We start from the raw sequence: 72089 nt of genomic DNA, 5'->3' as shown, positions 1-72089 counted from the left end.
TCCCCTAGAACGTAGAACTACTTAAACCTAACTAACCTAAAGACATCACACACATCCATGCCCGAGGCAGGATTCGAACCTGCGACCGTAGCGATCGCGCGGTTCCAGACTGTAGCGCCTAGAACCACTCGGCCATCCCGGCCAGCCCATAAATGTTCCCTGTAATTCATGTCGGGTAAACTGGGTGAACAAATCATTCGCTCGAATTGTCCAGAATGTTCTTAAAACCAGTCGCGATCAATTGTGACCTGGGTGACATGGCGTATTGTCATCCATAAAAATTCCGTCGTTATTTGGGAACATGAAATCCGTGACCGGCTACAAATGGTAGCCAAGTAGCCGAACATAACGACTTCCACTCAATGATCAGTTCCGTTGGACCAGAGGACCCAGACCATTCCGTGCAAACACAATCCACACAATTAGGGAGCTACCACCAGCTTGGACAGTGCCTTGTTGACCATTTGGGGCCATACTCGAACCCTACCACCAGCTCTTAGCAACTGAAATCTGGACTCATCTAACCAGGCCATGATTTGCAGGCCTCTGGGGTCCAATCATCAAGGACTCGAGCGCACTATAGGATCTGCAGGCGATGTGGTGTTGGCAAAGGCACTCGCGTCGGTCGTCTGCTGGCGTAGTCCATTAACGCCAGATTTCGCCACACTGTCCTAACACATACGTTCGCCGTACGTCCCACATTGACTTCGGCTGTTACAACACGCAGTGTTGCTTGTCTGTTAGCGCTGAAAACTCTACGCTAACGTCACTGGTCTCTGTCGTTAAGTGGAAGCCGTCGGCCATTGCGTTGTCCGTGTTGAAAGGTAAAGGCTGAAAATTGGTATTCTCGGCACACTTTCGACACTGTGGATCTCTGAAAACGGAATCCCCTAAATATTTCCGAAATGGCATTTCCCATGTGCTAGTTCCAACTACGACTCCGCGTTCAAAGCCTGCTAATTCCCGTCGTCTGGCCATAGTCTCGTCGGAAGCCTTTTCACGTGAATCACCTGAATACAAATTACAGTACCGCCAATGCACTATACTTTTGCACCTTGTGTACGCGTTGCTACCACCATGTGTATATGTGTGTAGCGCTATCCCATGGCTTTTGTCGCCTCTTCGTACTTCTCCATGATGCGAATTACAATAATTTAAACTTTTCCCGTACTTCCTCTACTCCATCGCATTTGATGTCCATTCATTGTCTAATTTATGGTGCTAACAACTGCTTATCCGTTCTTTCCAGTGCAATAAAACTGCTAATCTTCTTGTTGGATTTATGAACTTTAGAAATCATTTTCGCTGTGATGGTATCATGAACACTAACCCCTGTCCCTGTATTTTGTCGATAACTACAGGCCTATTTGGAGTTATAAGATTCGATATATTTCTGTTGCGTGTGAGTTGTCGAAGAAGCTGCTCAAGACAGTTTTTGGAAAAGGTGTTCAGAACTATTTCACAAGACTGTCTGTCCGTACCACTTGCAATGAATCCATACATATTCAGTCTATACTCAGTAGGCTGAAGTCGCCTTGAACTAATATTTCGATATCGGAGCTCTTCAGCGCTTCTGAGCGCAGACTTTCTTTGAATGATTTTACAACTGTTACGACGGAATCGGCCATCCACGCTTCCTCCTCCCTAGTGGCAACCATTCCAGGACTGATTTTATCCATCATCCTTACCCAATTCGCTGTACATGGTCACACCATTGAAGAACTTCTTTCTGAATTCATTGTACTTGGTATCTCCCTGATTTTATCGTTTCCTCTCCACACCGTTCTGGATATCCTGGCTGCCCACCTTATTCCATCCATCTCTAACGCCTGCACTATGCTTCCCTTTCGCTCCCCCAGGGCTATCTGCACCTTATGTCTGTTTACTTTCCACCACTGCAAAATCCTTTTATTTGTTTCTTTTGACATTGCTCGGCTCCACAGCACTCCATTTAGCATTTTAATTGCTCCTCTTGTCTGCTGGATCCTGCGTCCCCTATCTGCTTCACTACTTCCCAAGGAATGGACAATCAATACTAAGTATTTAAATTGCTTTACAGCTTTTACATTTCCTTGCGGCAGTACTAGATCCCTTTCATCTCCTCCCACTACAAGATATTCTGGTTTTGTCATATTTATTCTAAACCTGCCTCATTCAAGTGCTTCCAGTAACTTCTTTATCGTAAATTTGACATCCTCTCTACTTTGTACTATCACTACCTGACCATCAGCAAATAATAATGAGTAGATAGTACCATGCTGGAAAGGAAATCCCGTACCTCCGCATGACTGATTCCACCGTTCCAATATATACTATGGCTAGCATGGACGGTTGCACCAGAGTCTTCAGCCTGAAGCCCTTAACAACTTTCATCCCTAACACCACAAATCATCCTGATCTTACGCCTGTAGTTCTGTGTACCAGGAAGCAGAACAACACCGCTAAATAAGCGCTCCCCCCAGCAAAACAACACCGCTAAACAACCGCTCCCCCCTCCCCGCCCCCTCCTCGATTGACAATCAGGGCTGCAATAATTATTCCCTGCATTGTTCCCAGTATGATTTCACTAGTAGAGACTGACTTGATTCATTATGTACTGAGCTGATTCCGTTGTTTCTGATGTGACAGACATTTGCTTCTTAACTTACATTTCCGTGTCACGAGTATGAGAAATGAAAACATTCGTTAGAAGTTTATTTACCTTTGCAATTCTTTAACATGAACATTTACACACAATTCATAATTACATGTTGTTCAAATGGCTCTGAGCACTATGGGACTTAACAACTGACGTCATCAGTCCAATTATATGCTGTCTTTGTGTGTTTAGTATACCACATCTGATTTAACCATCTCTTTAGGCACGTAAAATTTTAAAAGTACCGCAACTCAAGAAAACGCGATTTCTAGTTAAGACTACATGAGAGGTATAGTCTAAATAATAAGATGCCATGATCTATACCTTGGTTTGAGTAATACACTCCTGGAAATGGAAAAAAGAACACATTGACACCGGTGTGTCAGACCCACCATACTTGCTCCGGACACTGCGAGAGGGCTGTACAAGCAATGATCACACGCACCGCACAGCGGACACACCAGGAACCGCGGTGTTGGCCGTCGAATGGCGCTAGCTGCGCAGCATTTGTGCACCGCCGCCGTCAGTGTCAGCCAGTTTGCCATGGCATACGTAGCCCCATCGCAGTCTTTAACACTGGTAGCATGCTGCGACAGCGTGGACGTGAACCGTATGTGCAGTTGACGGACTTCGAGCGAGGGCGTATAGTGGGCATGCGGGAGGCCGGGTGGACGTACCGCCGAATTGCTCAACACGTGGGGCATGAGGTCTCCACAGTACATCGATGTTGTCGCCAGTGGTCGGCGGAAGGTGCACGGGCCCGTCGACCTGGGACCGGACCGCAGCGACGCACGGATGCACGCCAAGACCGTAGGATCCTACGCAGTGCCGTAGGGGACCGCACCGCCACTTCCCAGCAAATTAGGGACACTGTTGCTCCTGGGGTATCGGCGAGGACCATTCGCAACCGTCTCCATGAAGCTGGGCTACGGTCCCGCACACCGTTAGGCCGTCTTCCGCTCACGCCCCAACATCGTGCAGCCCGCCTCCAGTGGTGTCGCGACAGGCGTGAATGGAGGGACGAATGGAGACGTGTCGTCTTCAGCGATGAGAGTCGCTTCTGCCTTGGTGCCAATGATGGTCGTATGCGTGTTTGGCGCCGTGCAGGTGAGCGTCACAATCAGGACTGCATACGACCGAGGCACACAGGGCCAACACCCGGCATCATGGTGTGGGGAGCGATCTCCTACACTGGCCGTACACCACTGGTGATCGTCGAGGGGACACTGAATAGTGCACGGTACATCCAAACCGTCATCGAACCCATCGTTCTACCATTCCTAGACCGGCAAGGGAACTTGCTGTTCCAACAGGACAATGCACGTCCGCATGTATTCCGTGCCACCCAACGTGCTCTAGAAGGTGTAAGGCAACTACCCTGGCCAGCAAGATCTCCGGATCTGTCCCCCATTGAGCATGTTTGGGACTGGATGAAGCGTCGCCTCACGCGGTCTGCACGTCCAGCACGAACGCTGGTCCAACTGAGGCGCCAGGTGGAAATGGCATGGCAAGCCGTTCCACAGGACTACATCCAGCATCTCTACGATCGTCTCCATGGGAGAATAGCAGCCTGCATTGCTGCGAAAGGTGGATATACACTGTACTAGTGCCGACATTGTGCATGCTCTGTTGCCTGTGTCTATGTGCCTGTGGTTCTGTCAGTGTGATCATGTGATGTATCTGACCCCAGGTATGTGTCAATAAAGTTTCCCCTTCCTGGGACAATGAACTCACGGTGTTCTTATTTCAATTTCCAGGAGTGTAGATGTTGGACGATGGCATGCCTGTTAGTGAGTTCTACAACAGGAAGGCATTTTACATTGAATTCAGAGTAAAATTTCGCAGGTATAAAGGGACTGTAAAGTGGTTGCTCATCCTCAGCGAGGTACATCTCCACACTGCTTCCGAAAGATCGTTATAGTTGAGTGTTCTGCCATGGTGCGTCTCTTTGTTATGTTGAATGGCCTCTTCTTAGTTATCTGTCGGCCACGAAGGAAAACAACGATGTACTCGTGTTTTCACTTTTTGCTTTCAGTTGGTTGTTACGTGACATCTGTATGAAGGTTCCTCGGTGAATGTGCAATATTAGTTGCGAGCTGTAACTTATCGCTCATTAGCTGTGAAACAGTCATTGTTCAGCGCCGGTTGTAGATACGTGATGGTGCTATCCGGTAAGACTAGTTCAGCTGACGGTTTCCATGTACGTCTTTTCTTTTCATTTCGTGTATTCCATTACCTATCCAAGTGGTCTTGGTTGGTCTCTACAGGACGGTGGGTATTTTTCATCTAGTCCCTCAGAACAATGAAATAATCCTACCTCAAACAACGCTCTATAGTTATATATCACCTCGCGATTGACACAGACATGTAATGTGTAAACAGGTGCAGTTATTATGATGTTTCTGTCACTGCATCTTCTTTTTGTCAATGGTTCGCCAGTAAAAGCGTTCTCAGTGAGCAGCTTAAATCGTCTGCTTATTTTGGATGCCTGGGAAAACACGCGGCTGCTATTCTTGCAACTTGTAGGTCAGAGGTCACTGTCTTACATTTTACTACAAAACACACCATTCCGTTTTGTTGCGCCGATAAAAACCTGGAAATTCGCTACAGCATTTTGTCTTCCAGAATATTTTTCCTTTATTGAAACTTTTCAGCAGCCACGTTACAGTCCCTTTACACCTGCCAATTTTCACTTTGAATACAGTGCAGATACCGTACTGTTGTAGAACTCACTAATAGGCGTGCAATCGTCCAGCTTCTGTTAGTGATATCAAGATATACTGCATGGCATATTATCATTTAGACTACATCTCTCTACATAAACGATTTGGGAGACAATCTGAGCAGCCGTCCTCGGTTGTTTGCAGATTACGCTGTCGTTTATCGACTAATAAAGTCATCAGAAGATCAAAACAAATTGCAAAACGATTCAGAAATGATATCTGAATGGTGCGAAAATTCGTTAAATTTCGGTTACACGATAAATCAGTCTAATCTAAAAGCCATAAATTCGATTAAATATCAAGATATTACAATTACGAATAACTTAAATTGTAATGAACACATAGAAAATGTTGTGGGGAAGGCTAACCAAAGACTGTGTTTTATTGGCAGGACACTTAGAAAATGTAACAGATCTACTAAGGAGACTGCCTACAATACGCTTGTGCGTCCTCTTTTAGAATACTGCTGCTCGGTGTCGGCTCCTTACCAGATAGGACTGAGGGAGTTTATCGAAAAAGTTCATAGAAGGGCAGCACGTTTTGTATTATAGCGAAATATGGGAGAGAGTGTCATAGAAATGATGCAGGATTTGGGCTGGTCATCATTAAAAGAAAGGCGTTTTTCGTTGCGACGGAATCTTCTCACGAAATTGAAAATGGCTCTGAGCAGTATGGGACTTAACATCTGTGGTCATCAGTCCCCTAGAACTTAGAACTACTTAAACCTAATTAACCTAAGGACATCACACACATCCATGCCCGAGGCAGGATTCGAACCTGCGATCGTAGCGGTTACGCGGTTCCAAGCTGAAGCGCCTAGAACCGCACGGCCACACCGGCCTGCCACGAAATTCCAATCACCAACTTTCTTCTCCGAATGCGAAAGTATTTTGTTGACACCGTCCTACATAGGAAGAAACGACCCTCTGCCAGGCACTTAAATGTGATTTTCAGAGTATCCATGTAGATACTAGAGTACTAGAATTCGAGTTTTCTTGATTTGCGGTACTTTTAACACTTTACGTGTTTAAAGAGATGGTTAAACCAGAAGTGTTATACTAAACACACAAAGACAACACAAAATTATAAAGTGTGTGTAAATTCTGGTTTGAAAAGCATTGCAAAGGTAAATAAAAACTTAGAATGGATGTACAAATTTAAATTTTCACTTCTTATGCTCGTGATACGTAATATCTATTAATGAGTAGAGGTGAAAGATATGTACTATTGCCACAAGGAACTACTAAAGCTGTACAGCAGTTTAAAAACTTAGCATCGATTATGCGTTTCTCAAGAAAGTGTGAAACAGATGTGGAACGCAGGATCCAGCAGGCAGGAGGAGCAATTAAAATGCTAAATGGAATACTGTGGAGCCAGGCAATGTCAAATGAAACAGATAAGAGGATTCTGCAAACAATAGTTGAAAGTACACTGATATACGATGCAGAAGGATGGGGCTTGGAGGAGCGGCAGATAAGAAGGGTACAAGTGTTAGAGATGGATGGCATAAGGCGACCAGCCAGGACATCCAGAAGAGAGCAGATAAGAAATGAGGAAATTAGGGAGATAATGGATATGGAACAACCACTTGTGCAAGCAATTAGGAATAGAGCTCTTCAATGGTATGGCCATGTACGGCGAATGGAGCAAGGACTATGGCCAAAAGCAATTCTGGAATAGTCGCCACGAGGAAGGATGAAGCGTGGACGGTGGAGATTAACAAAGAGAGCGGGAGTAAGCGGAATGGCGAGGGAGAGAGATCTGAGAGAGGAAGACTGCCATGATCGTGAAAGCTGGCGAGTGGAAATACATGGCAAGAGTGGAGAGGCCCTTAAAAGTGAAAAGGACGTGTCGTAATCTCCGTAGACAATATGACACCTTTTTCCAACGCTAACATTTGTTTCACTTTGCCTGATGGAACTTGCATCTAAATGAATTCGACGAAGGCCTAAGAACGCTCTCTTTTAGAACTATGGAACCTTATTACGCTTTTCAGTAACCTTTGTAATTGACAGCCCACTGCCTATTTTGATGGTCTCCTTTCGGGTACCGTATCCAGAAAGTGGAATAAGGAAATTGTTCTGACACGCGACCGCCCTTGCAGTATATTGATCCTCCCTGGTAACAGCATCTCAGAATGGAGTCGTTACTCGAACACGGTATCTCCTTAGCTATTTAGTGACGCAGTATCAGCGTTGTAGCATCCCAAGGTGTATTAGTAATAGTAAACTCCCGAGTGGACACATCAACGACGGTTAAGAAATTTTTTCCCAAGTTGGGACAGCATACATCTAGAAGGACGTTGTTCACAGAGCCACTTTCATACTATTTTTCGACCACCCCTTCCTGAAAAAAGACGCGAAAAAAATGTACACGTGAAACGCAGTCTTTGGTTAGTCTTCCACGCAACATTTTCAATGCAGTGGCTCCTGTTTATGTTGTTCAAAATTATACTTGCTATGTATGTAGTTGAATCGATAACCTTTAAATTTGTGTGATTATAGATATTAATGTAATTTTTTTGTTGAAAACCTGATTCCATCAATGTCGATGGATCAGCAAGTTGTTTCATCTGAAACAGAAGCACATTACAGACATGTGGCATACATACATGCACCTTCTATCGTCGGAAATACTCGTACATTGGCACTTCTCAGATACAGTTTGATCCTTTACCGTCAAGATACTTTTGGCCCAAAGATTTGTAACATCCTGCAAAAAATACTTACTAATCCCTTTACTAGGATTTCAGTTGACTGCGTTTTTACCATAAGTATAATGTGACTCAAACGTATTCAATCACAGATACACAACCATATGTTTTGTAACAGCACAGCGAGACAGTAATATTCTGAATCTTAGTCCTACTAGATCCATCAGTGGTGCTATTACGGCTCCTATCTCAGGAAAGCGAAGATAAACAGTTGCAAACTACGGATGATTGTATTGCCCTCTGCCACGTGGCCCTCTTAGATGTTCTTTTTGTTTCAATCATCTGAATGGTGATAAGGCTCACTACGAGTTTCTCGTCTGTGCCAGCCTGTTAATCTCACAGTAGCATTAGAACCTAACGTCTTCAATCATTTGCTGGACATATTCCGAACTTTGCTTCCCATGTGGTTTTCACCAAGCAAGAACTATGGAAGATATTCCCCCATGTCTTAACACATGTCCTCTCATCCTGTCTCTTCTTATTGCCATGTTCTCCACGTGTTCCTTTCTTTGTCTATTTTGCAGAAAATCTCATTTATTGCCTAATCAGTTCACTTTATTTTGCAACATCCTTCAATAGTGCCAGATCTCGAACGCTACGATTCTGTTCAGTTCTGGATTTCCCATTGTATTATCCATGATTCACTGCCATACAAAGCAGTCCTCCCAAAGTGCATTCTCAGAGGTTTCATCCTCAAATTAAGGCCTATGTTTGATTCCAGTGGGCTTCTCTTGGCCTGTAATGTCCTGTTTACTGGTATTAGTCTACTTTTCATGTCCTTCTTGCTCCATCTGTCGTGGGTTATTTTGCTTTCAAGGTACCAGAATTCCATTACTTCGTCTATGCGTAACCATCAATTGTGATGTTAAGATTCTCGCTATTCTCATTTCTGGTACTATCCATTATCTCTTTTTTGCCGGTTTACTCTCGACAAGTATGCTGCACTCATTAGACTGGTTTCTCCATTCAACAGATACTGCATTTTCTCCTCACTTTCAATGAGGACAATAATGTCCTCAGTGAACATTATCGTTGACATTCTTCCACCCTGAATCTTAATCCCACTCCTCCACCTCTCTCTTATTTCTGTAATTGGTTTTCGATGCATAGGTTGAACAGTGGAGGTGAAAGACCTACACTATGTTCAGTTCGTTATTGGTATTCTATTCGTGGTTTTCCCTCTTGGTTCTTTCCCTATAGATTACACCCTTCTCCTGAAAATTTCGGTCCTCTTTCCTGATTTAACACTGTTGAACGCTTTATCTTGGTCGACAAACCCTATGAAGTTGTCTTGATTTGTCTTAAGTCTTGTACATATTATCAAGAGCACCGTCTGGACTTCCACTCTGGAGCTTTTACCTTTCCCGAAGACACAGTGATCGTGATCTAACATATTCTCAATTTTCTTTTCCATTTTTATGTAAGTTATTCTTGTCAGCAACTTGGATGTTAGAGATGTCAAGCTGATTGTGTTAATTCTCGCACTTAACTGCTCTTGATGTTTTCAGGATTGTGTGGATGATATTTTTCCGATAGTGTGATGGCATTCCTCCGGACTAATAAATTCTACAAATTGACTTGACTAGTAGTTTGCTTGCCAATACCTGCAATGATTTTAGAAATTTCGTATTAATATTACCTATGTTCCCTGTCTTATTTGATTTCGTATCTTCTAAAGCTGTTATAAACTCTGGCACTCTACTGGATCCTCTACGTCTTCCGTATTGACCACCATTTCTTCTTCTGCTACGTCATGGGACAGTTCCTCCTCTTTGGCAGATGTCTTCAGTGTACTCTTTCCTCCTGCTCGCTCTCGCCTCTTCTTGTTGGTTGCGGCCGCACAACTGTGACGTCTATTACTAATGGCGCCTCCGTAGATAAAAATTAAATTGAACAACTGTGAGTTAACTACTGCTCATGGATCGTCCCAGTTGGACCAACCTCAAATGTACTCCCGAGCGAGCTCTGAATCTCTTATCTTATTACGATTATCATTCCTCCTTAATTACATGAGCGTCGGCTGAAAGCTTTCGCATTTAGAGGCGAAAGTTATAGATTGAAAATTCGTGAAAAGATCCTGCCGCATCGAAAAATATCTTGGATTCAATGATTGCCACACCAATTCGCGTATTACATCTGTGGCACTCTCTCACCTATCACGCGGTAATATAAAAAGAGCATGCGTTTCTTTCAACTTTTTCGATGTCCTCCGTCAGTACTATCTGATGTGGATCCCACACCGTGCAGCAGTACTCCAGAAAAGGACCGACAAGAGTAGTGTTGGCAGCCCGTTCAGTACACCTATTACGCCTTCTAATTGTTCTGCCAATAAAACGCAATCATTGGTTTACCTCACCCACAATATTACCTATGTGATCGTTCCAATTTAAGTTGTTCGTGATTGTAATTCTTAGGTATTTAGTTTAATTGACAGCATTTAGATTTGTGTGGTTTGTAGTGCACCCAAAATTTAACGGATTCCTTTTTGAACTCTAAGAAACAAAGAAGAAAAACGGCACACCATGATAGAATTATCCGAATGGGGCGGAAAGAAGTTGACGCGATGTATGTGTACAGACAGAAAAAAAGATTACAATTTCAGAAAAAAACGTATGATTTATTCAAGAGAAAGAGATTCACACATTGAGGAAAATAACGCGTTGGTCCACCTCTGGCCCTCATGCCAGCAGTTATTCGGCTTAGCTGTATGTGGGAAACCACCTAAAAAGGACGTCCATGCTGGCCAACATACAGAGCCTCTTTGGTAGTACGCCGGCTGGATTCGACCCGGGGGCGGTGCAACTCGCCCTCACGGAAATAGCGCTTTAACCCAGACAGTTATCAGGGTAGATCGCATAGCAAATGAATTATTGAGGATCTTTTCTTTGATGTTATTTTTTAAAGAAGTTTAAAATTGAACAATTTTGATGTCAGTGACTTCGAATGGAAACAAAATTGAACAAGTAAATTTCGTAATATATCAAATTTATGAGAAAAAATTAAGTTTCTTCAAAAACATTAAAATTAATATTGTTTATGTTCGATCCGTGTTTTAAGCACATTTTCTACGCATAAGTGTGCAAAATTATTCGATTGATATCATTAAAACTGAACGCAATGGAAGTTACAATTTAGAATTTGTTTATATCATATAGTAAATTTATGGTGTGTATCAATCCTTTTCTCCTAAAGTATCGACAAGTATTATGTACAGCGAAAGATGAGCTGCTAGCAGTTCCATCACAGCTACCAGTTAATAAATGCCAGTAGCTAACTGCCGAGCTGTGCAGCGTTTCTACTCCGGTCCTGACTTGGACGCCAGCCTTGACACCGATCCTGTTCTCCCCCCCCCCGCCCCCTCACCCCCCCCACCCCCCCCTCTCCCACCCCCCACCCCAACCCACCTCCCAAACCGGTGACCTCCACAGTCTATTGCCACTGGACATAGCAACGAGCCTGCGAGTAGCTTTTGATCGTCGCACTGGGACTGCCCAGTCTAGACGGTTAAGCGCACGCCGCGACTAACACTCCATCCACTCTGGAGATCCTAGGTTCGCTCCGGGTCATCCGAGCTCAGCTAGCCTCTACCTGGGCTGTCGTCAGCAAGGGAGCACGGCCAGCTGCCAGCAGCATTGCATTTGAGGCGTACTACCGTCTCAACGGTTCCCAACCTCGAGTACTGGTGGACACTGCTGTGTAGAATGCTGTTCTGATACAATTCTCTGGCTTTTTTGTCACCACGAAAGCAGCATTACCCATTCCCTGTTGTCACCCATAGTCGGCATCCTAACGGCCAGGTGGCCATCTAGATGTCCTTAGACGACTACATGCCGATCAGCAATCAGGATCACTATAGATCATAAATTACAAGAGGATTGACTAAGAGATATCGTCACGGACATGCCATCAAACCTGAATTGGTCGACCCTTCAAACTAGACGTAAAAGAGCCCACACAAGCCCACTGACAAAGTTTGAAAAACCAGCGTTAGTCGAAAAATCTACAAATACACTTCAGCCTGCCGCACACAGAAGTATCCAGACACTACAGTGTAACGTGTAAATGGTTGCTAGATCTCACTAGAGACGGACTCGCCAGTATAAAAAAAGGCGGACAGTGTCGTGTTGTCAGTAGAGAAGCGGTAACAGTAGATCTGGTCGGTCAGGACAGCTGAGACTTTGAACATGGACTAGTCACTGGATGTTACCTGAGTAACAGATCCATCAGGGGCATTTCAACCGTGTAAAGCTGGTCAGGTAGACTGTTGGTTAATTGCTGTGAAGTGGAAGTGTGGTGGGACAACCAGAACTAAATAAAGGGCAGGCGGACCTCAAGTACTGACAGACAGGTACCGCCAAGCACCTCAAAGAATGGTTGTAAAAATCACATGACCCCGAGGAAGTAATTACTAGTGATTCCGATGTGCTAACGGTAACCCAACGAGGACAAAGACTGTGCATAGGGCGTGTAGGGCGTGTAGGGCGTGTAGCAGGTCCTCAAAGACATACATGTCATTAGTCGATGTCAAGGTACGATTGAGGCGGTGTAACAAGGGACTACACTGGAGAATGGACGACTGGAAAGGTTGGTGGGGGGGGCGGGGGGGGGGGGTGGCTTCTGAAGAATCATGCTGTACACTGTGGCGATCCAGTGTAAGAGTTTGAGTCTGGCGAATGCAGGAGAAACGTTGCCTGGCATGCCTAGTGCCACGAGTGAAGTAAAGAGGAAGTGCTGGAATGCTGTGGCGTGTTTTCCGTTGTTATTTACGTAAAGTGAATTAAAAACTCGAAATTCGAAAGGATTTTACCGTATTTACATCATACAGATACAGCATGTTACAAGGCACAGTAGAAAAACTGTTTTACATGACAATGTACCTGCCATAAACCACTTCGGGACAGTAACATTCCTGAATTGGGATGTGGCCGTGCGGTTCTAGGCGCTTCAGTCTGGAACCGCGTGACCGCTACGGTCGCAGGTTCGAATCCTGCCTCGGGCAATGGATGTGTGTGATGTCCCTAGGTTAGTTAGGTTTAAGTAGTTCTAAGTTCTAGGGGACTGATGACCTCAGATGTTTAGTCCCATAGTGCTCAGAGCCATTTGAACCTGAATTGGACTGGCCTGCACGGAGTCGAGATATGAACGCAGTCGAGTAACACTGTGATGAGTTAGAATGCCCACTTCCCTCCAGACCCTGGCGTCCAACATCTCCAGACCCTGGCGTCCAACATCTCTACCTTCTCTCGTTTCGGCTCTTGAAGAAGAGTTGGCTACCATTCCTCTACTGACATCAGGTCAACTGCTTGAAAGTGTCCGCAGCTGAGTTCAAGGCGAAAGGCAATGTGTGGATTCACGGTGTATTAATATCCACTCATTGGTGTCCCCATACCTTTAACCAGATAGTATGTGTCTTTCGTAGAGGCCTCAAAGGCAGCAATGGACTAGTTACAGCGCGCTGAGAAACATTTAATCAGTTTTCCTGTGCTCCAAACAGTGCTAAGGTCACTTTAGTTGTCTACACAGTGTGTATGCAGGTATAGATGAAGGTTTAATGTGAGCATCTTCTAGATTATCAAGTTGGATCAGCCAATGTTCGTAATTTAAATTTGTCGACATCTCACGTTGTCAGGTGACATCCAGCTCGGCCTGTCATTGAAATATGTCATATGTAGTGCGAGTCAGGAGGAAAAGTACATGCTTTACATGTTTCGATGGGTCATATTGATTCTGAACCTATGTCGCCTTCATAACAGTTTCCGAGGGAACTAATGAAAACAACGGAGAAAAAGAAAAAAGCTAGTATGAGAGGGCAGAAAGTCACAGAGAAAACCTAAGTCTTGAAATGAAAGGCGTGAATGTTAATTACAACTACATCTACATCTACACAGATATTCCGCAAGGCACCGTACGGTGCGTGGCGGAGGGTACCCTGTTTTAATACTTGTCTTTTCCCTCCTGTTCTACTCGCAAACAGAGCAAGGGAAAACCGACTGTCTGTACGCCTCTGTATGAGTCCCAATTTCTCGTATCTTATTTTCGTCGTTTTTACGCGCTATGTATGTTGGCGGCATGTAGAATCGTTTGCTAGCCAGCTTCAAATTCCGGTTCTCTAAATTTTCTCAATAGTGTTTCTCAAACTAACGTCGCCTTCCCTACAGGGATTCCTATTTGAGTTCCCAAAGCATCTCCGAAACACGTTTTGATCGAACCTACCCGTAACAAATCTAGCCGCCCGCCTCCGAATTGCTTCGATGGTTTCCTTCAATCCGTCCTGGTACGGATCCCAAACATTCGATCAATACTCAAGAACAGGCCGCACCACCGTCCCACAAGCGGTCTCCTTCACAAGTGAACGACTCTTTCCTAAAATTCTCCCAATATACCGAAGTCGACCATTTGCCTCCCCTAGCTCAGTTTTCACGTGCTCGTTCTCCCTCATATCGCTTTGCATCGTTACGCCCAGATTTTTAAACTACTTGACTATTCAAGCAGGACACTAGTAATACTGTATCTGAACATTACATGTTTGTTCTTCCTACTCATCCGTATTTACTTAAATTTTTCCTCATTCAGGGTCGTCCATCACACCAACTGGAATCTTTGAATCGTTTTGTATCTTCCTACATTCACTCAACTTCCGACAGCTTATCTTACACAACGATATCATCAGCAAACAACCGTAGATTGCTGCCCGCAGTGTCCACCAAACAACAGTGGTCCTATCATACGTCCCTGGGGCACTCCTGACAATACCCTTGTCTCTGATGAACAACTCGCAGTCGAGGACAAGGTACTGGGTTCCATTGTTTAAGAAGCCTTTGAGCCACTCACACATCTGTGAACTTATTCCATATGCTCGTACCTTCGCGTACAGCCTGCAATGGGGCACCAGTGTCAAATGCTTCCCTGAAATTTAGACGTCTCGAATCTACCCATTGCCTTCATCCAAAGTTCTCAGTATATCATGCCAGAAAAGGACAAGCCGAGTTTCGCACGAGCGGTGCTCTCTAAAACCTTGCTGATTCGTGTAAGTAAGCTTCTTAGTCTCATGAAAGCTTATTGCATTCGAACTGAGAATATGTTCAAGGACTCTGCAGCAAACAGAAGTTAGGGAAATTGGTCCGTAATTTTGCAGGTCTTTTCTTTTGCCTTTCTTACATACTGGAATCCCCTGACCTTTTTTCCAGTCACTTGGGATTTAGTGCTGGACGAGAGATTCACGATAAATGCAAGCTAGGTAAGGGGCCAATGCCATAAAGTGTTCTTTCTAAAATCGAGCTGGGATTCCATGCAGACTTGGTGATTTATTTGTTTTCTACAACGATACACGTACACGTATGCTATGCGACCTCACTAATTTTGCAATAAGATTAGTAAAAGAAGAATGATAGGCTGAACTGGATGTCACCTGACAATGAGACATGTCAATAAATTTCAGTTACGTTCACTGGCTGATCCAACTGGATAATCTAGAAGATACTGACGTTAAACCTTAATCTACATCTACATACATACTACGCAAACAACTTAAGCGAACTTAGCACTGTTTGGAGCAGGTAACAGTAAATGAAACATTATGATCTTTTTTTTTTGTTAATTTAATTGTGTACATTTCAAAAGATGCAACATCGTCTGCAATTCATTTTGCAGCTCTTGTAGACAGCTGCTGTGTTGCTGAGTTCATTTGTACACACCTTTACTTTAGCACACGCACGTGAAATACGAACGAGAAGTTCGATTTAGTAAGGAATGTTTTGGCTGTTGTTTCCGTCGAAATGCCCATGATTGGAATAACATCAACCCAGCTGGTGTACAATTCAGTTGCCGTGAACGTCTTATCTGAAACCTACTGCTGGAAGTAGCGGGCCCACTAATTCAGTGTGTATGTTTGGAAAAGCGTGTGGTTTCAGGAAAACGACCAGTGGTTAGCAAAGACAACACTACATAGCCCATTGTTGTTTGGTTGTATTCGCAAATACTTGGTTGTGAAAAGTGATATGTGACTGAGGCCCGCAATTTTCAAACAGCTAGATTTCAGACACGGTAAAAACAGGCATACAGTATATTTATCTGAAGTTTTTTGTTCATGATCATCAACACTATCACTTCTCAAATAATGTATTTTTCCTCCTGTCTCACCCTCTATATTATTCCTCGAACGGCTCATGTATTCCCACTCTCACAGCCTCTTCTTTTAGTAATCTGATTGCAGAATTGATGAGGTTGCTTAACATATGTGTATAGTTGTGGAAGGCAAGATTATTAAAATTCGCCCTTTTCATTTTAAGACTTAAGTTTTCTCAGTAACTTTCTTCTCTCTCATAGTAGCATTCTTCTTCTTCAGGAAGTAATCACACATTGTCTGACACCCATGTTGACGTCGAATTCTTCGTAAATTTCTTTTTCAGCTGTCTGTTATAAATATTTCTGGAAATGTCTTGCACTCGAAACTCTTTCTGAATATCCATGCCGATTCCGGTACAGCTGGCTCTTGCGCCTTAAAAACAATAAACGTTACCACATAATTTCAATCTGTAACTGTCCTGTTACTGTGTTCCTGCGATTTTCAGGTTAAAAATAGTTATTTCGACGTAACACCCTTTTCTGAAATTGGCTGGTTACTCGAAAATTTGCTTATCAGTGTGGATTTTCAGTTTTCTCATGCAAGGCATTGGAAAATACTTTGTATGGAACAAACAGTAATAGAAAGTGACCAATTAATAATGTTTGTCGTCATCATTCTTATCTTGGGGTGAATTAGTGATGACTGTGATTCAGAGGGAACCTTGCCACTTATCCAGGTATTTGTTAAATACCTCCGTAAAGTTACAATGGAGACTTGAAGTGCATTTTTGAAATATTGATTTCTTCCTACTTCAGTTGTTATATCTATCAAGTATTTGTTTCAACCGCACCATTTACCTAATTTTGTTTGTTATTGTGCTTATTATTTATGCCAGTCCCCAAAATTATGCAAGAGGGGCCTTCGCTCAGTTGTGGAATTAACTAGAGCACAGAATTTATTCCAGTTTCTCCAAGACCTGACATGTGTCGGTAGTTGTGAGCACTATTACAACCTACTGCATCATATAAAGTTCGAATGTGGTTGTCATTTCACCGTTATCAGAAACATGATCACAGATCCCTTTGTTATGACATATGTCAGTTCCAACGTTTTCATGCGATACGTTATCCCACTCTTGTGGCGATTATATTAACAGTGGGGTCACGTACAAAAGCAATGCATTTATGTAAGCCGTGACATCCACAGCGCACGTGGGTATCGGAATTATGTCAACAGTACGCCAGGTGCGCTGCAGCTGCGGCACACGTAACGTAATATCCGGCTGTACATCAGCTGCACAACACCACATCCTACACATCTGTAAACAAAAGTATATCCTCTTTCCCTGGTTCCCTTCTTTATTATGGGCTCAGGAGTATCAGCTGTTAACCTTCTCCCTCCAAAATCTTCGACAAGATGTAATTATAATCTTCCAAAAATCGAGTAGTTACCACACATTCCGAATACTGTGATGTTCTGCATTTACGTTCCTGTAAGTTGATATCCTTTGCTTTTACCTCCGGCTTTTCTTTAGTTAATTTATTAGCATGATTTGAAATCATAGCTATAACCTCAATACGCCAATGTAATGTTTTTCTCCAGTGGATGTGTCAACGTTAACTCATGAATCTCATGTGCATATACTTTCTATTTATATAACAATATTATTAAAAGTTAAGTTGCAAGTCGTTTGTGCGTGTGTGTGTGTATGTGTGTGTGTGTGTGTGTGAGTGTGTGTCTGTGTGTGTTTGTGTGTGTCAGTCGTTTAGTTTTGACAAGGGCCTTACTGGCCGGAAGTTTTAGTTGTGACTGTCCTTTTGTTGTGCCTATCTGCGACTCAGCATCTCCGCTATATGGTGAATAGCAACTTTACTTTTCATAATATTGTTACATTCCATCCTGTATTTTCCATTGTGTGACTACATTTACATTTAGCTCATTGACAACCATGTCTTTTTGGAGTACAGACAAGTCACTCTGTTAGCTTCGTAAGTAACTACGTCGTCTAGGGCTCTGGCTAAGTGGTAAAGACGTATGTATGTCTCTGCACAAAGCTTTAGGGCTTCACAACAAACGTGTTGTGCGAGCAGACGGTGAGCGAAGGTCTGCGAACAGCGAGAACTTCACCCCCTCTATAGTCACAGATTATAGGGTGGGCAGTCGTGTGGTGACTTGTATAAATGAGGAAATCAATCTTTAGAGAACTCTAGACTGTCTTTATATTTCCTGACACACTACAGGTTAATTACTATAAACTGCTAAACATCACGAGTAGGGTACTGGAAGGTTTTTCGTTTTCCATTCAGTTTGGCTACGATTCCTTACTTTTTCACAACATGAGTGGCACTCCGTCGATAGCCACATAAACTAATAAATTCCACTAAAAACCTACATTTTCTACATCTTCTTGAACGCTGCGAAGAATATCGCGTGCAGCTCCGTGCCTGCGATATCCACACTTTCATAGAGCGCTAGAGAATATGTAACGAACTTCTTACAAATATTTTGCAAGTTGGCTCCGAACATCGTCTGCAATAACCTGTATGCGACGTATGCTTGTCATGTTTGATAACAGCACCACGCGATACTCTTCTACCTAAAGTCTACATAAAGATTTAGCTGCAGCTGCGAAGCATTCTTTTGCTAAATCATCATTCTTCCGAGGGCACAAGGACTTCGTAAACGTAATGCAGTTTTGTAACTCATCCGAATGGCATCTTCAATTTTTTTTCTTCTTCCTCTTCAGAGAGCTTCCTTTATGGTTTCTGTTTCTGTAATGTTTAGCGTGATAAGACATGTAGTGCCTTTGTAAACTGAACTTCCTGAAAGTATGCAACGTATTACGATACACTAAACATTATTCGAACTCATCTAACCTGTATAAAATGCGCTGCTGACTGAAGTGCGAAGACATTTTCGGTGATAAACAATACTGAGACGCTGTCGCTGTTATTAGATGGCACCGATGTTAAAACTGACCCACACCTGTTTCACAGTTGGCTCTTCATCCGTATTGCCACAAATACATGATACGCTCGTGTTTACCTCACTCCCCACCATCCCGCAACTGGTCTGGTCGTTAGCACGAGCGTGAGCAGGTGCCAGTGCTCATGCCCATAATTAGTGAGTTTTTGGCCAGCTTTGAATGAATCAATTAACAAACAGATTAACTTAAAAAATTACTTTACATCACAAGTGATGATGACCGTCATTGGTCTGTTACCATTTACTAGGACCAATCGTATACTCACGATGTTCATTAGGACCAGCTTTTACTTATCTTTGGCAAAATATTACAATTTATCTAGTCTTTTTTTAACAATACATGTAGGTACATAATGAACTATGAATAACTGTAGCTTACATTCAGTAGAGCAGGAAAAAATTAATAACGCCTGAGTGTGTAACAGAATGGGAAACGGGCAAAGTAGATTTATTTTTAATTGATGTTGCTCAATGGTTCACGAAGCCTTAGATGGTGATTACCGTCTTTTAGCAAGTGACGGAGGGATTAAAGAAGAAAAATAGGCAGAAAGCCAAGAAAGAAGGATAACAGTGTGTAAACCGAAAAAAGATAAATCCAAAGAAGAGTTTCATAAAATAGGACGATTTCAGTCAATAGCGAACAAATGGGACTCAAAACAATAATAGTGGAAACAACAGAAAAAGTGTGCAGAAGAATCTGTGACACGAAAAAGTGGAACGAAACTCACTGTTGAAGTGCTAGGGTAAGGGAGGAGGTTGCAAAGAAAAACGAATCATTCAGTATCCAGAGGTAGTAAGGATGGAACACACTGAGTAGAAGAAGCTGACTAAGACAGTGGTAGTTGAGGAGAAGAACAAATAGATGCAGAAGTGGACAAGAATGATTAGATAGTGAGAGAAGCAAGAAGGTCTTCTTCTATGAAATGTTTAAGGCTAAGAAGCGATGCGTGATGGAAAATGACAACATAATTAACAAAACAGCAAAGAAAGCTGAGAGTGTACGGGAAATCAAGGGGATGTGGAAGGAATATTTTGAAGAGTTTGTAAACCCCAGTGGAAATACAGAAGAGGAAAATGTGGAGCATGAGGACGTACAGGATGTCGAGCCGGAGCCAATCTGGAAACGATAAAGACCATGAAGGGAGGAAAAGCGCCTGGACTGATGAAGGATTGTGATGGTGAGAGCACTGGACGTTGTTGAAGAGTAGTAACTGTATGGGATCATGAGAATATCATTGGAAGAAAGAAAAACTGTAAAAACTGGAACCATAGTGCAAGTTTCTAGGAAGGATTGCAGTAAAAAATGTCAATATTATAGGGGTTTTACTCTGCTGTGTCTTGCTGCCAAGGTGTTTCATATGACCTTGAAAAAGAGAATACAGATGATGGGAGGAAGAATGAGAGATAGACAAGATGAGTAACATGGAAACAGACTTGGATGAATTTAGTAATTGTTCTCCTGGACACTCAGAAGGCTTATGATGGTGTGAAAAGGAGCAACATCTGGGAAACGTTTCGGAGAAGGGGAACTGGAAGGCTTATTACCACATGAAAAAAAGAAATACATGAAGGAAGTGTGATTGTGTGAAAGTAGGATGAGAGAAGAACACAAAAATAAGTTGAAGCAAAGGAGTACATTATCCTTGCCGGTTTTTATCGCCGTTGTGGATGAGATAATGGGAGAAGAAGCAGTGCGAACAGGAGACATAAATATGAAAACAATGATGTTTGTTGATGATTTAATCCTGTGGGCAAACTGAGGAGAGGTAGAATAATGTCTAAATCTGTGGGAGGCAGTATGGACTAAAATTTAACTTAAAGAAACGTGGCGTGATGGTGACAACGAGGAATAAGGTAAGGGTACCAATACATTTACATGTAATTATTAGAGGGTAACTACTAAAGAACCTGGGAAGTTTCAAGTACATGGGGAACGTAATAGAATATAGCGGGAGCAGTGATATGGATATAAGTGAACGCCCCTTTAAGTGCATTGATTCCTGAAGGGCATAAGAAGCAAGTATAAACGGCAAGTGTAAGAAGCAAAAAGTAAGAATATGCTTTACAGAGCATATTATGATCCAGTACTCACTTATGAATCAGAAACGTTGGTAATGAGGAACAGGCAGGTGAGCAGGATCAGGCTTACTAGATGAAATTTCACAAAGAAATGTATGTAAGAGAATCCCACGCAAGATGCCATAGAAAAAAAAAACATTACCAAAGAATGGGAGTAGGCATGATACCCAGCTAGACTATTAAATGCCAATAGGTGACAAGAGGCCTAGAAGGAGACCGTGAGACAGATCAGTGGCTGGAATGAAATATTGTGTGAAGAAGAGAGGAGGAACCTGGGACATAATGGAGAGATCAACGTAATGGGAGGACAGGAATAGATAGTGACGGTTATAAACAGACCCAGCCAGGGGCTGGAAACGGTAGATGACGAAGATGACTATAGCTAAAATGCTGAAAAGTAATGCCTACGAATTTTAATCTGAAAGCTCTTGAAGGTTTTTGAATAAAACCAATGTTATTAGCATTCTACATCTTTGTTTTCATGTCTGCAATCTGCACACCTCCGCCGCTAGAGGATTCTGAACTGTAGCGTGTAATAAGCCGTGTGAGTGTGTAACATTAATTACACGTATGTCGGTGCATGAGAATCAGCGTACTTTAATCGAGTTTACAATTCGAAGACTTTGTCCACACATGGACCACTCTCCCCAATAGTATAGCAATGTCCGATCACACCCGAGCTCTACGACATCTGCAACAGTCCACCACCTTAGGTTCACTGTCATCGATCATCCTCCATACAGATCCGATATGAGCCCATCCTTTCTTCATCTGTTTGCAAAACTTAAACAACACCATCAAGGACCACACTTTCATAGTGGTGAAATGGTACAACCAGAGGCGAGGTTGTGATTCCATCAAAAGGTTCAAACATTCTACGGTGACGGTATCAACAAATTGGTCTCTCGTTGGGAGAAATGTGCTTGCCGCCAAGTGATTACGTTGAGAAATAAATATTTCGGCACAGATAAATGAGATGTAGAATGTTAATAACGTTTGATTTATTTCAAAAGTTTTAAGAGAAGGTGGAAGGGAGAGGTGGGAAGAGGATTTGGACAGAGATTGGGAGAGGAGGAGATGAACTCAGGGGCAGCAGGAGGTAGACACACATAGATAGTGAGGAGATAGAGTGAGACGGGGAAGGAAGAAATCTGTGCAATATTTGCTGTTTATGCGATTGCAATCTTTCTCGGCGTATTCCACTGATGAATTCTTCTCGGGTTATCAGCCGAGTGGTGGCGTCGTCTTGTCGCAACGTTTCGATGAGTTTCGCATCCATCATCTTCGCCAAAAGACCATCCTCCACACAGACCCGATATGGGCGCATCCTATTTTCATCTGTTTGATGGGTACGACACTCATCGAAACTTTGCAACAAGACGACGCCACCACTCGGCTGATAACCCAGGAAGAATTCATCACATATTTGTTGTTTTCGTCTGGGGGCGAAGCCGCAGGCAGAAGGCTAGTATATACACGTACACTGATCCTCAACGGACATGTAAAGCCAAAAATTCAAAGAAATCATTTTTGAATGAATTATTTGATAAAATCAGCTAATCGGTTGTAGGGGTAGAGGTTTATTAACAGCCCTTGACCATAATTTCAACTGTTGTAAAACTGAGTAAATTTCTTATATCATCCTTCAAAAGAATTATCAGTATGCAAAGGATACACAAAAAATAAAAATATAATAAACAAAATTTCCTTAAAAAATTGCCAAGAAAAGCAAAAGATATGGGTATCTCCAAATATAATACTAGGGGAGTTCGAGTTAGATCACGTGGCTATTTCTCAAGGCAATATTAAAGAAATCATGAATCTAAAAGTAACTAGAAACAGGAAATTCCACTCTAATCATTAAGTGATTAAAATTAAACTGCTCCTCAACGAAAACCAAAAGAGATAGTAAAAATTGATTAAATATAATACAGACAGGCTCAACATCACAAAAGAGGCAACAAAATATTTTAGAGAAGAAATTAAAGTAGCTAAATCAGGGAAATGGGAAGAATTATCCAAAGAAATCAACAGGGCAGAGAGGGATGTATTTGGATCAACAAAAGTGAAGAAAAAAATCTGGTGTAATGAAATCTGTGAAAAAGCAGTTACACAAAGAATAAAACAGTGGAAAAAATGGAAATTTACGGGGAAGACAGACTACCTGGATGAATTTAGATTAAAAGGAAAGAAACAGCAGAAGTAATACAGGGTGTTAAACGATCTTTCAAAAACTTATAAATTCTTGACATGCAAAAAAATTTGTTAAAAATAGCTCCCAGAATTTTTATCAGATGTTTAAAAATCATCTAAATAGCTACCAATTTACAAGTATTTGCTTCAGAGATGAACATGGTGAAATAGATCTATGGAATACCCAGAACTGTGAAATACTAACAAAGTGCTTTAAACAACTGTTGAACTGTGAAGAACGGAGCTGTAAGCTACAGTTTCCAGACTTTCATGAAAACACAGAAGCAGATCCACCACCTGCAGCTGAAGAAATTAAAAAAGCAATAAATGCCATCAAAAATAACAAAGCCAGTGCAGTGGACTGTATTACAGCTGAACTTATAAAATGGTCTCAACAAAGTGTTGTAACAAATCTTCAGATCATGTTTGAAGAAATATGGAAAATTGAAAAGATTCCATAAGACTGGAAAGTGACTCTTATCCATCCCTTGCACAAGACAGGTGATACATCTGATGTAAATAACTACACAGGTATATCTCCGTTGCCAGTGGGTTGTAAAATATTTTCAACAAAATTATTAAACAAGGTAAAAACAACACTTGATAGCCATCTGGGAGAGTATCGGAGTGGATTTAGAAAGAGATGATCTAGCTCAGAACCGATTTCGAACCTAAAGTCCATAATCTGTGATAGACTTACAATCCCTAAAGATATAGTTGTAACATTTACAGATTTTAACGAGGCATTTCATTCAGTTGATAGGGAAACACTAGCTAAATTGAAAAGGAAATTTGGTACTAAATATGAACTAGAAAACCTCATTCGTAAAATACTCACAGATACCAAATCAAAAGCAAAGGTTCGTGATGAAATATTTAAGCCATTCAGAATAAAAACATCTGTAAGGCAAGGTGGCGACCTCTCTCCACTCTTCCTCAACTGCGTCCTAGAGAAAACAGTAAAATAATGGAAACAAAAACTTAAAAAAACGTAATCTATTACCAATAAGACAGGGGACTAAGGGCAAAGGTATTGAATTTCACTGTCTACCATTTGCGGATGATTTTACCATTCATTCTGCAAATCTAGCAAATACAGAAACACAAATCTCTGTCTTAGAAGAAACAGCCAAAAAAGCAGGTTTAAGGATTTCTGTAGAAAAAAAAATTATGACAAACATAAAAAAGTTCCTGAAAGTCTAGTACAGATATTAGACAGATAAAAAGGATTAGTAAATTTAAATATTTGAGGGTAATGATTCGAGAAAATGGTTTAGAAAAAATCGCTGTAGAACAAAGAGTATGTAAAATGGAGAGAGCATATGATGTAAACCAGGAACGACTGCAGCAACAGGTCTCTGTATAAAAATTTGAAAATGTAAGTCTATGTCACAGTAGTAAAACCAGAATGTCTTTATGCAAGAGATTGTTTAATAATGAACTACAAATCACATGATCTTGAAGTCCTGGAAAGACGAATCATACAAAAATTACTTGATCTGCTAAGAAATACAAAGGTAATTAATTAAGTAATGAATAAGTAAATCACAACATAGAAAACATGACTGAAAGGCTACAGAAGAGGCGACTGCTATTTTTTGACATCTATACAGAATGAACGGCAGCAGGTTAACCAAACAGATTTTTAAATATCTTTGGGACAAGAAGTCAACAATAGCCTGGGTTCAAAAAGTTACGAAAGATTTAGAAAGATAGAAAATAAGTGAAAACAATGCACTGGAAACAGAGATTTTTTATCAGAAAGTCTTAAAAATAGAAGGATTTCAAGGCAGGAGGGAGAAAAAGATACGGTCAAAACAGTTTGAGGAGAGAAAAAAAGGATACACAATAATATGAAAGAATATTGAAGGAAGAAGAAATAAAGAGAAAGGAGGAAGTATTGGAATTGGCACGTGGTCCTTAGGTGACTCAAACGGAAAAAGAATAAAAGTTGTTTACACATAAAATCACATATTTGTGACGACGAAATTCAGAGTAAAGAAGCTCATTTCAAGCAACGTGGTATGTGTGACAATCAGTAAAACATTCTCATTCGAGCTGGGGTTCACATTAAAATGTACAAGGAATCAAAAGGCACTGAAACGACTGACAAAGTTGTCACAGTGTACGAATTAGTAAAGATCGGTAGGTGGCGTGCCTTAAACAGTGTAATAATATTCCTTCAACCAAGAAGAAGCTGGTCCATCATATATTAATCAGAAAATATAGAAGACCTCCACAAGAAAACAAACATTCTGAAATGAGAACTCTTACGGTCAGTTTTTGTTTCTATCCAAAGTGATTCAAGAACATCAAATAGATTTCATGTGGGATAATACTAACAAATGATTTCTCAATTCTAAGAAGAAAATTTTCTGACAGACATGAAAAGAAGTCAGCTAAATTTGAAAGTAAGGCCCCGTTTGCTGAATATATCATAACAGCAGCTGAGAACAGTACCAACCATTTATTTATCGACAGAATATTACATAAAAATGAAATTGTATTTACTAACGAAGAGTACGCTAAACTTAAGAATCCACTTGCCATAAATAATCAAGCCATTGATTTAAAAATAGGCTTAGATTCTGTTAATTTTGATATGGTTAAATAAGCCAAGATTCTCCACAAGTGTAATATTATTTCAAATGAATTCGAGTTATAGGCTAACCATTGTACAGACGAACAGATGATGATCTGTAGTAATGATTGTAAATAATAATAATGCTTCAATAGCGAAGTCTGACAGAGAGAATACTCACAAATGCTTGACATTGTCAATTTACGGCGCGATTTAGATTGATACAGAAACAGAAGTAAAACTTCAAACCGGGAACAACGTTATTGTACAGCATTTATTGTGATGAACCGTTTCAGCAAACTACGTTGCCATTATTTGATCTGTAAAGCATAGATCAACCCTTCAAGCACAATGGGGTCAGATTTAAAGGGGTGTAATTTCATTTAACACAAACTTGGACAGGAATATAACACACCTTCCGCAGTACATTTAACTGCATCTTGACCAAATGCATCTTATATCGTATCGTATCATACAATGATATTTCATGAACATAAGAACAATAGTATATCAGAACTCAACCATATACTAACAATTACTTAAAACAACGTACATATTGCACGGATTATACTAGCTCAAGTTCGCACATTAGCAGAATGAAGACTTAAATTCTCAAGTAGTCACCACAGACGTTAAAAAAAGGCCTCCAGCTGAAACTTTGGAAGTAGTTACATACAAAAATACTTTGTGTCATATAAATTATAAAGACAAACAAGCGATCCACGAACGTTACGCTGCAGACGTACGCTAAATAAATAATACAAATCAGAGTAAGATACACTCATTTTGTGTCAATAATAATAAATTATTATTACACAACAATTTAAAATTACCTTAAGAAACATAACAGGAAGCACTGTATATTCAATGAATCGTTTAGGACACATGTAGTGAAGCCAGTCATATGGCGTGTTCGTATTATAAAAACAAATACGCCAAAAATATAGTCTCATAAAATACAGATAGCGCAAAGCTTCGGCAATCACACACTTCTGTTTCGGTACCTCGGTTTAGTTAATCAAATATAAAGGTACTACAAAGGAAACATCAGGTGTTCCATTCATAACTACCACAAACACGTTATTACAAGTACAGAAGCCATACAATGAAATCATTTCGCTGGTTTTACACAACCAATATTAACGCTATCAACATGTATCTCGACGCTTAGGTACTAGCGTGGTGCCCGAGGTCTTGGTGTGAGGGACGCAGACGGCAAGACCACAGGAATAAATGGCGTAATCTTGCAAAAAGGTAGTAGTGTAGTGTGGTCTTCAGTCCTGAGACTGGTTTGATGCAGCTCTCCATGCTACTCTATCCTGTGCAAGCTTCTTCATCTCCCAGTACCTACTGCAACCTACATCCTTCTGAATCTGCTTAGTGTATTGATCTCTTGGTCTCCCTCTACGATTTTTACCCTCCACGCTGCCCTCCAATGCTAAATTTGTGATCCCTTGATGCCTCAGAACATGTCCTACCAACCGATCCCTTCTACTGGTCAAGTTGTGCCACAAGCTTCTCTTCTCACCAATCCTATTCAATACTTCCTCATTAGTTATGTGATCTACCCATCTAATCTTCAGCATTCTTCTGTAGCACCACATTTCGAAAGCTTCTATTCTCTTCTTGTCCAAAATATTTACCGTTCATGTTTCACTTCCATACATGGCTACACTCCATACGAATACCTTCAGAAATGACTTCCTGACACTTAAATCTATATTCGATGTTAACAAATTTCTCTTCTTCAGAAACGATTTCCTTGCCATTGCCAGTCTACATTTTATATCCTCTCCACTTCGACCATCATCAGTTATTTTGCACCCCAAATAGCAAAGCTCCTTTACTACTTTAAGTGCCTCATTTCCTAATCTAATCCCCTCAGCATCACCCGATTTAATTTGACTACATTTCATTATCCTCGTTTTGCTTTTGTTGATGTTCATCTTATATCCTCCTTTCAACACACTGTCCATTCCGTTCAACTGCTCTTCCAAGTCCTTTGCTGTCTCTGACAGAATTACAATGTCATCGGCGAACCTCAAAGTTTTTACTTCTTCTCTATGAATTTTAATACCTACTCCGAATTTTTCTTTTGTTTCCCTCACTGCTTGCTCAATATACAGATTGAATAACATCGGGGAGAGGCTGCAACCCTGTCTCACTCCTTTCCCAACCACTGCTTCCCTTTCATACCCCTCGAATCTTATAACTGCCATCTGGTATCTGTACAAATTGTAAATAGCCTTTCGCTCCCTGTATTTTACCCCCGCCACCTTCAGAATTTGAAAGAGAGTATTCCAGTTAACGTTGTCAAAAGCTTTCTCTAAGTCTACAAATGATAGAAACGTAGGTTTGCCTTTTCTTAATCTTTCTTCTAAGATAAGTCGTAAGGTTAGTATTGCCTCACGTGTTCCAACATTTCTACGGAATCCAAACTGATCTTCCCCAAGCTCCACTTCTACCAGTTTTTCCATTCGTCTGTAACGAATTCGTGTTAGTATTTTGCAGCTGTGACTTATTAAACTGATAGTTCGGTAATTTTCACATCTGTCAACACCTGCTTTCTTTGGGATTGGAATTATTATATTCTTCTTGAAGTCTGTGGGTATTTCGCCTGTCTCATACATCTTGCTCACCAGATGGTAGAGTTTTGTCATGACTGGCTCCCCCAAGGCCATCAGTAGTTCTAATGGAATGTTGTCTACTCCCGGGGCCTTGTTTCGACTCAGGTCTTTCAGTGCTCTGTCAAACTCTTCACGCAGTATCTTATCTCCCATTTCATCTTCATCTACACCCTCTTCCATTTCCATAATATTGTCCTCAAGTACATCGCCCTTGTATAAACCTTCTATTTACTCCTTCCACCTTTCTGCCTTCCCTTCTTTGCTTAGAACTGGGTTGCCATCTGAGCTCTTGATATTCATACAAGTGGTTCTCTTCTCTCCAAAGGTCTCTTTAATTTTCCTGTAGGCAGTATCTATCTTACCCCTAGCTGAGACAAGCCTCTACATCCTTACATTTGTCCTCTAGCCATCCCTGCTTAGCCATTTTGCACTTCCCGTCGATCTCATTTTTGAGACGTTTGTATTCCTTTTTGCCTGCTTCATTTACTGTATTTTTATATTTTCTCCTTTCATCAATTAAATTCAATATTTCTTCTGTTACCCAAGGATTTCTATTAGCCCTCGTCTTTTTACCTACTTGATCCTCTGCTGCCTTCACTACTTCATCCCTCAGAGCTACCCATTCTTCTTCTACTGTATTTCTTTCCCCCATTCCTGTCAATTGTTCCCTTATGCTCTCCCTGAAACTCTGTACAACCTCTGGTTCTTTCAGTTTATCCAAGTCCCATCTCCTTAAATTCCCGCCTTTTTGCAGTTTCTTCAGTTTAAATCTGCAGTTCATAACCAATAGATTGTGGTCAGAATCCACATCTGCCCCTGGAAATGTCTTACAATTTAAAACCTGGTTCCTAAATCTCTGTCTTACCATTATCTAATCTATCTGATACCTTTTAGTATCTCCAGGATTCTTCCAGGTATACAACCTTCATTCATGATTCTTGAACCAAGTGTTAGCTATGATTAAGTTATGCTCTGTGCAAAATTCTACAAGGCGGCGTCCTCTTTCATTTCTTCCCCCAAATCCATATTCACCTACTATGTTTCCTTCTCTCCCTTTTCCTACTGACGAATTCCAGTCACCCATGACTATTAAATTTTCGTCTCCCTTCACTACCTGAATAATTTCTTTTATCTCGTCATACATTTCATCAATTTCTTCATCATCTGCAGAGCTAGTTGGCATATAAACTTGTACTACTGTATTAGGCATGGCCTTTGTGTCTATCTTGGCCACAATAATGCGTTCACTATGCTGTTTGTAGTAGCTAACCCGCACTCCTATTTTTTTATTCATTATTAAACCTACTCCTGCATTACCCCTATTTGATTTTGTATTTATAACCCTGTAATCACCTGACCAAAAGTCTTGTTCCTCCTGCCACCGAACTTCACTAATTCCCACTATATCTAACTTTAACCTATCCATTTCCCTTTTTAAATTTTCTAACCTGCAAAAAGGTAAGACCACAAATTATTTGGATATCACCATTAAGAAACAGAATGGCAAGCATATTTTCAGCATATTTCGGAATCCGACGAATGCTGATACGATTAGTAACGCTTCTTCATGTTATCCATTGCATTATATGATGCTTTTTTTGACCTAATGTTATACAGAACGTTAAGGTTACTATTGGATGTCGAAAGTGTAGAACATGAAATGGCAACAGTAAAACGTATTACTGTAGTTAATGGTTATGTTATGGCTTTGTCGAAGAATTTTACTAAAAAAGAAGTAAAAATCACAAAGATAGTGTTACTTATGGTCAGGGCAAAAAAATCTAAAACCTAAATTAAAATACATTCCCATTGCATATAGAGGGAAGTTATCGGACAAAACTGAACGGCACTTCCGAAAGTCAAATCTGATTTCTACATTTAAAAACTCCAATACCCTTAAGTATAAGAAACAAAGTTGAGATGAATGATGACAAACGGAATGGGTGTTCACAAATTAAATAATGCTGAGTGCAGAAGTTTTTATGTTTAACAGATGGGGATGTCATTTTTTACGAGATTGAAGGACCACGCCAGTACTCACACAACACCACTTTCGTAGATCATCTCAGAGACAGGAAGCATAGGACTGCTGATATTCGTAGTAAGATGACTGTCTTGCATAGTGTTGCCAAAGGGAAAAGATTAGATATATTAGAAAATAAATTTATAGTTGTACGAAAAGATCTACGAATAATTTATTAAATCGCCAATTAGGCTCCAAAGAGAGAAATTTTTTACTTGTTTTGATTATCTTTTGTGATCTGTTTCTACGAAATTTTTTTTTCTTTTTTAGTGTTTGATGATCCTTTGTGATTTGTTTTTACGAAATTTCTCTTGTTAAGATAATGTGATTCTGTAATTTCACGTAAGTTGAGGTCTCATTGTTTCTTCGATATAGATTCCCTTTCACTCATACATTAGAGTTATGGAAAGCCAACACTGGAAAGACATTATATTTACTCTTGGTTTGTCGATATTCATCGTAACACTTCGCCCTCGCATTATTTTCTGCACTTACGTCACATATGACGTAGACACTGAGGGACGTACTATTACATTGTGACATTTCTGGTCTCCGACTGTTTGTGGTATTTATTAAGTTACTAGGTGTGTAGAAATCTTAAACATTACGGCACGACAAGTTTTGGGACTCTGTTATTTGTCCCTTTTGTCCCTGTCAGTTGATGTTTCACACCTAGACCTCGAGTACTACGCTAGTATCGAAAGCTCGAGCTTTATCTTATATAGTGTCAAATGTGTATAGCCAGCTACATGGCCATATTTGTATAGCTACTAAGACTTCATTGTACAGGAAGTTCATTTTTATTGTATTACATAGCAAGTCACAGGATTAAGCTATTTATCCCTGCGGTCTTGTCATCTGCGGCTCTCCCAACACGACCTGGAGCGTCATGCCAGCACTTAAACGTCGAGCTACAAGTTGATAGCGTAAATATTTGATTGTATAAAGTCAGATAAGTGATTTCATTGTATGACTTCTGCACTTGTAACAACTTGTTGCCGGCCGGTGTGGCCGAGCGGTTCTACGCACTTCAATCCGGAATCGCGCGACTGCTACGGTCGCACGTTCGAATCCTGCCTCGGGCGTGGATGTGTGTGATGTCCTTAGGTTAGTTAGGTTTAAGTAGTTCTAAGTTCTAGGGGACTGATGACCTCAGCAGTTAAGTCTCATAGTGCTTAGAGCCATTTTGTATTCTAACAATCTGCTTTTGACTGAGCCTTATCAACGCCCCTTTCCCCTATCTATTTACTGAATGAAACTGCTGTTATAAAACCTCTTGCCGTTAACAAATGATATGATCAAAATTTAGTTGATCGCCACACTGACATCAGAACTTCTAAAAAATGTTCCACGTTAGACAGAAATACACACAGCGCCAACAAAGCGGAAAGCAGTAAATGAATCTCTATTTCTTTCCTAGGAAATGTATACAATACTATAAAATACTTATTTGCCAGTAAATATAAATGTAATGTAAACTTCACCATGGACAACAAACAGTGTAAAGAAAAACCTTTTGCACACAGTTAACAATGTCAGGGATCCATTTTCTAATTCGTGTGTTTACAAAATGGTTTATAAAAACTGTCCCTATTACTACATAGGTCACACTGGCATGGCGATCAAACTAAGGTCTAAAGAACATATACAAGGAAAGAACAGTGGTAACGTGCACCACTCCACATTTGATGAACATTTACTCCTTACCAGTCACTCCCCTAAAGAGCTGGGAGAAACCATAATTTCGTGTACAGAGGTAAAAGCCCGGAAGCTAGACTGATACGAAGAACTGAAAATTTTTAAACACGGAATCGGTTGGTACGGTAGCATGTTAATGGATCAGCTGCAACTTGCGAGTCCACAGTTTCTTAAAGGTTTTGAGCAGATTTTGTTTATTCGTATGGTTAGCCCCCCCCCCCCCCCTCCCCACCGCACCGGTCGGGCAGATCGTTAGCTGTGTGCCAGTCTTTCAATTTGACGCCACTGCGGCGACCTGCCGTCGATGAGGATGATGGAATGATGATGACAGCACAACACCCAGACCCTGGGCGGAGAAAATTCCCCGACACAGCCGAGAATCGAACCCGGGCCCAAAGGACTGACAATTCGTCACGCTGACCATTCAGCTACCGGGTGCGGGCTTTAAGCGGGTACTTCAGAAAGATTAATGCAGTTACCATTCCTTTGTGGTCTCCACTTGTCATTCATTCTCATCAAATTTCTATTTTTCTTGCAAATATTTTATTTCTTTCGATTTATCATCCCTTTTACTGTTATAATACATTTTTAAAGTTCCCCTCCTACTCCCTATCTCCATCTTCCCCCATTTTTCTACGTAAAAATGTCCTCAGACTATTTTCGATATAGCGTGGCGATTGATAGTTTACACTTACTCATTTTTTTCGTGCAGGTATACCACCTTCCGATGTTTCCTGTTTCGTGGACTGCGACAATTTTGTCAGTCTCCTCATGGCACCAGCCACATACTAACCGATTCGCTTCCATTTAATTTCACGTACGAGCATTTTAATGTGAAGACTTTTACGTTTAGTCCAACTCCAGTGGGAACGTCATTAATAAATTTTATTTGGTTTTACTGAGAGTCATACATACCATATTATTTGATATGAGTTTCTTTGCTCTGAATTTGGTCGTCGCCATTAGGTGATTTTACGTATAAATAATTTTTAAGCCACAAAGGAATTACAGACTTTGGTTGCGAGTGGTCATTGATTTAAATCAATGGGGAACGTTGAAAATTTGTGCTGCACTGGGACTCTAACCCGAGTCTTCTGCCTACTAGGCATACGCTCTGACCACTAAGCCACGGGGGTCATCACATCTGCACGGACTACCCTAGCAAACCTCCTATCAGACCCAAATTCTCGATTTATCCACACACTACTAATAAAGTGTCCCTTTCCAGTTTCCTCATAAGTCGTAGAAATTCGACCCTGGTGTGGATCCGCACAGATGAGATAGTTGGCAGTCCTCGCCATGCTGTGTCTAATTTCCGACATGTGTGGAAGAATAGACTCCTCGTAGACATATAACTGATTCGCCTTGATGCGCAATTAGTCCACAATCTTGAATGCATACTCACAAAATCGTGCCATAACCATCGGGAATCGAAAATCAGAGAGCATGGAGGACATGAACGAGGACTGTGGGTAGGTAGCGCTACGTGGGAATGTGGGTCGCCTGGGAAACGTGCCGAGATAGTCTGTGCATTTGCGATAATCGCTGTGCCGGGTGGCCCAATGATTAACTAAACAGGAGACTCAGATTCGAATGCCAGCCCTGCAAGCGTTTTCACTCATCGGCGCCGATTCTGCATAAAGTCCCACTGCAGCTGGTATCCTCAGTTCCTTCCCGTCCTGTCCCACCTCTCACATCTCACCCCTCCTCATCTCTCCCCTCCTTTTTACCCCACCCTCCAACAACCTCACCCCCTCACCCACCCACCCCCCTCACCCCCTCACCTCCTTCCCCTCACCTCCCTCACCCTCCCCCCCGACCACCCCCTCACCACCACCCGTCACCCCCTCTCTCCTTCCCTCCTCTTCCCTCCCCTCCCCTCCCCTTCGCTTTCACCCCCTCTACCTTCAATTTAAATAACAGACATAGATTGTCAAGAAATAAATGCTATTAGAATTTAAATTTTGTCAAGTCATAAAAACTATTTAGACTGGAGACTTTCTTTAGAAATTCGGGTAATGGTAGATACAGAGCGGAAATTACGTACAAAGCGAGAAAAAGATAAACCCTTCAGGAAGGCCGTCAGACGTGTGCAATTTGGGAACTAATTTAAAAGTAGGTTGGTAGAGTAGATTAAAACAAGCAGTAATAGAAGATTATTGACCGTTATAGTCCACAGCCGATATAAGTAGCGTAACTATAATTACTTCACAAACTCTCTATCGTGAACGCACAGATTATAAGCAGTTACCGAGGCAGAAAGATCTCGGAAAGTAACAGTGCACTCTGTTAACCATCACTGCTGCCTATAGTACTAAAAGGCTACCTGGGGTACGCTTGCAGGTGCAGGTTGCCTAACATTTTCAGGGGCAACGATAATTTAATTTTCCATAATACAGTTACAACAACCCCGGATGGGGCCTCCAGGGGAATAACGCCAGACAGTCGTATAGTTGTTGACCGAATTTATAAATTTAAAATTCTCTCATAATCTGGCTCTGAGCACTATGGGACTTTATATCTATGGTCATCAGTCCCCTAGAACTTAGAACTACTTAAACCTAACTAACCTAAGGACGTCACACAACACCCAGTCATCACGAGGCAGAGAAAATCCCGGACCCCGCCGGGAATCGAACCCGGGAATCTCTCATAATCTGCTTCTTACGTTTGTTCAGCTCACCTCGCCAGTTTTGAGGTAACCCGGAAATTTTATCCTTACATTTAACTTTTCTTCCACTTAAATTTACGTCGCGTTTATGAAACACTCACCTAGTGTTACTGCATTGTGGCTTACGTGCAAATAGAAGCATCGTCTCCGCATAAATACGTTTGTTTCCAAATGGTTCAAACGACATTATGGGACTTAACATCTGAGGTCATCAGTCCCCTAGACTTAGAACTACTTAAACCTAACTAAGGACGTCACACACATCCATGCCCGAGGCAGGATTCAAACCTACGACCGTAGAAGCTGCGCTGTTCCGGACTGAAGCGCCTAGAACCGCTCGGCCACAGCGGCCGGCTGTGTTGTTTGTGTCTATAAATACACTGACTGACAAGGAAAAGGGATTAGAGTTAAACGTCCCGTCGTCATCGAGGGCGCTAGAGTCGGAGCCCAAGCACGGATTGGGGAAGGATGGGGCGGGAAATCGAACGTGCCCTTTCTAAGGAACCATCCCGCTACTTTCCTAAACCGATTTTAAGGAAATATCTGGTTGTCCGAACGGGAATATGAACCGACGCACTCCCGAATACGTGTCCGCTGACCACCGCGTCACCTCACCCAGTATGGCTGACAACTCTCCCCGCGCCACGTTTGAATGGCCAGTGGAAGCTCGGGATGAAAACTAGGTGTTAGCTGCGAGATGCGGCTGGAGCGTTGCACGGGAGACGGACACTCATACTCTCACCTCAGCATGGCATCCTGTCCTGTACTATCTCACCTGAGCTTTCTCGGACTTCGCTTTCTCGGACTTCGCTCCGTTACCAAACGACACCTGCCGTGACCACCCTTATTGACTGATGTTCCCTTCCACAAACTCAGGGCGCGTGATTGTATCTGTTCACTGGAATAGATTGTATGAACTTCTAACTTTCTGTTTAATTTACAACTCCGTTTGGTTGCTCATATATCAGATCTTCCTTAAGTCCACCACTCTGCTCCGGCGCATGTTAAAGTTTTAACACAGTAATAAGACAAGTACTTCAGTTAGAAACTGTGTATGTGTCTTGAGGTAGCGTAACTCACAACACACAATTTACCTAGATTGTATTCTTCCAGGATTTGAGAATTGGAGCATTTACGACTTCTGACAAGCTGCACACATAATTTCAACCCTTTACGAAACTTTTTCTCGATGGTACGACACTCAAATGATGATAGGAAAAAAGTGCATCGCTTACTACACTACTGGCCATTAAAATTGCTACATCAAGAAGAAATGCAGATGATAAACGGGTATTCACTGGACAAATATATTATACTAGAACTCACATGTGATTAAATTTTAACGCAATTTGGGTGCATAGATCCCGAAAAATCCGTATCCAGAACAACCACCTCTAGCCGTAATAGCGGCCTTGATACGCTGGGGCATTGAGTCAAACAGAGCTTGGATGGCGTGTGCAGGTACAGCTGCCCATGCAGCTTCCACACGATACCACAGTTCATCAAGAGTAGCGACTGGCGTATTGTGATACCGGCCGAAGTGGCCGAGTGGTTCTAGGCGTTACAGTCTGGAACCGCGTGCAGGTTCGAATCCTGCCTCGGGCATGGATGTGTGTGATGTCCTTAGGTTAGTTAGGTTTAAGTAGTTCTAAGTTCTAGGGGACTGATGACCACTGCAGTTAAGTCCCATAGTGCTCAGAGCCTTTTGAACCATTTTTCGTATTGTGACGAGCCAGTTGCTCGGCCACCATTGACCAGACGTTTTCAGTCGGTAAGAGATCTGGAGAATATGCTGGCCAGGGCAGCAGTCGAACATTTTCTGTATCCAGAAAGGCCTGTACAGGACCTGCAACATGCGGTCGTGCATTATCCTGCTGAAATGTAGGGCTTCGCAGGGATCGAATGAAGGGTAGAGCCACGGGTCGTAACACATCTGAAATGTAATGTCCACTGTTCAAAGTGCCGTCAATGCGAACAAGAGGTGACCGAGACGTGTAACCAATGGCACCCCATACCATCACGCCGGGTGATACGCCAGTATGGCGATGTCGAATACACGCTTCCAATGTGCGTTCACCGCGATGTCGCCATACACGGATGCGACCATCATGATGCTGTAAACAGAACTTGGATTCATCCGAAAAAATGACGCTTTGCCATTCGTGCATCCAGGTTCGTCGTTGAGTACACCATCGCAGACGCTCCTGTCTGTGATGCAGCTTCAAGGGTAACCGCAACCATGGCCTCCGAGCTGACAGTCCATTCTGCTGCAAACGCTGTCGAACTGTTCGTGCAGATGGTTGATGTCTTGCAACGTCCCCATCTGTTGACTCAGAGATCGAGACGTGGGTGCACGATCCGTTACATCCATGCGGATAAGATGCCTGTCTCGACTGCTAATGATACGAGGCCGTTGGGATCCAGCACGGCGTTCCGTATTAGCCTCCTGAACCCAACGATTCCATATTCTGCTAACAGCCATTGGATCTCGACCAACGCGAGCAGCAATGTCGCGGTATGATAAACCGCAATCGCGATAGGCTACAATCCGACCTTTACCAAAGTCGGAAACGTGATGGTACGCATTTCTCCTCCTTTCACGGGGCATCACAGCGAAGTTTCACCAGGCAACACCGGTCAACTGCTGTTTGTGTGTGAGAAATCGGTTGGAAACTTTTCTCATGTCAACACGTTGTAGGTGTCGCCACCGGCGCCAACCTTGTGTGAATGCTCTGAAAAGCCAATCATTTGAATATCACAGCATCTTCTTCCTGTCGGTTAAATTTCGCGTCTGTAGCACGTCATCTTCGTGCTGTAGCAATTTTAATGGCCAGTAGTGTATATTTTCACTGCCTATGCAGTAAAACAGCAGCTTCAGGCATGGCGTTTCAATTTATTAATTTTTTACTACTGAGTCTATTCCCAATACATTTCGCAGATACTATCCACATATGCTACTGAATCTATTTTCATAATCATATGACAGTACGCCCAATAGTATGTCTATCTCTCTCCTACCTTCCCCATTTGTAACGATTATCACGCCGTACGGCGTCCGTTGCTTCTATGATATGACAAATTTATTTAATTTTAATTCACTCGTTAGAAGCCTTCCCTGTCTACACAGTTGTTTGTGTATTGTATTTTTGGAAGCGAAGATTTGGGAGCAGCCTAGCGTTTGCCTAATCGAGCGTGGGAAACCGTCTAAAAATCACACTCAGGCATGCAATAGTATCAGACTAAAGGTCGTTAATTCACAACATGGATTCGATCCATCTCCCTGTCTCGCAAGCATGTGCGCCTTGCGTTGAGCTGTACGAGCAGGGTGATGGTGTGACTGACGCATAATACAGTATATATGTAGACGTAAAACGTTTACAATCGAGAAGACTTCCAAAAGAAAAAGCATCACAGTGAATATACGTAGACGGTTAGAAACTTATTCGTTGAAAACTTCCTGAAAACTGGATCGTGGAATTTTCTGATGAGATTTCCACCAGGCCTTCAAACATTTCCTTTCCGTTTCCCCGTAAAATGAACTTTCCCTTTTCATTTGGAGTTGATATCCTTTACTAATCGAACGTGGTAGAGGATGCATACGGTTAAATAATGGCTTTTTGTAACAAATTCGTTTAGTAGCAAGATCCCAGTTTTCCATTATCCTACAAATAAATCGGCCCTGCCTTTTGATACAAATGAGACGCTGTATTCATAATATTACATAATCCCAAGTTCTTTTATTTCCATGTATTTGTGTGGCGTAATTTACTGTGGGTAAGGTTCAGTAATCGTCTAGCGAAGGAAAAACATTTGTAAATTTGTGGTAAGATCTTATGGGACCAAACTGCTGAGGTCATTACTTCCAAAGCTTACACACTACTTAATCAAACTAACTTACACTATGGACTACACACACACACACCCAAGCCCGAGGGAGGACTCGAACCTCCGACGGGGGGAGCCGCACGGACCGTGACATGACGCCTGAGACCGCGCGGCTACCCCGCGCGGTTTCTAGCGAAGGCTACAGCATTTTATTGATTCACAAAGCGAACAACCTACGACAGGTATCTACATTTAGAGACAACTGCAAGACTTAAAATTAGACTGAGATCTTATGAAGATTTGAGTGAAATACAAGTAGCATTTTTATTGGTGACACTTTTTCTATTTAAACTTACCACACATGAAAGCTCTGGAATTCCTGCTAATAGTGTCCTCTAAACCTTTATCAAGTATCACATGATTAAATTTTATAATTTCACCAACAGTGATCGTAACTAAATGACCCAAAAAAGTTTAGCATCAGATACACATCTGCTAATATATGTAGGCTTAGGTTCAACAGAAGCAGAAAGCGAAGGATTAAGCCACATAAAAGTAAGCAAAAGTGAATATACTGAGAATTAAAACCAAAACAATAACGACAATGAAGAAAAGGAAACAAAAGAAATAATAGACTGTAATCGAATTAAATCAGATGATTATGAGGAAATTAAATTAGATAATGATGCAAAAAGTGGTAGACGATTTTTGCCATCGCTGGGAAATGGGGAAGGGGTGGGGGGGAGGAGGGGGGAAGGAGAGAGACGATGATATAAATGCAGATACACTACGCATTTTCAGAAAAACATTGAATATAAGTTTAAGCGTTAGGAAGTCTGTTTTGAAAGAGTTTGAGGCACAGTCTTACACAGAATTCAGATATTAACAGTAAAACCTGCAGAGAAGAACAGCAGCAGAATTTTTTTGCTGCGCAAAGAAATGTCGAAAATTTAGACTGTTGGAAAACTAATTGAGAGGTACTGTATCTAATCGGAGAGAAAAGACCTTCACAACACAACTTGACTAAAAGAATGGACGCGTTGTCAGAACATATGATGGCGTACTTAATTTGGTAATGGAGGAAAGTGCTGAGAGAAAAAATTATAGAGGGAGAGTAACAGTTAATTTCAGCAAGCAGGTTCAAGTGCATGTACGCTACCGTTGCCGTACAGAGATGACGGGGCTTCCACAAGACAGAACCGGCAGCTGTGGCCGAGCCATTCTAGGCGCTCCAGTCTGGAACCGCGAGATCGCTACGGTCGCAGGTTCGAATCCTGCCTCGGGCATGGATGTGTGTGATGTCCTTAGGTTAGGTAGGTTTAAGTGGTTCTAAGTTCTAGGGACTGATGACCCATAGTGCTTAGAGCCATTTGGGCCACAAGACAGAATAACGTGGTGAGCGTCATCAAACCAATCTTTGGGCGCAGAGAGACAGTTTCGTTTTACTTCTTAAGTGACTTTTGGCGGCAGTTTTCACTTCGCTTTCCACCTCTGATGTCGATTGAAAGAAGAAATCAATAGAGATATAACTGTGAAAAGAAAAATGATGCGCTTGAAGGGAGAAATTCAATAAAGCACGACAACGTGGTGACATGCGGGTGCGAAAAAATTATGGAAACACGGTAAGAAATGCGTGCTTGAACATAAATGAAGACGTTAGCCAACCCTTCATGTTGTCCTGTTGTATTTGACGGCCAACGTCACCTGTGGAATGTCCTCAAGTGTCAGTCTTGTTCATAACGGTGACTGTGTAATTGTGAGTGTACCATGCGGGAGTTAAGGGCAATCGGAAGTGGGAAACTTGTTGGTTCTCGTATGGGAGCCGCTTCCTTAAGCAAAGAAGCCAAAGTATTTGGTTCTTCAAGAGGTACCGCATCGAATATTTATGTCACATACAAGGATCATTATCTGCTAAGTCACAACGTGAACGTAATTGTGTGATGAGTTACATGACATACAATAATCGAAGAGGGCGATAGCTGCAAAAGTCGTTGCAGCATTAAATGCACTCACGAACCCGATCAGCACAAAAACATCACGAAGAGAGCTCCAGAAGGAGGGAATTCCAAAACCATTCATCATTAATGCGAATGTCCATAACAGCAAAATATGGTGTCAAAGCTATAAAACCCGGACTGTGGGGAAATCGAAGAAAGTTATTTTGTGGGACGAGGCTTGTTGCGCACTGTTCCAAAATTCTGATCGTGTTTACATCAGAAGAGAGGTCCGCAGTTGGTGGTCTAGTGGCTAGCGTTGCTGCCTCTGGATCACGGAGTAGTAGGTTGTATTCCCAGCCGGGTTGGGGATTTCCTCTGTCCGGGGACTGGCTGTTTGTGTTGTCCTTATCATTTCATTATCATCACCATTCGTGACAGTGGCTAGATTGGACTGTGTAAAAAAATGGATTGTGTAAAAATTGCGACTTTGTTCAGGCGCTGATGACCACACAGTTGAGAGCCCCACAAACCAATCGTCATCATGATCATCATCCCAAGAGTGGAACATGGAGAAAGTTCGAGTATGATATTGTTGTATTCCACGTGCCCCATGGGTACTCGTCAAAGTAGAATTACTGCCGAGGATTATTTAACTACTTCGGCTCGTCAGTTCCATTTCATGGTGCAGTGGTTATTCCGAATGGTGATGCTGGGTTCCACAAAGACAGGGCCCTTTTCACGCAGTTCGTATCGTCCATGACTCATTTTCTGAGCGTGAGGATGAATGGACCCGTCTCCCCTAGCGACCACACTCGCCAGATCTCAATATTATTTAGCCTTTTGGTCTACTTTGGAGAGAAGGGTAAGTGATCGCTATTCTCCCACATCCTCTTTGCCAGCAAGTGCCAGAATTCTGCAGGAGTAATCGGATAAGATTCCTTAAAAGCTATACAGGAACTATATTTATCCATTGCGAGGCGACTGTAAGCTGTGAATGCCAATGGGTTCCCTATACTGTATTAGGCATAGTAATGTTCTTTATTTTTAGTGTTGCCATATTTTTGTCCACCTCCTGTAAGTGTGCAATAATCGCCACAAAGGTTAATACCGACAGCCTTCCTACATTAGCAGTTAGAATCTCGCCCATGAGTAAATATTTTACAGAATGCACTGCATTGTATCCGCTCTGCAGCAGATGCAAAAAAATCCCTCGAATCACGTCTTATCCAACACCAGTCCTTGTCACATGTATAATCTGCTGAATATGATGCTCCCAATTTAAGGTGAACCACAGACTCGCCACACTTCAACAGAGCAGAGCTTATATTGGTTTTTATAAACAAAATCTCCCTTGCACTTACAGTGCTCAAAACTAGACAATACAGCTGATAAAAGTGTGTCATAAAAAAATAGTTGAGGTGTGGACCATTCTGTTCCTTGATAACCATCATGTTTGCTCACATACATGAGACACATGCTTCCTTAAGTAGAAGGACAAAGAGAGAACTGGCGCAATTTGTTAGTGCATGTTGCCTACATCAGAGGAAGGTATGCACTCAGGAGCAAACCTATTCTTCTCCTCGCATTTACAGGCACTTAACCTATTTTTCTCCTTTGATTGACAGGTCCTCAACCCATCGTTCTGCTAAAAGGAACCTTCCTTTTGATTGAGACACACTTAACCAATTGTCCCCCCACCCTCCTCCACTCCCCTCCTCACTCAGGAAACATCCCCCCTCCCTGCTACAGGTACACTTTCAGGTCTGAGTTATTGGATAGCCCTTCTCACCCTTATCAATTTGATTGACTACATAATTGATTTGGACAATTAATTAACCACACACCCTCTGGTAATGCCCTCTCTCATCCCACCATCCCTCTACGAAATTGACGCGAAAATGGCTCAGTTGATCGGTCATTTGGATGGAATTCGATTGTAGTGTATGGAATATTGTTTAAACATTTTAGACAACGTATACAATATTGTTTAGTTACTTATGACATTGCGTGGAACATACTTCATTTATTTAGTTAAGGAATATGTCCAGAAATCGATTGTTGTATACAGAATATTGTTTAAACAATTTATAGAATGTGTGGAATATTTTTATTTAAACAATTTAGGGGATTCAAGGCAGTGTATGGAATATAGTTTATTTATTTATTTAAAGAATTTTACAGGAAATCAATCACCATCCCCACAAACCCATCCCTGCCTCCTCACCTCCTACCCTCTTCACCTCCCCTCCCCCACCAGGAAACTGGCTGCTCTGCAGTGGAGAGGAATGACCTCATGAAGGGATATTCAAGGGTTTATTACCTGAATGAGATTTTCACTCTGCAGCGGAGTGTGCGCTGATATGAAACTTCCTGGCAGATTAAAACTGTGTGCCCGACCGAGACTCGAACTCGGGACCTTTGCCATTCACGGGCAAGTGCTCTACCAACTGAGCTACCGAAGCACGACTCACGCCCGGTACTCACAGCTTTACTTCTGCCAGTACCTCGTCTCCTACCTTCCAAACTTTACAGAAGTTCTCCTGCGAACCTTGCAGAACTAGCACTCCCGAAAGAAAGTTTGGAAGGTAGGAGACGAGGTACTGGCAGAAGTAAAGCTGTGAGTACCGGGCGTGAGTCGTGCTTCGGTAGCTCAGTTGGTAGAGCACTTGCCCACGAAAGGCAAAGGTCCCGAGTTCGAGTCTCGGTCGGGCACACAGTTTTAATCTGCCAGGAAGTTTCGGTTTATTAACTTTTTATAAAAAAAAAAAAAAAAAACAGTTTGCGAGGGTTGATTTCACTTCCTCATCATTCTCTGCTGTTGCGAAAGATGCAGGTCTTGTGAGAAGTAATTACATCTACATCTACATCTATATGATTACTCTGCAATTCACATTTAAGTGCTTGGCAGAGGGTTCATCGAACCACAATCATACTATCTCTCTACCATTCCACTCCCGAACAGCGCGCGAGAAAAACGAACACCTAAACCTTTCTGTTCGAGCTCTGATTTCTCTTATTTTATTTTGATGATCATTCCTACCTATGTAGGTTGGGCTCAACAAAATATTTTCGCATTCAGAAAAGAAAGTTGGTGACTGAAATTTCGTAAATAGATCTCGCCGTGACGAAAAACGTCTTTGCTTTAATGACTTCCACCCCTACTCGGGTATCATATCTACCACACTCTCTCCCCAATTACGTGATAATACAAAACGAGCTACCCTTTTTTCACCCTTTCAATGTCCTCCGTCAATCCCACCTGGTAAGGATCCCACTCCGCGCAGCAATATTCTAACAGAGGACGAACGAGTGTAGTGTAAGCTGTCTCTTTAGTGGACTTTTTGCATCTTCTAAGTGTCCTGCCAATGAAACGCAACCTTTGGCTCGCCTTCCCCACAATATTATCTATGGGGTCTTTCCAACTGAAGTTGTTCGTGATTTTAACACCCAAGTACTTAGTTGAATTGACAGCCTTAAGAATTGTACTATTTATCGAGTAATCGAATTCCAACGAATTTCTTTTGGAACTCATGTGGATCACCTCACACTTTTCGTTATTTAGCGTAAACTGCCTCCTGCCACACCATACAGCAATCTTTTCTAAATCGCTTTGCTACTGATACTGGCCTTTGGATGACCTTACTAGACGGTAAATTACAGCATCATCTGCGATCAACCTAAGAGAACTGCTCAGATTGTCACCCAGGTCATTTGTATAGATCAGGAACAGCAGAGGTCCCAGGACGCTTCCCTGGGGAACATCTGATATCACTTCAATTTTACTCGATGATATGCCGTCTATTACTACGAACTGCGACCTTCCTGATAGGAAATCACGAATCCGGTCGCACAACTGAGACGATATCCCTTAGGCCCGCAGCTTGATTAGAAGTCGCTTGTGAAGAGCGGTGTCAAAAGTTTTCCGTAAATCTAGAAATACGGAATCAACTTGAGATCTCCTGTCAATAGCGGCCATTACTTCGTGCGAGTAATGAGCTAGCTGCATTGCATAAGAACCATGTTTTCTGAAACCATGCTGATTACGTATCAATAGATCGTTCCCTTCGAGGTGATTCATAATGTCTGAATACAGTATATGCTCCAAAACCCTACTGCAAACCGACGTCAATGATATAGGTCTGTAGTTCGATGGATTACTCACACTACCCTTCTTAAACACTGGTGCGACCTGCGCAATTTTCCAATCTGTAGGTACAGATCTATCGGTGAGCGAGCGGTTGTATATGATTGCTAAGTAGGGAGCTATCGTATCAGCGTAATCTGAAAGGAACATAATCGGTATACAATCTGGACATGAAGATTTGCCCGTAACAAGCGATTTGAGTTGCTTCGCAACCCCTAAGGTATCTACTTCTAAGAAACTCGTGCTAGTAGCTGTTCGTGTTTCAAATTCTGGAATATTCCATTCGCCTTCCCTGGTGAAGGAATTTCGAAAAACTGCGCTCAATAACTCCGCTTTAGCGGCACAGTCGTCGGTAACAGTACCATTGGCACTGCGCAGCTAAGGTATTGACTGCGTCTTGCCGCTTGTGTACATCGATCACATTTATTTTTTTATTCCGATTGCGCAAGGAATAGCGTCGTGAAACACACATCACACGTAATTACACACAGTTAACAATCTTTCGATCGCGAAGCACGCACCGTCCGCCGTCCCCAGTCCACTGGACCGCATAGGGCGCTACCGCACTCGCTCCCAGGAGTAGGAATGCACCGGCGGACCCCGTGAAGTGACGACGAGGCCATCAGCTGCCGAACCACGCGCAGGTGTCAGTTCAGGTTGCGCAAGGATGAGGCGGCGCCATCCCTTTTATACATGACACCTCAGAAATACCTGTCGAGATACGTGTTCACCTAGGCAGCGTTGCTGGCGCGATGACGCAGAACAGCGGGTCCAGAGCAGAGAGAGATGTAACGTGGCAGCCCGTCCATTACTTATCAGTAGTAAATATACACAGCCTGCAAAACATGGTACAAGCATAATTAATAGTTTTTGAGCACTTAGCACCTCATACTTTCTTATTGCAATAACAATAATACAAATGTAGAAAAATATAACTGGCGTTATTGTCTTCTATTTTCATTTGTTTCTATTTTAGGTCCAGTTGAGGTTATATGTCACTTGTGGTACAGAATCGAGCTTTCATCGTCAATCAGGAACAGAGCACTTCACCAACAGTAATTTTAGAGGAGAATATGATAGTGGGTCAAGTGCTTCACTACTAAAACTATAAATGGCATTCTTTTCTGGAAAATAAATTCTGTTATTCCTCTTTCATTGTTTTCAATTGAATCAGTGGCACAAGTCCACAATAAGCAATTTTTGGGAATCGATTGAAACTGTTTTTTAAAAAAGTTTTGATTTATATTTTTTAAGATTTTTTTTATAAATATATACCTTTGACATCTGTTATGTATCTAAATTGCAAGTGACTATTCTTTTTGTTTTCGCAAAAAAAAGTTTAAAGTAAATGGTTTATCACCTTTACTGTTTAACTGTGTTCTAGAAAAAATTCTAAGGATCTGGAATTCGGAGCTAAAAAATCACAAATTTGAACGAATAACTTTGGGAAGGAAAACAAATGGAATTAAGGTAAACTGCTTGGCTTTTGCGGATGATTTCGCAATACTTTCAGAAAACCTGACAGAAGCAGTTACTCAAATAAACATTCTGGAAAAATTAGAAAATGGAACTGGTCTCAAAATTTCAGCTGTAAAAACAAAATTCATGACAAATATAAAAAATCCACCAAAATACATAGAAACACAAATAGGTAAAACAGTGCGAGTAAATAAATTTAAATATCTTGGAGAAACTATACAACAGAATGGATTAGAAAAATCTGCAATAAATGTAAGAATTAACAAAATGAAAAGAGCATATGGTTTGACCAAAAATATTTACAACAAGAAATGTATATCTAGACAAACAAAACTGAAACACTGCACCACAGTGGTACGACCAGAATGTTTATATGGTTCTGAATGCATAACGATGAACTATAAGATGGACAAATTAGAGGTACCAGAAAGAAGGATTATTAGAAAATAATGGGTGCAATGAAAACTACAGATGGTTGGAAAATAAGAAGTAATGAGGAGTTATGCAAAAATATAGAGAAAATATCTGAAGTAATGGCCAAACGAAGATTAAGCTTTTTTGGACATCTCTACCGAATGGATGGAAATAGACTAACAAAACAAATACTCCTATATTTCTGGAAGAACAAATCGACAATAGCATGGATTACAGAAGTAAGAAAAGATCTGGAAAGAAACAATATCAAAGAATCAGAAATAGCAGAAAGAAACCGTTTTAAAAACAAAATACTAAATTTGGAAGGCTTTCAAAGCAGAATAAATAAAAAATCGGGAACTACATGGACAGAAGAAAGGAAGAGACTTCATGGGAAGAAAATGAGGGAATACTGGAAAAATAGGAAACAACATCAAAGGAAGAAGAGGAACTGAAGTTGTTAACGTGATCCTAGTTGGTCAATATGATTCTAAAAAAAAATGAACTTACGCCCTTTTCAGAAAGAAAGGAAATTTGAATAAAAGCACTTTCTAAGAAAATGTGTTTTCATTTAATGTTGAAATTGAATATGTTATCATTGTATCAAAAAATCATTACTTATTTGGTTTATCAATAAAAAATAACAAAATATGTGCATTTTAAGGTTATATTTTATATTCAGTCATCATTCAGTTCTTCGTCTTTTGTTGGCCATTCACATATTTCTTCATAAAAAGGGAGATGCTCCTGTGGAATGTACTTTACCAGCTTTTTAATATTTTCAACTTTCTTGTGATTGATTTCGCACTTGTTATGGTAAGTCTCCTCTGTCGGTAAGGAAATGTTCCCTGCCTTAGACAGAGTAAAGTGATGTACTTTTATTCCATTTATATATGTTCATAAGCTTTTAACACACCAGTATCATATTTTTTTCACACTGCAAAATAAAATACTTTGTAGGCGAGTACACACGATCACTCCACTTTATATATCTTTTAATTACCTCAAAGTCGCGGTCGCAGGGGAGGAAAGAGTGCCCTCGTGTAGGATAATATTGTACAATTCTGTCGAATCTTCCTATTGCAACCAGACTCATAAAGCATTTGACTGTGTGTTTTCGATTTTGACCATCACAGGAATCTGAAAATAAATGAAGCTCTTTGGTGCTGTCAGGTATGTTATTACGTATGTAATGATTAAGAAGTGAGCACACCTCATTGGGTCCTTTTCTGCCCAATCCCTCATGATATAAATGGTGTATTGAGGTTCCCTTTTTCATACCAGGGATGCAAAACAAGTACACTCATAGTTGTCTCATGTAAAATACCTCTTGTACCAGAATGTGCGCAAGGGGATATACTGCATGTAATCAAAACAAATACATGCGATGTCATATAGTTCAACAGAATTTGCTGTTACTTCCTTCATTTTGTTGTAGAATTTTTGTGATATACGCTTATGTACCAACAGCTCTGCAGCTGCAACACGCTTAACGTTATCATTTAGAAAATTACTTCCAAGTTTTTGACCGAGCTCCTCACAAGTCCAATAAAATGAATAAGTAACTTTAATGTCTGGATACTTTTTGCAAAAGAGTGCATGCATGATTTTTATACATGCATGATTTTTACTGTTTGCTTGGCATTCAAACACTTGACATTTCGATTTGCATAATGTGTTTCCTTTATTAGGAAAGAGGAAATATGGTCATATATTTTTTCCAATCTGCTCCTGCTACAGCTTTGTTTCTAGAGTTTCCTGATTTTCCTCAATTTTCTTTTGGAGATTCCCCTGCAGCCAGCAAGTCAACAAGTGTTCTCACTCTCTTTTCGGATACTCCACACAAACAGAGGAATGCTCATTTGCAAATGGAATGTCTGTTACCTGCAAGAGTAATGCTGTACAAACATTGTGGAGTCTGGCCTTTGGAGTATCCTTCCATGGTCTATGGCGACGAACATCAGATAAAGTCAGCGGGCCTTGTAGGAAAAGTTTTGCTCTGTTTTAGTTTCAAATTCATGGAAATTTTTCAAAATTATCTTGTCTAGGTCACTGAATTTTGTAAAACACTTTATACTGCATCTGAAATTAAACAAAAGCTACTAGTTTTGGCTTTAGCGTTTTGTAATGGGTATGTAGGCAAACTGTATTATCTGCATAAAGCCATGGAAATATTTTTAATTTATTTGAGATTAAACACAGGTGAGACTGTATTTATGCCATGTGGTTGAAGATTAATAATTACAGTGAAATTCATTGATTGATCCCAGCAAACAGACTAAGCCCAGATTAAAATTTTGATATGTTTATTATGTAGGTTTTAATCAATGAAGATGAAGTGAATGTTTACACCACGCAAATGTGATTTTTATTGTTCTGCTGACCATTATGTTGAAAACTTATTTTGTATTAGATTATATTTTTAATAAGATGTAGCCTACATAAAAGTTAGGTTAGAAACTTACCTGCAGTCGGGTACTGTAAATCTGGCTCCACTGACTTTCGCAAAATAGCTGACATGTTCATTTCTCTTTACTTTATACATTTTAATCTTATTCTGTTTATATTATTCTGGGTTTCGTTGGCCATTTTTGCGTTTTCAAGGTGATTCATTAGTATCACTGCCCATGTTTGGACACCAATCAACTATAAAACTGCACTCATCCAGTTGCTTGAAGAGTTTGCTAAAATGATCACCAGATAGCACCAGAGTAGTTGTTTTGAAAGGACCATGAGTCCAGGACTAATGCCCTTTTCAAAACATTCAACAAACTCTTTGCCTCCCATGCCTATGTTATGCATTGGACTAATGCCCCTTTCATACAAAAACGATGTATTTACCTCTGTAGATACCGAATCCAAGCATAACTCAATATGGCAAAAAATGTGGCTCGTGCCCTTTTCAAAATACCTGATTCAATTTTGGGAATTAAAAAGACAAAACCTTACACATGTTTCAAGCAGCTGTTTGCCTGGATATCACAGCACGCAGAACGACCAGAGACTTGGTACAGCAAGAAAAGTGACACGTTTATATTGATGGACTGTCCAATCTCAATGATCCTGTTCACACTGAAATCGTAGCTGACGATGTCGTTGGGTCTACATAGGAAGGCACAGAAGTCGTCTGCTGCAAAGCCCCACGTTTAAAATTATGCGCTGAATTGTGCGCTCAAAAACCCTTGTGCCTACATTAGCACTGTACTTTGTCATTCGATCTGCCACAGATCGTTGCCTATCCTGCTTTACGGACCGCTCATGGCTTCACAGTCCTTCAACCGCTTTCCTCGGATGCTCACCATAGCAGCACACGGACAACCAATCAGCTAAGACGTTTTTGATAGGCTCGATTTCCAGGCACCGAACTATAGCAAACTGACTTTTGTCAGTGAATTCTTCCATTTTCGGCACACATCAGAGGTAGAATAATTCCCATTCGTCTGTGCTCACTTATATACCTTCCTTACCATGCCACGTGCCCATCGCGCCACAAGGTGACATTCAGTCTCGCAATGGGCTGTGGTCATCATGTTTTGGCTCGTCAGTGTGGCTGCAGCTACAGGCAACGAGCTTCTTCACAATTACCAGCATCGTTTATGACAAGCTTACCTCAAGCATGATAGGATATTGCACTGCCTGCGTTATTATGACCCTTCGGATATTTATTTATTTATTTATTTCATTAACAGTACAGAGTAACCCATCGCCTTGAAATGTATGGTACTTCTGAATCTAATTGTTACAGTCTTATTGGTATACAGTTTTTAATGCTTTTTTTAAATAATATAAGGAACACAATCCCTTTAGATTTGCAAGCGCCGGCCGAAGTGGCCGAGCGGTTCTAGGCGCTTCACTCTGGAACCGCGCGACTGTTACGGTCGCAGGTTCGAATCCTGCCTCGGGCATGGATGTGTGTGATGTCCTTAGGTTAGTTAGGTTTAAGTCGTTCTAAGTTCTAGGGGACTGATGACCTCAGCTGTTAAGTCCCATAGCGCTCAGAGCTATTTGATATGCAAGCGTGTCCAAAGGAAAAGGAACCGCGGCGACTTCAGCCATTACGAAATATGGTTGACGGCATATGGAAGTTTTGAGTCTGGCCGTGGGACGTGCACGGATAGCCAGATGGTAAGGCGACCGCGGAAAATCCGGGTTCGAGTCCTGCTCCGGCACAGGTCCGTTGTGTCGTCATTCCATTCTGTAGCTGCTGGTTGTCCTCAATCGCAATTGCGAATTCATTTAATGTATTTCATAATGGCTAAGGACGCCGCAGTGCCTGTTCCTTTGGAGATACTTGCATGTCCAAAGGAACTTCACGTCGTAATCAAAATAACACAGGCGCTGCATTATCGTATTTATCTTCCGATACCGGGCAAGAGACTTTCAAATACAACGTCTGACCTGTAGGGAAATATACGTAATCTATGCATGAGGGCAGGTAGCATATGCATGGTTGTCGGTCGTGGGTCGTGCACGGATAGCCGGATAGTAAGGCGACCGCTCGCGACAACCTGAAAATCTGGGTTCGAGCCTCGGTCCGGTAATAATTTTCATTGTCGTCATTTCATTCTACAGCTGTTAGTTGTCTTCTTTCGCAATTGTGAATTCATTTAATGTATATCAAGCATTTATGGTCAACAGCACAGCATACAGTGAAGCTTGCATTCCCTCTCAGTCGAAAACGTTACGACACTCTGAAAGTTTGTTATAGTACGAGAACTGGCAGTTTCGTCTTTGGTACTGGCCACAGTAAGTACTTTCCTGTAGTACTCTCTGAAGTCCAAAGTTCACGAATTTTATACATGTGTCATGTGTGTTCTTCCAGATATGTGTGAAAGAACAGATACCATGCTTGAACCCACAGCCACACATTTACTTGATAAAATGAAACAAATTCTACACCAGCCGCAGTTAGGCACTGAAATGAATTGATTAGCGAGAAAGGGGAATTTGTGGCGGACTGGACCTCGAACCCGGATATCCCACTTTATGCAAGTGATCATGTAAACTGCTTCGGCTATCCAAGTGCGCTTACCGTCAGACCTCAATTCCCATCTTGCCACGCACCACTTAAGTAGAGCCTGCTGCTCGCCATAGTCACTTCTCGCTGCATGGCGCTGGATTCGTTCGAGAGTTCAGGAGACAGAATGTATCCACACTGAAATTATCTTAATGGCTGCCAAACCGAATATATATTTTTATATGTGTGGTGCCTGTTCTTTCAGACATATGCAAAGCAACAGCTACCACACATATAGAAATATATACATCTTGATGACCATTAAGATCATTTCAGTGAGATCATTTCGCGGCGTATGCACCCTCTCTCCTGAACTCTTGTGGAAATCCTGAGCCATGCAGCGAGCAATGGGTATGGCGGACGCAGGGGACAATGTAAGCAGCACATGACGAGTTGGGAGTTTGGGTCGGACGGGAAGCGTGCTTGGATAGCCGAAGCAATTAACGCCACCGTTTGCATGAAGTGGGAAATGAGAGTTAGAGGCCCAGTCCTGAACAAATTTTCATTTTTCACCATTGAACTCATTTCTATGCCCATGTCATAATTTATTCCATATCGTCATGCCAAGACTAGTAATGGTACTGGCTACCAACCGCTATGCAAGGTACAGTCCTTTGCGAAGTACGTACGTAGGTGGAGATTCAGATTTTTGTTGTCGATAAGTAGTCAGTCAAAGTGTGACAGAGACCTGGTCGTCGAGCGTGGCTGAAAGCAGAGGTCGCTACTGGTGCGGAGGCCTAATTTCGCTATGCTGTTGCTATAACCTAGAATTTAGCAAAGACGGCAATATCTAGCCACATAAGTTAGCTTTGTGGCAAGTTGGATATCGTATTTAGCGGACCTCTCAACTTTCGCTTGTAAATTATCGTAACTTGTGTTGTTTGACTATTATGGTACTGCGTTTTATTATCTCGTAAATGCATGCACTCAGGAAAGAAATACATGACTCTTTACCCATTTTTATTTTTAAATGCTGAATATAGATTTTGTTTTAGGAACTAAGTTTCTTAAAAGTTTTGTCTAACAGCAAACTTTGTAAATTGACTGTTCATTTCCAAACACCAGCTACTTGTTAATAACAATGTCCAATGATCTATGTATTTTCATGCTTAGTTTCTACAAAGCAAAGCACATATGAAATGAAATCAGTTTTCAAATTACTTGACAGTAAGCCTCCACATCCGACTTGCTACTCTAAAGTTTTAAAAGAGAAACATTTTGGACTCACATTGCATCTCACGGTATCTGACTATTAACTACATGTTAGTTGGCGCAATACCTTTCATTGCAAATGGAAAGAATATTTTAAGTGACGGCAAAGCAACGTGATTTATTTCAAGCAAGGAGTTGCAAGGCATAGATTTTATCTATAGTCGCACTGGTGCACTCAAGTGATTCTTAGGGCGACATATTGTGTTGTGCACTTAGGGAACACTGATTATCCACTCATATCACTTTCACTTTCTGATGTAGTTTAGCTCAAGGGCTCTGTAATTGTTTTTCATTAGAAATGTGGGCATTTGAATTACATGTAAAGTTAAAAAAGCAATATAGTTATTACGTGTGGTAGATCATATGCATTTCGTACATGAGGGTTCCATGCTGTGTATGTAGTAATGTTGGTAGGTTCATAGGCAATATAAGTAATGGCTGCATACAGCCACTACAGTGTATAAATTCACATTATATACACAATCAGTCTAAGTTTTCACTGAGAGGAAAAACTAATAACTTTCTTTTCCAAAATTACACTTAAGACTTAAAGTGAGTATTGGTCCTTTCTAGAAAACTTAAAGCTGAACTGACAAAAAACAGAGATAAGTTAAGAAGAAGGTTTTAATGCTTCAGATGTTCTACTCCGTTTCCCCTGACTTGAGTACAACGAATCAAACGTACATACAACCATGTGCAGCTGTTAACCAAGTCTATCTTTGGGATGTACTTCAACTCACCTATCACATTTCCACCTTCCCTTCGGTCTTGGCGAATTATCAGAGATCCATTCTCCACTTTGTCACTCTGTGGTAGGTTCCTATTGATAAAACTAAATTTCGTCATCCGTAATGAATTTTTCCAGAAAGAACTGTCAGTGGGTTCCCTTTTAATCATGTCGCGGCCGGAGACCGTGCATCGGCGGTTTTGATCGAGAGGCAAGACGTGTGGAATAAACTATGAACACACATTCTTCTTCTTAAAATCGTTCTGGAGAATGTCTTCAACACTTGAATTAGCCATGTTCACTTCGTCACTCCACTACAGTTTGCGGCACGAGGACTTTGGTATACTACGGCCACCCGTCAATTACTTAATAGTGGTCGATTGCTCATTTGTTGTTTACAGTTTGTAGTTCAAGCTGCCATTGTAGCTATTGCGCTGACGTCGCTTATACGCCTGGAATAAAATCACTCTCGGAACTTTTTTGACGAACGATGTAAGACCATCACAGACTACCACACTTTCATAATGTACGCTCGAAATCTTACTCGGTTCAATTAAAACAAAATTCAGCGCCTGGCAGTGAAGAAGAAATCACGAAGCCATAAATGATGTGCTAGGAGCGTAACTTCAGAAACCGTAGAGACATTAAGTGCAGTCGAATACCTCCGTTCCTCAACGTGTAACCGACGGAATATATTTGGTGGACGAGCGCCTGCAGTATTGGAAAAGTTTAGCGAGAGACTGCAGAGTACATTCGCGACGCACCGGGACCACCGTCAAATATTCTGGCGCCTTTAAAAATTCCATTCAGGCCTCCCTCAAAGAGCAGAGCCTGTCAACAGCCGAGGGCACTAAATTGCAGTTTCGCTGAGGGAAAAGCTAGTGACTACTGGAAATATTGCTGTGCTTTATTGACAGAGTGCACCGTGTGAAACGTGAAATGTGACGAATTACGCACTCACGTCTGGGGGAAACAGCGGAGTACGGGACAGACAGACGCGGAACAGCAGACTGTAATCGAATACCCGCGCGTGGACAAGTACATTTTTTTTCTTTTTTTTCGAATCACATAGGCTTCCGACACGTATCAAAACTGCGGTCTCGGAAACATGGTGGTCAGTACGCTCGTTACGCGGTCTCATGTTTCTCGGAACATGCGCAGTACCAGCTCCACTGGAACTTTAAGCTAAGCAATAAGTCACAGGATTAAGCTAAAACTACACTTTTATGCCAGTTAGGCCTATATAATTTTAAGAGGTAAAATATTTTCAGTTATCAGTGTTTCACAGCTTCTAATGGTTGGAAGAACCTCTTACTGACCACCTAAAAGCCTCTGCAAAGATATATTCTTCGATTTAGAGACCAATTTCGAACATAACATTATCGTTAGTCAAGACAAGTTTGCTTTAGCGACAACTGTCGTCGGCTGTACATGAATCCTTCCAGTAGCTTTATGGTGCTTAGTGATGTTGGTGGTTAAATGAGGTTCTTCCAGTTTTAAGGTAATATCCCTCCAGAGAAATCTTTCTCCGGAAATTAACCGGTCTCTGTCATGCAATTATGCGCCAATTATTTTGTCCTTAATGACCAGTACTAGAGCGGTGCTACACGAATATAACAAAATCTACCAGGTGTTCCAGACTTTCTTCCTAATGTTGTGGACGGTCCTATGAGGTAGATAAGCCGACTGAGACATCACTGATTCCGTGTCATGTGTCTTCCGTGAGAATCCAATAAATGCGCCAAATGCTAAGCTGAGTTCCTGTTCTTTCTTCTCATTCGTCGTAAGTTGCAATAATTACTTTACTCCCGACATGTCCTGACACAAGTATCCTCTGACAGTTCTACCAACTAATAGCAGTCGACCAGCGTCGCTTACATACAGAATAAAACACATCAAATGGTCTTGGTCACATTCAACAAGACATCGAACACACTATTTGTTCAAAAGTCACTTTGGGTCTCATAACGATTCTTTCCAAGAAACCTTCGTTCACTTTGTCAATAGACAAAAAATTTCTCACGAAATGTCTGCATGTTACCTAGACCATTTGGATTCACGGGAAGTTAAACCCTAATGTTCCTTCCCACCAATATATTCCACCTAATTTCCTGTACTGTTGACATTAATAATCCGATCTGATGACTCGTTGCTAATCGTGATTTCTATAGGCCTTTAACGCTAGACGGAGCTCGTGGCAATGTTATTAGAAAAAGACGGTGACCACAATGTAGAAAAAAAAGTATAGCCTTACCTGTCCCAATAGCTTGGTCATGTGCAGGGAGGTGGTCCCCCAAGAGGGATCATTGCTGATAAAATTTTATTAAATAATTTTTTCCATTTATAATGTACGGCCGTAGCCGGCTTGGGCATATTGTGGTGGAAGGTGCTGGAAGGAAGACCGTGGCCGGCACATTCCTGCCACTTGCTCCTCGGTCAGGCTCTAGTCCCACGACTTGGTTGCGCTGACGATGGTACGCTACTAGCAAGGCGCGTTGGCGGAATCAACCCTCCAGTCAGAGACTAGTCGTGTAATCATGTGGGGACGCGACCGGGAGCGGCGAGGGTGGCTTCGAAACAGCTCCGCGCCCTCTTAGCTTCAGACCTCGGCCCCGAGTAGTCGCTCCTTTAGCCTCTGCCTCTCTCCTCAAACCTCCTGATCAACAGACGGCCACTCCTCTTGGGGGTGCTCAGCCCTACGTAGGCACCCATGTGCCATATTTACATGAATAAATAGGGTCCATTCAAGCTTAATTACTTTTAATTATTGCAACGCCCACAATTTTCCGCTCCTGACATCTATCCTGAGGAACAGGCATCTTTGCGCTGGTAATGAAACGAATTTATTACTTTTTTGTATGGTAAGCTGTCGTACTCTCACAGTAAGAATAAATACAGGAAAATGAGGTACTCGACTTGTCAGTGTAATATTAATACCTATTAATTTACCAGCAGCTGCTTCCTTGGCCCTCTATTGCAGATGGTGTAATACACCAGGTGGAACTACACTGATGGAAATGAGAAATGTAACTGCCGGCTGGTGTGGCCGACCGGTTCTAGGCGCTACAATCTTGAACCACGCGACCGCTACGGTCGCAGGTTCGAATCCTGCCTCGGGCATGGGTGTGCATGATGTCCTTAGGTTAGGTAGTTTTAAGTATTCTAAGTTCTAGGGGACTGATGACCTTAGAAGTTAAGTCCCATAGTGCTCAGAGCCATTTGAACGATCATTTTTTTTGTTTTGTTTGAGAATTGTAACTATATAAACACCTTCACATAACACTACCAAAGTAATGCTCTAGCATTTACTTACTACAGGACATTTAGGAGAAAATTTCGTCCTTCTACGTGTACATTTTCAGTACGGAAAAAATATTTTCTTGCAAGCGAAGAATGGTGAGAGCACATAATGGCTACTGGGTGTGTCTAGCGTCACTGAAACTTTTCAGGTGCAGTTCGCAACAGAGAATACTCAGATGGCACGTCGAATCAAGTAGCTGTAGTGGAATGACTGCATGACTGATGATGGAATGAACACTGGTCAAGAGCGTTGCCAGAAGAGAACGCACAAATCCTTCCAGAGGTATTACCCCACGAGAAGACAGTAGGACTGACTCTAACGAATGGATGGGGACAACAACCGAAGTCCTGCGTGAGGTTACAGGCAACGAGCGATCACCAACAGTCGGAAGTAGATTACAGGAAGCTGTATTGAGATCTCCGGTTGCTAAGCTTTCTTCATCGCTGACGTCATACCACAGACAACAGTGATGTGCAGCGGTGTAGAGCCAGTCAGCTGGGACATTGAACGTAATTCTGTGATTTCCATCAATGAGTCTCGCTTCTGTCTGTGGTGGCCATGTCGATGACAATGTGTGCAGATACTACGTAGTTCTCGAGACTTAAAATTGTCCTATCCCTAGTATCGTAGTGTGGAGATCTATCGGGTCTGACTACAGCTTGGTAAAGGTTGAAGGGAAGCTGAATGAAAGCCAAAATCTGTCAAGAGTGGTGAACCTGTTGTCACATCATACAGCATATTCCAGCAAGATTACACAAAACACCACCCTGTATTTCACACAAGAAACAGTTGGAGTAATGTATTGATCCTCGACTGGCCTGCCGGTTCCCATAGTCCGTCACCACAAAACACATTGGGGTGTGATGGGCAGAGCAGCCTACAACAGCATACCGGCAATCTTCTCTTTCTTTAGTCTTTGTCCCGCATATACGAAGGGCCGGGCGTGGTACATTGCTGATCTGGCACAATTAATTGCAGTTAATTGAAGGATTGGTGATATGCCCTCCCTGTCTGCACATCGTCTCTCCACCCTTCCCCCCTGAAGGAGTATGTCCATCCTAGCTGTCTGTGTGGAGTGTTATCCAACTGTGCAAACATTCTCTAAATGTTAGCGAATCGTGTAACTGAGACGGGACTTGGGTAGCAGGCCAGTATTCACCTATCGGGATGTGGGAAACCGCCTAAAAACCACATCCAGTCTGGCTGGCACACCGGCCCTCACCGTTAATCTGCTGCATGGATATCATCCAGGGCATGCACATCTGCCCGAATGCCAGAAGTGGCTTGCTAACAAGGCAAGCCAGCCAGGCAGGTAACAGCATACATCTACATCTACGTGATTATGAACCACAAATATTCATTCCACTTAGTCACTATATTAAGTGGGACATCAAGTATTTCTATAGATATTGATATATGCCTGCCACAGGTTGACTGATATTTCACCCAGGATGTCCAAGATAATGGCACCTAAAGCTATATGTGCATCCAAATTTCATCTCGTTACAAATTATTATAATTATTAAATCACCACAGATAAATAAATATACTGCTTTACCTGATGTTTTATAATGTTAACATACATAAAAAACGTTCTTCGCTCTATCGATCAAGACAGAAAGTCAAAGACGACTAAAAGAAAATTTTTCCACGTATTATTTCAATGTGCATCAGTCTGATATACTAGTTTTATTTAACTACTGTATTTTTTTGTTGGAGGGGGGCGATATTTTTACAATAACTGGCCACCACTCTTGCACGAAGGGAGCACAATTTCTGTTTGCTATGCATCATTCGAGATGTTTGTGAGACTCAGTTTCACATCAGTGAAACTCAGTTCCTGATTTCTGAGAATTGAGTGACTTCTGGAACACAGAATTGGATTGTTTGTAAATGGCCAGGGTAGTACTGTTTGTATATCACTATCCATGCTGATAATTCTTCAGTCTGCGTGTGGATATATCGAGGGAATACATTGACATGTTGTGGGTTCTCGGTTGTTGGCTACTAACCACATACTTAGGTTGTGTGTGTTAGTCGCCCTGCTATATGCATCATAAGCATTCTCTTTGTAACTGATACATATCTTGTTAACGTTAATAAGTGGTTCCCAGGTGATTGGTGGATTGATTTGTATGTAACATATGTTACGACTTGATGCACAGAGGTTATCCGAATGTGAGGAATTGGCTATATTATAGGTTACATTGACGACTCTGCCCCTTAATGTTTTCCTAAATGTTTTGTACACAGTTTAAGGGAACGGGCGGCCCACGGGCAGGATTTCAGTCTGGCCCGCAGAAGAAGTTCGTGGGAGAGGGAACACGGACGACATCTATTGCAAAACGTCATAAGTAAAAGGAACAACATTCATGACGCGTTCTTAAGTGTAGACGGTAATATTTTGTAGCATTAAACTGCATTTCTATCAACCTGATCTTGAGAGCACTGTCTTTCGAAGAGCATTGTTAAGCCATCTGTATGACAGAAATGCAGTTGAATGCTACAAATTAGTGCTACAAAAACTTAACAATCGTTATCTCACATCCGTAACGGATGTATTAACTACAGACATCTGAAAATGGGATGAACATAAAATGAACATACTCTCAAAAACGCGTGTTTGGAGACATAATTTGTGGGGTATGGGGAAAGGGATACCATTCATATCGGTGCATTAGCACATAAACATTAAAGCCACTTACGGTACAGTTTTGATTACATGTGCCAAGAGCGCTTATGCCGCGTCAAGCGATGAAGTGTCTTGCGAGCTTAAATATGTCACTCAGGCCTGTGGGCCACCTGATTTAATGCATGGCCAAATGACCTTGTTGCCGACCCTCGGATTTAGTGGAAGACAGCCTTGCTGTTCCGTCTACTATTTGGTAGCCACTGAAATCACTGGCAAAGTAGGACTGCTGAGTTTTCAATGCATTCGTTTGGTGAGAGCCTTAATGCATAAACTGTACGAGCGGATATTTGGTGTTTTCCGCCGTGTTGTACGTTTTTTTTTAATACTATGTGCTTTGGGCTTGAGTTATCCCTGATATTGTTTGAAGAATTTATCGGTTCGACTAACTTATCATTGGTAAATTTCGTTATTTCACAGTTATTTTCCTCTGTCAGTTTTGTGCCCTGTTGAAAATTTATAATATTATTTGAGTTGGTCCTGTGATTTATTGTGTACTCATGATTAACGTTTAATCACTGTATGGTCTTTTAGTTGAAGCCATGTTAGCGTTGTCAAACTTTAATTACACATTCTTTTACGGAACTAGCCTGAGTAATCTATACTACTACGTAAAGGTAATTGTAGTTTAACGTTCTTACCGAAAATATGGAAAAGTTCTTGGGTAATTTACTTCAATTTTTTATATGATTAATAAACGTTCGGACGGACATAGACTATGATTTTTTAATGTGTATGTTATATAAATATATATCTATTATATAAAAGCGAAACTTTTTCAGAAAAAATCTCAGATAGCTATTGAGCGATTTACCTGTCTAACAAACGTTCGGACAGACATAGGCCACGTATTTTAATGTATGAGTGCAAGCCGTAGTTTACCACTGTTCCAAAAATCTCGATAATTTCTTTGCAGGTTTATGTCAAATGTTTACACAATAAACGCTCTGACAGACGTGGGCTATATACTTTTTCTATATATCAGGTGTATAAATATATACGTAATACATAGAGCGAGAATGTTGTTAGCAAAAAAATCTCAAAAAGTTTTTCATCTATTGTTAAAATTCATAGTGAACCTTCAGCTATCCTTTGTTTTTCACAATTCGCGTCGCTACTAGTTTCGGTCAAATGACCATTATCAAGCATAAGCTGGCATAAACGACTGGTAAGTTATACCATACTAAGAGTAATTTGCTCTTTTGAACCAATTATAAGACTAAAATTGTTTTTACAATAGTAGCTGTGTACAATAGTTTTCGTGAAGAAGCAAAGTCCTCATCGACAGCTGGTAACCTATTTTCATCACGAAAAGTTCACTCTCTTAAACGTTTGAACAGACATAGGCTACATATTTTTGTGTCTATGGTACACAAATATTTACGAGGTACGACAATAAAGTAATGAGACTGATGTAAAAAAAAACCTTGCTTACCGTTTTAGTCAAGTTTAGTGTTGTCTCCTTCAAAGTAGTTCCCTTCTGATTGCACACACTTTTTCCAGCGCTACTTCCATTGATGGTAACATTTCTGCAAGTCATCTTCTGTAATATCCTCCAAGACCCTGGTCACAGCTTTTTGGAAATCTTGTGTTGTTTGAAAATGGTGTCCCCTGTCCGCCGTTTTGACTCTTGGAAATAGATAAAAAGGTCGCACGGAGCTGTCAGGTTCGTGATGTGCTTCACTGAGCAATTCTTGCGACACGCTGTTTCGAAGTCAGTCATTGTAATGTATCATGTAAGCAGAAACACAAGGAAAATGGATATTTTGCCCTAGCTTAAAAATAAAAATATTCCACACGGTGTAAACCGGAGTCGGGTTGAATTCCTGCATCTCGTTAATTTAACCAAGCCACTTGACACAACGTACAAAATTGACTTTCTTGCACGTCAATATGGTCACTAAACCTGGTTTACGATATGTCCAGCTTATGTAAATAGATGTGCTGTCGTGTACTGTGCTTTTGTGATGTAACAAGCACCTGTGAGTGATATATATGTGGACATGGCCTTTTGCACCAGGTGCTTTATGTTCTTAAATATTTTAGTCATGACAGACCCTTTACAATGTGCTGTTTGTATGCACATGGCAACTTGCCGTGGGGCCCAATGTAAAATGAAGACGTTTCATAAGATTTTTTAAGACCTGAAGATGACAGCAAAGAAATATTCTATGCGATCTAGGCTGCTGAATGCGTTTAGGATCCAGACTGGTGTCCGCAGCAACAAAGTTAGGCAACGATTGTTCACCCGCTCTCTGCTGCCACAGTTGCACAGATCTCACCCCCTCCATGGTTCCCTACTGCTCTGCCTCTTTGCGCATAAGCGCCATCCTACATGGTGTGGACTATAGTAATACCTGAATTTCACATTGGCTTTTATTGATATAACTGAAATATTTCTTTGTTTTTGTTCCAGTAATACATGAATTTCATGTTGTGATTTATTGAGATTATCGTCATAGGAGCTCTATGCAAACATCAATTGGTTTCTTGATTTCTTCGATTAGTGTAGATACATATAAACGTAGGACCGCATATGTTTAGTTACGGAGTTATGGCTAATAAAAGATTTTGCCTGAAATTTAGCAATTTCGATCATATGAAGCCATTCCAAAACCGTACGAAGTAAAAATAAAGCACGATTTCCATCTATTTTGTTGTCGTTGCTCTGGTGAACATAATAAAACATGTCCCAGACGTGTATCTGCAATAGTTTTCCAGAACATTCAGAGAAGCAAAGAAGTAATTTCGTGAAATATTTAAGTTATTAACTGCTTGACTCAATTTGTTTTTTAAATTCCAGGCAATTGCACAAAGTTTTCATCAGAAGTTGTAGAGAATTTAACTTTGGAAAAATAATGGTCACAACGTTATCTGAAACTGTATTACTGTGTCAGATAATCTGCTTTTATTAGTACCATAGCACAGGTGAATTCATTTTAAACCGGAAGAAAGAGAGCTCAGTGTTAAGGGAGTTGTACAGTGTACAGGAAATTTCACAAAACATTCACAATAAATGTGGTTAAATTCTGCGATAGTGACGTCATCATACAACACAAAACCACGGGAGACAAGGAACGACATGAGGCTTTGATACCCTGTCGACTACGAGGTTACTGGAGACTGAGCTTATGTTGAGGAAGTAGAAGTGTGGGGAAGGACATCAGCTTCGTGTTTTTTTTTTTTTTTTTTTTTTTTTCCTAGGCAACCGTTCTGTCATTGCAGTGAGCATGTTAGAGAAACTGGGGAAAATTTGATATTGAATGCCGAGGTATGGATTATAACACCGCTCCTAGACTGAAACACCATGCTGGTAATCACTGCCCCATTTCGCTCGGTAGTATCGAGAGAATAATACAATTGACATCAATTTTGATTTCGTCCATTCATAATGCGAGCAAGTAATGCTTCTTGACTTAAATACACAGTTGTTATTATGTTCTTTCACCGAACAACACAGAAGACAAACTCACTGACGGTTGCCAACACTGACGTAAACGTTTCTACATTCTTAGTGAAAAGTAAACAAATTTACTTGTATAATAACCTTTGCCTCTCTGGATTTTCTGGAAAACTACTCCAGATACAAACATGGGACATGTTTTTTCTTTTCTTTTTTTTTTAGATTCACCAGAGCAATAACAACAATATAAATGGAAATCGTGCTTTACTTTAACCTCGTACAGTTTTGCGGTGGCTTCATATTAGCAAAGTTGCTAAATTTCAATCAAAATCGTTTATTAGCAGTAACTCCGTAAAAGTTTGCGGACCTATGTTTATATGAACTTTTTTTGTAGTTTTATCTGCAGAATAACGTATTAAAATATTTACGTTTCTTCGTGAATCACCCAGTTTATATATTTGTGAAAGCCAAGAGCAGATGAATTTAAAACCTTTATTCCAATTACTATTTTCGACAGAATCGTGCTGCCATCTTCAGACTGGCATTACACTTTCCGTATATGGTCACATACATGTGTCGTCGACATTTGCAAAACAAAATGTGAATACATTTTAAAAAAGTCCACATGGTTTGCCATTTATAAAACAGAATCTTCCCGGACAAGCCATGTGTTTTGCTAATGATTTTCACTTTGTTCTCAAAATGTCGACGTCACATGTATTTAAACATATACGCAAAGTGTAATGCCAGTCTGAAGAAGAGAGCAAGATTCTGTCGAAACTAGCAATTGGAATAAAGGGCTCAAAATCAAGCGATCTTGGGTTTCACAGAGGTCACCACAACCACATGTATAAATTATATAAAAATAAATCTTGTTAAATAGTTTTCTGCGAAACGTGTTATGTTTTTGTATCTTGGCACCTTATACTGCAGAACTAGAATACACTCAAAACCACCTAACATTGCTTGCACATAATTTTCAGAGACCCAAAAAATTTGGAGGGGTACAGTTATAATTTGATGATAGGCATGTACATATGAAAGTGATTTGAAAGTAAATCATTTCTGAAAATAATTCTAGGATTTGGGTCCCAGGTAGCAGCAAACAAAATACCTCAATTTTTGTAGTTCTGGGTTCCTTCTTGTCTGTAGTATAGGCATATGCTGTACAGACTTTTTTTGTGGTATTTTCATTTTATTAACAATAACCTCCTATACGAAATTCCCTGAACATCCGGCTGCATATAGACTGATAACCACTTTTACTGAGCAAGCACCTTCTAACCACAAGCCATGGCCTCTTGCATTCTACTCAGCTTCAAGTAGCTATAGACGTGCAAAACAATAAATGTAACATATTTTCATTTGTAATAATTATTATTCAATATTCTACACAAAATGTTCTGTACATAAGTATTTTATATCATTTCATGTACTTTTTACAAAAGTTAAGATCAACACAACAAGTACTTTGCACGGATATGAAGGCTCCATGCAGAATGCTTAAAATTTTTCAAACATTCTGTTCCTTAAATTTGGAAAGCAGATGACAAACCTTCTTATTTTGTGCGGTTGCACTGAACTGCTGATCATCTATTTGCATATCCAAGCATATAGTGTAATTACCAAATAAGCAGCAACCAGTCGCAAAATCACGCTTTCCTTATTCACTTTTGCAAATCGATTTCAACTGATAAACAGCCATCATCGGTGTTACAAATACAAGAATAAAAATAAAAATAATTAATAACAGTGACCGACTCAATAAACGTACATAAAGCAACGTAAAACCAATTAAATGTATAACGACACATTAAACCATTTAAAATGCACATACAAATTTACCTTTAGACGAGTATGTGCCCTGAATAGTAATACTGTCTTAAGCAAAGGTCAAACATAAAGTGATACATCGAGAATTGATTATGACAACGAGAAACCATAAGGCGGCGCTGCAAAGCAAACCCGCCATCTGCGCGAAAAGATATAGCTAAAATAAAAATGAGAAGAAGTAATGACATACAAAGTGAGGTAAAATATAATGATATAATACTAAAATATTTGCATAAAATGGATATTTTATGTTTTACGCTTGTTTCGTTCGTGTCCGTAATTTTCTTATCTCAACTTAGTTTACATTACATGTGCATTCAGCAATGTGGTGTCATCTGCTGGAAAAAAATCCAATCTTCCTGAATATTATTAACTGTATGCTAGATGGATGCCAACACTGTTTTACGTTTGGCATTATGATTAACTTTTGCTCTTCGATAATATGATAAATGATTTTAAAAAAATTTAAAAAAATGTTAAATTTTTTCTAAGGTGTGCTTCTCATCTACGTTTGTTCCTTTTTACTAATTTGTACAATCGCTTTTTGGCGTATATAACTGTACTATGTGATTGACAAAACCTTTGTCAATATATCTATTTTATGTAAATATGTCTATTTTATGTATTATATTATTATACAGGGCTATTACAAATGATTGAAGCGATTTTATAAATTCACTGTAGCTCCATTCATTGACATATGATCACGACACACTACAGATACGTAGAAAAACTCAAAGTTTTGTTCGGCTGAAGCCGCACTTCAGGTTTCTGCCGCCAGAGCGCTCGAGAGCGCAGTGAGACAAAATGGCGACAGGAGCCGAGAAAGCGTATGTCGTGCTTGAAATGCACTCACATCAGTCAGTCATAACAGTGCAACGACACTTCAGGACGAAGTTCAACAAAGCTCCACCAACTCCTAACTCCATTCGGCGATGGTATGCGCAGTTTAAAGATTCTGGATGCCTCTGTAAGGGGAAATCAACGGGTCAGCCTGCAGTGAGCGAAGAAACGGTTGAACGCATGCGGGCAAGTTTCACGCGTAGCCCGCGGAAGTCGACGAATAAAGCAAGCAGGGAGTTAAACGTACCACAGCCGACGGTTTGGAAAATCTTACGGAAAAGGCTAAAGCAGAAGCCTTACCGTTTACAATTGCTAGAAGCCCTGACATCCGATGACAAAGTCAAACGCTTTGAATTTTCGGCGCGGTTGCAACAGCTCATGGAAGAGGATGCGTTCAGTGCGAAACTTGTTTTCAGTGATGAAGCAACATTTTTTCTTAATGGTGAAGTGAATAGACACAATGTGCGAATATGGGCGGTAGAGAATCCTCACGCATTCGTGCAGCAAATTCTCAATTCACCAAAAGTTAACGTGTTTTGTGCAATCTCACGGTTTAAAGTTTACGACCCCTTTTTCTTCTGCGAAAAAAAGCGTTACAGGACACGTGTATCTGGACATGCTGGAAAATTGGCTCATGCCACAACTGGAGACCGACAACACCGACTTCATCTTTCAACAGGATTGTGCTCCACCGCACTTCCATCATGATGTTCGGCATTTCTTAAACAGGAGATTGGAAAACCGATGGATTGGTCGTGGTGGAGATCATGATCAGCAATTCATGTCATGGCCTCCACGCTCTCCCGACTTAACCCCATGCGATTTCTTTCTGTGGGGTTATGTGAAAGATTCAGTGTTTAAACCTCCTCTACCAAGAAACGTGCCAGAACTGCGAGCTCGCATCAACGATGCTTTCGAACTTATTGATGGGGACATGCTGCGCCGAGTGTGGGAGGAACTTGATTATCGGCTTGATGTCTGCCGAATCACTAAAGGGGCACATATCGAACATTTGTGAATGCCTAAAAAAACTTTTTGAGTTTTTGTATGTTTGTGCAAAGCATTGTGAAAATATCTCAAATAATAAAGTTATTGTAGAGCTGTGAAATCGCTTCAATCATTTGTAATAACCCTGTATTTTACCTCACTTTGTATGTCATTACTTGTTCTCATTTTTATTTTAGCTGTATATTTTGGTTAGAGGGCGGGTTTGCTTTGCTGCGCCCCCTTATGGTTTCTCGCTGTCATAGTCAATTCTCGATGTATCACTGTATGTTTGACCTCTGCTTAAGACAGTATTACTACTCAGGGCACATATTCGCTGAAAGGTAAATTTGTATGTGCATTTTAAATGGTTTAATGTGTCTACATACATTTCATTGGTTTTACGTTGCTTTATGTACATTTATTGATTTGGTCACTGTTATTAATTATTTTTATTTTTATTCTTGTATTTGTAGCACCGATGATGGTTGTTAATCAGTTGAAATCGATTTGCAAAAGTGAATAAATAAAACATGATTTTGCGACTGGTTGCTGCTTATTCGCACGAAGTAATGGCCGCTATCGACAGGGGATCTCAAGTTGATTCCGTATTTCTATATTTCCGGAAAGCTTTTGACACCGTTCCTCACAAGCGACTTCTAATCAAGCTACATAGGGATATCGTCTCAGTTGTGCGACCGGATTCGTGGTTTCCTATCAGGAAGGTCGCAATCCGTAGTAATAGACGGCAAATCATCGAGTAAAACTGAAGTGATATCAGGTGCTCCCCAGGGAAGCGTCCTGGGACCTCTGCTGTTCCTGATCTATATAAATGACCTGGGTGACAATCTGTTCTCTTAGGTTGATCGCAGATGATGCTGTAATTTACTGTCTAGTAAGGTCATCCGAAGACCAGCATCAGTTGCAAAGCGATTTAGAAAAGATTGCTGTATGGTGTGGCAGGTGGCAGTTGACGCTAAATAACGAAAAATGTGAGGTGATCCACATGAGTTCCAATAGAAATCCGTTGGATTTCGATTACTCGATCAATAGTACAATTCTCAAGGCTGTCAATTCAACTAAGTACCTGGGTGTTAAAATTACGAACAACTTTAGTTGGAAAGACCACATAGATAATATTGCGGGGAAGGCGAGCCAAAGGTTGCGTTTCATTGGCAGGACACTTAGAAGATGCAACAAGTCCACTAAAGAGACAGCTTACACTACACTCGTTCGTCCTCTGTTAGAATATTGCTGCGCGGAGTGGGATCCTTACCAGGTGGGATTGACGGAGGACATCGAAAGGGTGCAAAAAAGGGCAGCTCGTTTTGTATTATCACGTAATAGGGGAGAGAGTGTGGCAGATACGATACACGGGTTGGGATGGAAGTCATTGAAGCAAAGACGTTTTTCGTCGCGGCGAGAACTATTTACGAAATTTCAGTCACCAACGTTCTCTTCCGAATGCGAAAATATTTTGTTGAGCCAACCTACACAGGTAGGAATGATCATCAAAATAAAATAAGAGAAATCAAAGCTCGAACAGAAAGGTTTAGGTGTTCGTTTTTCCCGCGCGCTGTTCGGGAGTGGAATGGTAGAGAGATAGTATGATTGTAATTCGATGAACCCTCTTGCAAGCACTTAAATGTGAATTGCAGAGTAATCATGTAGATCAGGGCTTCCCAACGTGTGGTCCGCGGACCCCTTAGGGGTCCGCCGGCTCTTTCAAGGGGGTCCGCGACCACCTTTCACCAAATCGTGTAAAATAATGAGTAAAATTATTGAATAAAAATGTGAAAATCAAATTCATCACTATTTTTTTTCTTGTGAAAAACACATGTAAATTTTTACTTCAGGTCGTATCCCCAAGCAGCCTTTGCGGTTCCTAAGTGAGAACGTATACACAGTTTAGTGCCGGAGAATGCAGCTTCTCTGATCGACTGCTTCGCAACAATACGGGGGTCGTTTATGCGCGGGCTCAGGCCGACGCTGAAACCTTTTACGCATGCGCGGAGCGATCTTTGTCGACCAATCACAGCGCTCGCTGGCACGTATGCGGCCCCAGGCATCATTAAATGTTAAACTTGCTTTGTCAGTGCACTACCTATTTCATAAGCCGATTTTTGACCAGTTTATTACTTCTAACATGGATCGGTGGCTAAAGTCAGGATCACCAAAGAAGGGTGCAGTTTCTCCATCGCCTTCACAACAAGGGAAGTTTCCAGTTGAAATGAATGAGGAGGGAGGACGACCAAAGGAAGACTTTACATACATTTGAACATTTTTCTTCGGATTTCGCGAATAACTACAAACACACACACACACACACACACACACACACACACACGACTGTTACGAAATATGCACGCTCCTTACACAACAGCAGCCAAACAATGGAAGTGAACAGACCATAAGCGGTAGCTTGTCCACGGCGAACAGTTTGGACGTGATATTGATTGCTCTTGGAGGAAGACAGCTCCATCGTGTGAAATTTCAATTAGCACGTAATTTTAATCAGACTATAGTCTGTTGAACATAGGGAGTAAATCCACTAGTAAGTGTCTGGGTACAGTAGGAATTCAAATTGGATCGTTAATTTCAAGTTGTTTTCATTCATCTCTAAACCAAAGACTATTGATACTTCGGGGGGGGGGGGGAGGGGTCATTGGGAACATGGCACTTGCATTAAGAAGCTTTCAGTTCCCATGGGTTTCGCTCTGAAATTTAAAGTTACTGTGCTCTTGACTGACTAGGGGTTCGTCAAGGATTTTCGACTGAAGAAGGGGTCCGCCAGCTGAAAAGGTTGGGAAGCTCTGATGTAGATGTAGATGTAGATGTAGATGTAGATGTAGATGTATTTGGTAATTTTGTGGTTTACGGTCGCTGCACAACTTGGGAACCACATTGAGCCCGCCATTCATATAGTGTTATCCAAGTTTCACATCTGTTGCTTTCCGTCCCCACGATGTTGAAATTTTAATGGGTAACGGTCTGTTTAGCTACTTCTTTAATGGTGTTGCGGGTAACATGCACGAGCCATCGCGTGCCGCTGGTACACACTCTGAGATAATCTTTTGTGTGGCGAAACAGTGGACCACCATTATTCAATAACTACAAACACATTTTCTAAAAATAAACACATATCGAGAGGAACAAAATCTGACGTATTTTTGAGGTTTTCAGTCAACGGCTGGTCTGTTACATTTTTCTACCATAATCTATTCTTCAACAATCTCGCCGAGAGTCCATACAGGCCCTCACCGTCTAGGTGAGGTTACCACTCTAAGCTCAGAAATTACGAGTATGATCTAAGGGTTCAAAAAAAAGTTTCACTCGTCTTCGGTCTTGTTGATCTTCCCAGTTTGAAATTACGTTGTATATTTCCCAGGGTCCCTAGAAATATTGTATATAAAACACTGAAGAGCCAAAGAAACTAGTACACCTGCCTAATATCGTTTATGGCCCCCAAGAGCACACAGAAGTCTGCAACACGACTTTGCATGGACTTGACTAATGTCTGAAGTAGAGCTGGAGGGAACTGACACCATAAATACTGCAGGGATATCCATAAGTTTGTAAGAGCACGAGAGGGTGGAGATCTCTTCTGAACAGCAACTTGCTAGGCATCCCAGATATGCTCAGTAATATTCATTTCTGGGGGACCTGGTGGCAGGGGAGGTGTTTAAACTCAGAAGAATGTCCCTGAAGCCACTCTGTAGCAATTATGGACATGTGGGGTGTCGCATTGTCCTGCTGGAATTGCCCAAGTTACTCGGAATGCACAATGGACATGAATGGATGCAGGTGATCAGACAGGATGCGTCACCTGTCAGAGTCATGTCTAAACGTATCAGGAGTTCCATATCACTCGAACTGCACCCGCCCCACACCACTACAGAGCCTCCACCAGCTTGAACAGTCCCTTGCTGACGTGCACGGTCCATGGATTCATGAGGTTGTCTTCATACCCGTACACGTCATTCCGCTCGATACAATTTGAAACGAGACTCGTCCGACCAGTCATCAACAGTCCAATGTCGGTGTTGACGGGCCCAGTAGAGGCGTAAAGTTTTGTGATGTGCAGTCATAAAGGGTACACGAGTGAGCTTCCGGCTTCGAAAGCCCATATCGATGATGTTCCGTTGAACAATTTGCACTTGTTGATGGCCGAGCATTGAAATCTGCAGCAATTTGCGATTCTCTTCAGTCGTCGTTGGTCCCGTTCTTGCAGAATCTTTTTCCCTCCGCAACCACGTCAGAGATCTGATGTTCTACCGGATTCCTGATATTCAGGGTACACTCGTGAAATCGTCGTACACGAAAATCACTACTTCATCGCTGTCTCGGAGATGCTGTGCCCCACCGCTCGTGCACCAACTATAACACCACGCTCAAACTCATTTAAATCTTGATAACCTGCCTTTGTAGCAGCAGTAACCGATCTAACATCTGCGCCACACGCTTGTCGTCTTATACAAGCGTTGCCGACTGCAACACCGTATGCTGTCTGTTTACATATCTCTGTATTTGAATTCACATGCCTATACCTGTTTCTTTGGCGCTTCACTGTATGTTTAATAAACTCTGTTGTACTGTAAATAAAAATATTGAGAGTGAAATTTGTTGCAGATCTTAAATTATTCACTGATGGATTAACTTCTAACCAATGTTGTCATACATTCCACATTCCATTACAACTCGCTTAATAATTCGACATGCAGAGGACTTGATAATCTCTACTGTTTGTTAATACATACAAGCAGAGAGCAACTTTTGTGTCAGTGCTTACAATATCGTAGAAATATTTCTAATATCAACTTATCGATTACAGTATGACCCTCATACGGAGGTGATTAACTCGTTCGAGAAATATGCATTTTAAACTTAGTTTTCTTCAGAATGTCACTGTTAAGTGCTGCTCATTAGTTGTAAGTTACGACAACGTTCGACTAAATATGAAACATATTCCGGATTCTCCATCAACTAAGCTTTCTGATAAGATGTAACTGCCTAGTAAGGTAAATCTTTTTTCTAAGGGGTAACTTAGCGTCTTATGTATTTTATCAGTTTCCATTCCACTTCTGTCATGTACTAAAATAGATTGTTATCAGTGACTTGTGGTCCATAACAGACTAAACTAAGTGCTATTTCAATTTAAATTGCTTTGCAATTTATCAGCGTTGTTTTACTGCTTATTTTCAAGCGTAGTAGTAATCATGCCGTGTCAACAAAATTTGCTAATTTGGAGAAAATAGGTCGACTGTTGAGATATTAATTACAGGTAT

Source organism: Schistocerca americana, chromosome 6, assembly GCF_021461395.2.
Source record: "Schistocerca americana isolate TAMUIC-IGC-003095 chromosome 6, iqSchAmer2.1, whole genome shotgun sequence".
In the NCBI taxonomy this organism is placed as follows: Eukaryota; Metazoa; Arthropoda; class Insecta; order Orthoptera; family Acrididae; genus Schistocerca; species Schistocerca americana.
The sequence above is the reverse complement of the archived record's forward strand: the minus strand, read 5'-3'. Positions refer to the sequence as shown.